At 46.7% G+C, this 65,900-nt stretch overlaps 2 protein-coding genes across 4 annotated transcripts; both read right to left on the minus strand.

The window, feature by feature from the left end:
• Window positions 1-10,155: 10,155 nt before the first annotated feature.
• On the minus strand, window positions 10,156-30,060 carry LOC122909903 (zinc finger protein 77-like). Of its 3 annotated transcripts, none has more exons than XM_044254599.1 (4): window positions 29,848-30,060; window positions 17,569-17,695; window positions 13,756-13,936; window positions 10,156-13,342 (listed from the first exon to the last, which is right to left on the minus strand). In XM_044254599.1, the coding sequence occupies exons 1-4, from the start codon at window positions 30,004-30,006 to the stop codon at window positions 11,110-11,112; spliced, it is 2,700 nt and encodes an 899-aa protein (XP_044110534.1). In that variant the 5' UTR covers window positions 30,007-30,060; the 3' UTR covers window positions 10,156-11,109. The 3 variants fall into 3 exon arrangements, with proteins under 3 accessions (XP_044110534.1, XP_044110535.1, XP_044110533.1); XM_044254600.1 differs by lacking the exon at window positions 29,848-30,060 and having other exon boundaries at window positions 10,156-11,507; window positions 11,592-13,342; window positions 17,569-19,397; XM_044254598.1 differs by lacking the exon at window positions 29,848-30,060 and having other exon boundaries at window positions 17,569-19,397.
• A 175-nt stretch (window positions 30,061-30,235) lies between these two features.
• Window positions 30,236-49,079, minus strand: LOC122910269 (zinc finger protein 556-like). The gene is given in 7 exon segments (XM_044254921.1): window positions 30,236-30,345; window positions 35,271-35,398; window positions 35,400-35,445; window positions 35,448-36,478; window positions 37,101-37,284; window positions 38,337-38,463; window positions 49,074-49,079. Coding segments are annotated over 7 exon segments (1,632 nt in total).
• Between the last annotated feature and the right edge of the window lie 16,821 nt (window positions 49,080-65,900).

Consider the following 65,900-nt stretch of genomic DNA (forward strand, 5'->3'; position numbering starts at 1 on the left):
CTAGGAAAACTTTTTCTTAAGGTATCTGTAACTTACAGAGATGTAAAAGTATTCATTTGTAAACAAATCAAGGCATTCAACTTTTCTATCTGAACTTTCTGAAACTCAGAAGGTCTCAGCAAATATTCTTTCTTCCACAGCAACCAGTCATTTGCGTAAGTTCCATAAGAATCTGTTCTCCTTGTAACAGGACACCATTGGAAACACTGCTTATTTTACCAAGGCTTTGACTGGAATGTCATATTTGAAAAAGACTCAGATATGACTGGACAGTTTAAAGGAACTAAGGCTGACTTTGTAAAACCTGGAGCCGTAAAGCCCTTTGAAACTGTTGGCCTGATACCTTGCTTACAGAGTTTGCAGCAGCCTCAACAGGTGAGTAAAGAATGTCACTTCCTGGCAGGTGCAGGAACCTCAGGAAGAGGAATTCACCCAAATCAACAGGTATTGGAGGCATGTCTGATGGCAAGTATGTGGCTTGGCTTCTGGCCTGGAGAGCCTACTAAAAGTTCAATCTAGAGATTCCTTATAAGAAGTTCCAGCATAGCAGATTCCAAAAGATCTGTATAATCACTCACTGTTCTTGCTGAGCTTATGCAGGTAATTAGGCCAAGTTTAAATAAATTAGTCCTGATTTGGCTATCTCTACAAATGAGGGTTATTTTAGAGAGAAAAAATTATGTTTTAATAACACACCTTTATGGATGTTAAATTCTAGATTTGGTTGTCCTTAAATGTTTGTTTACCTAAGCTAGACAACGTGAGATAAACTTCAGAGAAGTTGCACAATAGCTCCTTTAGACGATCTTGCCTTTGCCAGTCAGTCAGCCCCAGATATAGGAGGAAACTTCAGAAAATTGAAGGATTTTAAGGGAAGAATCTGACTGAGTTAGTGGGAATAGCAGAAATAGCCACTGAGGACTATGAGTCATGCTTGCAGGGGACGAGAGCTCTCTTACAGACTCTGCAGGGAAAAGGATATCGGGTGTCGGGACGCCTGGGTGGCTCAGCTGGTTAAGCAGCTGCCTTCGGCTCAGGTCATGATCCCAGCGTCCTGGGATCGAGTCCCACATCGGGCTCCTTGCTCGGCAGGGAGCCTGCTCCTCCCTCTGCCTCTGCCTGCCATTCTGTCTGCCTGTGCTCGCTCTCTCTCCCTCTCTCTCTCTGATAAATAAATAAAATCTTTAGAAAAAAAAAAGGAATCGGGTGTCAGCAAAGAAAGCACAGCTTTGTCAGAGCCACACAACTTATTTAGGCTTTGATCTCCACGAGAGATTTTCTTGGGACAGTGGGCCACTGTAGGCTGTGGATACCGTGGTTCGTGGAGATGGCCTGACCTCTCTTCGAACTAAGGGAGGGCTCACTAGACCGGACAGCTGAGGCAGAAGGAGCATTTCGAGAATTACAAACAGCCTTACTGAGTGCCCCAGCATTCATCATCCCAGATGTTACCAAGCCCTTCCTCTTGTATGTGGATGAAAAAGCAGGGGTGGCCAAAGGAGTTTTGACTCAGACTATGGGGCCTTGGCAAAGGCCAGTAGCCTATCTTAGCAAGGAACTAGATCCAGTAGTGGCTGGGATCCCCCCTTACTTCCACATAATTGCTGCCACAGCCCTCCTGGTCAAGGATGCAAGTAATTGATTTTGGGTCAAAATCTCATCTTGACCACTATCCACGCTATTGAGGGCCTTCTCCAACTCCACCAGACCGGTGGATCACAAACACCCGAGTGATGGGTTATCAGGCCCTTCTCCTCAATGAACCGAAAGTGACTTTCCGGCCCCCGGTGGTGCTAAATCCAGCCACGTTGCTGCCAGAGGAGCTGGCTGACCACCCACACGACTGCGGGAAGGTCCTAACCCAGGTCGCAGGAATAAGGCCGCATCTCAGAGACACTCCCCTCCCAGATGTGGAGATGACTCTGTTCACAGAGGGGAGTAGCTACATGGTCAATGGAAAGACGTATGCGGGGGCTGGGGTGGTTTTTCCTAAGCAGGAACTCTGGACGGCGGCCCTGCCACATGGAACCTCAGAGCAAAAAATGGAGCTGATTGCACTCACCAAGGCACTGCAGATGGCCAAGGGTAAGACCGCCAACATCTATGCGGACAGCAGATACGCCTTTGCTACTCTCCATATACATGGGCCTATTTATAAAGAAAGGGGCCTATTAACAGCAGAAGGAAACCAATTACCAAATCGAGCCACGAAGCAAGCAGCCCAAGAAACAGCACAAGAGCCGGTCACACTCCCTCTCCAGTCCTACCAGAAAAACCAAATTATTCAGAGGAAGATTTAAGGTATTTACAGAAATGGACTAAATTAGACTATAAAGGGGACTGGGCTAACACTAGAACAGGAAAGTTGATTTTTCCTTGAAGTCTAGGAAAAAATTAGTAAGCCAAATACATCAAGGCACTCATTTGCAGACATGCAAGCTTAAGGAGCTTATGGGCAAGCAATTCCAGGTTTCTAAATTAGGGCGTATGGCTCAGGATGTGGTTGATAGATGTGTTCAATGTCAGGCAGTCAATGCAGGAGGAACTAGAATGGAAGAGGGAAAAGAGAAAGAGGTAAGGAACCAGGAATTTATTGGAAAATAGATTTTACAGAGATGAAACTGCGAAAATATGGATGTGGATACCTGTTCAGGCTGGGTAGAGGCTTTTCCCGCCAAACATGAGATGTCAGGAGAGGTAGCCAAAAAGCAACTAGAAGAAATAATTCCTAGGTTTGGGCTGTCTCTCACGATCGGGTCAGACAATGGCCCTGCATTTTTGAGTTCAGTCTCGCAAGCATTGGCCAAGGCTGTGAACACTAGTTGGAGGCTACATTGTGCCTACTGGCCCCAGAGCTCTGGGCAAGTAGAGAGAATGAAATGGACTCTTTTATATATATATATATATATATATATATATATATATATATATATATATATAAATATATATATATATATTTTAAAGATTTTATTTATTTATTTGACAGAGAGAGATCACAGGTAGGCAGAGAGGCAGGCAGAGAGAGAGAGAGAGAGGAGGAAGCAGGCTCCCTGCTGAGCAGAGAGCCCGATGCGGGACTCGATCCCAGGACCCTGAGATCATGACCTGAGCCGAAGGCAGCGGCTTAATCCACTGAGCCACCCAGGCGCCCTGAAATGGACTCTTTTAAAGAGACCTTGGCAGGGCTAATTCTGGAGACTGGCAATGGATGGGTGGATCTCCTTCCTTTTGCCCTCCTCGGGGCGTGATGTACACCCTGCTTAAATAAGGTGACCATTTGAAATACTGTTCGGGAGACACCCGCCCCCCCCCCCGCTCTGCCCTCAGCTACCAGAGGTTGCCCTAGCAGAAATGACTGAACAGTCTGTACTCCAGTCACTGCAGGCATTGCAGTCTGTCTTGGAAGGCGCCTTCGAGGGATCCGAACTGCCGACACTGGGATGGAGACGGAGGTGGAGACACATCCTTGCCAACCCGGAACGTGGTTTGGATGAGCCACCACCAAATGGTAGGCTTGGAGCCTCGCAGGAAGGGACCATTTGCTGTCATCCCGACCACCCCCACAGCGGTGGAAGTTAACGGCGTTGGGGCCTGGATTCGCACAGCTTGCATCAAGCAAGCCAAGGATGAGGACACCCCCCCAGGGATGGATGCCGCTACCAGTGAACCCCCCCCCAATCGTGGACTAAAGCTAAGACTTGAAAACAATGAGTTCATTGAGTCATTGTTGCTCCTATTGGTATAGTATAGGTAGGAAATATAGACAATTGCAAAATAAAGGAGGGCTTGACATACCATTTCTAGAAAAGGGGGGCTTTGCATAGCCCAAGAAGAGGAACGCTGTTTCTGGGTAAATCACACTGGAGTCATTAAAGAGTCAGGCAGATTTGGCTGAAAAGTCAAGGATTTGACTAATCTCCAAAGAAAAAGGGGGAATGTAAGGGTCTATTTAGCCAGAGTGATTCCATCCAGTTAAACAGTGATTTTCTGTTTATGCAGTAAAACTTAAAGTGACCCTGCCCCCACCCCCCCACTCAGGGAACTTACATAAAAGCAAGTCCGGGAAACCAGTCCCAGATAATAAAGCCCAAATACAAGGGCAGGTCAGGTCAGGTGGAGATAACAGCCCAAATGCAGGGATGACTCGGGTCAGGTGGAGACCTCCACTCAGTGGGGCGCCCATACTCTCTCCCTAGCTACCAAGGAGTGTGGGCCCCGCCTTTGGGGCACCTTTTGGGCTAATTCTGACCAAGGTGATAGGTTAGTTCAAATAGCTCCTATGGGGTGAATTGTAACTCAATTGGCCACCCATGTGTGACCTAGCATGACTGTGCAGCTTTCTCTGTGTGTTGCAATCTCTTTGACCATCTGTGTGTGGCCAGGCTCAACCACATGGCCTGTGCTCTATAAAAGTTAGTCTGTGAGGCTGGGAGGGATCGCCCTCTCTGTAAGAGGTGGCCCCGAACGGTTGGTTTGATTCTTGATGCTTAGCATGAAATAAAGCTTTGCTTGACTTTGCTTTGTATCAGTCTTGCTTCTTTGATCACGACCTATCATTGGGGGACCTTTCAGGCAGAGAGGCAGGCAGAGAGAGAGGGGGAAGCAGGGCTCAAGCCCAGAACCCTGAGATCATAACCTGAGCCGAAGGCAGAGGCTTAACCCATTGAGCCAAGCAGGAGCCCCTTCTGCACCAAAGATGTCTCAAGAATTCTTTCTTGGCTGTGAGCTTCAAATCCTAATAGTGTCCTTCCAACATCATTATGTAAGGTCCCACCACCTTGTTCTTTAGGAACTTCCTGGTATTCCTGGGTACTTGTTCTGCCATGGAAATTTTAGAGAGTTTTTGTAAAGTACCAAAAATCCCTACCAGCATTTTATTTAGCATTTTGCTGAAATTTAATGAAAACTATACATCTATTTGTTTAGAACTGATATCATGGTGATGAAGTTCAAGAATCTAGGTGAGGTCAGGCGGGAAGAGGTCCAGCGCCGATGCCTAAGAAAGAATCCTTAAGTCTCTGGTGCAAAAAAAGTGTTTTATTAAAGCATGGGGACAGGACCCATGGGCAGGAGGAGCTGCTGCCCCAGGGATGTGAGCAGTGCTCTATTATATACTTGTAAGTTGGGGAGGGGATTAGGGATGGCGTAAGTCTGTAAGGAGTTTTGGAAGCAAGGTTTCTAGGACCTTGAGGGGCTAGCGGTTGTCTGGGCAAAAGGTTATTCATTACCAGTAATAAAACCTTTTCGTGAGACCCTTTAGATGTCTATCTGTGGGCCATATGCTCAGGAATGATTGTCAACATTACCTTGGAGGTTCAGAGATAGTTTCCAAAGGAATTGTTAATGTAGACTTACAGGATCCTGCTTGGGGGCAGGGGTCGGTCAGGCTAGGACTGTCCTTTGCCCTTAGCAAAGCCATAACTCTGCCTATTTTAAGGGCTTGTCAGTAGGTAAGGAAATTTAATAATTTTTCTTCTGCCTCTGTTTCCCACATTAATGGCAGCACCGAGTTCTCTTTTCTAAGAGCATTATTCATGTTTCTCTCCCTCTCTCTTTTTTCAGTTGGCTTTGATGTCAGGCATGATGATGTGGGAAACAAAGGCAGAAGAGAAATTATTACATTTCCTTACTACCTGCAGCCCCTGGACAAGTCCTTGAAACAGGCAGAGTGACGTTCCTCTAGGGACTCAACAGCCTCGACATTGACACTTTGCTTAGGGCAAAAGGCAATCTTAGCCGGATCTCCAGGATTCTGTAAGTCTACCTTAACATATAAAATTTCCTTTGGGAACTTTATTTCTGCCCCTTGGGAATGTTGGTCTGATATACCCTGCTTACAGAACTCCCAGGGGAGTGAAGAATTTCCCCTCCTGGCAGGTGCAGGAACCTCGGGATACAGTGGGGACCTTGAGAGGAGGAATTCACACAAATCTACAGGTATTTACAGACATTTCCGATGGCAAGTACCTGGCCTGGTTTCTGGCATAAAAGGATACTAAAACTTCAACCTAGAGATCCCCTATAAAAGTTCCAGCAAAGTGGATTTTAAAGACCTATATGGCCAATCACCATTCTTACTGAGCGTAATAATCAGGCCAAACTTGTTAAACCTGGAGTTGTTTTGCAAGGGAGTTAGTCTTGATTTGGCTAATCATCAATCTCGAAATAAGGCCGATTTTACAGAGTAAAGAAAAACTGTGTTTTAATAGCACACCTTTACAGACGTTAAATTCTAGTTCTGTCTCTGAATGCTTGTTATTTGCCTAAGCTAGACAACTTGAGACGAATTTAAGGAAAAAACCCACAACAGTGCATGACCAGAGTATCTTCTCGCTATTCTGTGAGGGTTAATACCAGTACCGGAGCAACACATGACTGTTTGAACAGCTGGAAATTGGAACGGGCCCCCAACAATCGTGTAATTCAAGGAACACCATGACCTATTCCATGTGGTTGGGATGGCAAAATCACTCCTGAAGCCAGAGTGTGCCCTGCTCCACGTGGCTGACCGCGGACTGATGGACATCATGGGTGGCCTCACTATGCGTATGATGGGACGGGTGCCCTCTGTCTGGGACAAGTCTTCTCCCACTTCCCAGTGACTCCTCATTATTAGGATACTACTGTTAAGGCTAGATCTCAAACAAAGAGGGCTTCTTAGTTGTTTAACCCTTAGCCATGATTTGCCCCAGGAACTGCCTCTAGTGATAGAAAATGGCAAGTAGAGCCTTTAGCCAAGCCTACAGCAGCCACGTTACGCACACCCGGGTACACACTAGATGGACTACACCGATCTGGGATTAATAGCTATGGCTTACCCCACAATGGGACTGTTAAGCCAAAAGGCAACTCTACTGGGGAAAAAAGGAAACAGTGATAACATGTGTACCCGCAGCACACAGCAGTTACAGAAGCTACCATCAGAAGATTGCTCATAAGTCTGTGTTCCCTAGGCCACGGATGGGTTCGCTACTGACTGGACAGGAAGGCCCAGAATTACATGGCTGGCTCCTAACAGGGCCAAATGGCTGGGTGGCTCTAACCTTAGCCATGGCTCCTCCCAGGCCGGATAGACCATTGCACTCTGGGTTTGGCCTGGAAGCACAAACCCAGTATTAACACCATTACCAAACCAGACAACCTTCCACGATGAAAACAACGGTGGACACGTGCTGTGTTTCACTGGTATGACCACCTAGCGTCCACCTTTACTCCTCTTTAGGACGAAGGGTTTTGTTTTGCACAAGGAAGCTCTTCATAGCAGTCAAAGCCCTAAATGACACTCGAATAGCATTTCCCTATTAAAGACGGAAGGAACACACTGTGCAGAGCGCGTGTGCGACACAGAATGCAGGGGATGCTTTAGCTGCTGCACAAGGTGGATGTTGTGCTGTGACAGAAACAGAATGCTGTGTACACATGCCGGCGTGTCCCAGTAGTATTTCTGGGGTCCCACCTGACCTGAATATTCAACTAGGCCCTTGAACTATCCCTCTCTTTCCTTTAGTGATGGCTGAACTCAGGAGTATAACATTTTTGGTCACCGATGAAACCACTCCTATTTGGGCTTCTGCCTCTTCTTCATTTTGTTACAGTAAGTACGCTTTCCTCTTTTCTACCACGACTCTCCACCTGGTGCCAAGACCCCTTCAGTGCTGTTAGGTCAAGCCAGCAGATGATCCTCTCCACTAGGGCAGATCCATTCCTGTGGTCTCCCTCCGATGCAGCTGCCTCTGCCTTCTTAAAAGCTCTCTCCATATGTAAGTCCCTCGCCAAGTGAATGGGGTCCATAGGTGGGGACACCTCTACAACTCCATAGAGCGGGAAGAAGTTACAGAAGACCTTCCATCGTCGGCAACTGTAAGATTTAAGGGTCACAACTGCTCCGGGGGAAGTGATGTGGAGAAATAATGCAAGAGAAAAATCCAATTTCCTGGCAACCTACAAACAAGTCCTTGAGACGGTCAGACTGACATTCTTCTAGGAACTCACTGCCTCGATGTTCATACTTTGCTAAGGGCAAAAGGCAACCTTAGCTCAACGTTAGCCCTACTTCCACAATCCGGTTAACCTCCTTTAAGATATAAAAATTCCTCAGGAAACTCCCTTCAACTCTACCCCCGAAGACATGTATTAACAATCACCCTCCAACATATGGCTCACTGATACACACTTAAAGGTCTCAAGACCAAGCTTTTACTACACAGCAATAAATGCCTTTTACTACTAAAAGCCAGTCCCTCAAGGTCCTTAAAACGTTGGTAACAAACTCCTTAGAGACTGATGCTATCTATAAGTGCACCTCAACTTGAAAATATGTAACTGGCCACTCCTCCCAACCCAGGGCAGCTTGCCCCGTCCCGGGCTCCTGTCCCCGTGATTTGATAAAAGCACTCTTTTCACCAAAGATGATTCCAAATTCATTCTTGACCATCAGCTTCCAGACCCCATCTCTCTGGACCGGAGCTGGCCTTCAGACCAACTCCTTTTGAAACTGACCCATTCCTGTTGAAATTCCTGTTAGGAATTTCTTTTTGTTCTAAAGAAAAGGCTTAGAAATGGGATCCCAGACATCAAAATGCTTTGAGGGTATCCCTCTGTCCCATTTGTGGAATCCTCTGGTGTTACATTTACAAAAACTACCTCTCCTCACATGCGCTTCTAACTAAATGGACTAACTTCACAGGAATTTAGAACATCAATGGTCCATATGGAGAACTTTTGATCTCCCCAAATTGACCCTTATCAAAATACAATTTAACAGCCATGACTACAGCTGTCAAAATCAGATAGAATGGCTGCTTCAGTGGCTATTTGGGAGATTTCCAAACGCTACCAGGACCTAATGGTGCTTCTCTGCAAAACACCATTTCTAAATTCACAGAGGCAAGCCACTGAAAGGTATCAAAATGGCTTTTGATCCTCTTTGTCCCTCCCCCATCTTCTTTGTCTCCAATGCTGCCACCACCTGGTGTTCACAGTCTGTGTTACCTGGTGTAACATAGTCTTCCTGGTGAGAAAACCCAATGGTTGGCAACGGACATCTATCCCGGACCTCTCAGCAATTAAGTAACATGTTCCTGCCTCCACACTGTTGTTTCTAACCCCACGGACCACTGACATCCATTGCCACTAGAGGGAATTTTTCATCATAACTCACTTATGCACTGGATTTGGGATTCCAGCTGGTAAGTGTAGCAAGTTTTTGCTTTCACTTGGATAATACCCACAGACAGTCATGCCGCAGGGAACCCCAGAGTCTTCTGTACTTTCCATGGACCCCTAAGGCAGCTCTGGATGGTGGACAATCTTCTTCATCTCTTCTTTGTCACACTATGGAGACAATTTCATTTTCTGCCTTTCAATGGAAGGCATCATCTACTTGTTGAAACTTTGAGTTTTAAAGGGACATAAAGTCTCAAAAAATTAAAGTTTGCTCAAACTCAAGATAAACACGTAGGGTATCTGATCTTGGAACCAGACCACACTGGGATCCAGACAAAACCCCTCATCCTTAATGCAGACACGGTTTTGAGTCCCGGTGACATTACGTGTCACTCTTCTAAGGAAAAAAGACTGTTTTCATAGTTTACTAGTGGGTATTTTAAAAAGCATGAACGTAGTAAACATTATCTCGGGTGTGCTTCTGGGAATCCTTTTTCTTTGTAAGATGTTATTTGATGATTACTTATTTTACATGATCTCTACACAGAATGTGGGGCTCTAACCCACAATGGCAAGACTCAGAGTTCCACGATCCACCGACCTAGTCGTCCAAGCACCCTGCAAATTCTTTTGAAGGTCTGAGACAGCAATACTATCTCGTTTGATGTCCAACCCAACAGGGTGAGTTACACTCTCTCCTTTTACCAAGGGTAAAACCACAAACACTAGTCCAATTGATATGCGACTGGGGTACTTCAGGACTGTGGAATATTATGGAAACCATGAAATGTTGTTACATCCAATGTCAAAAAAACGAAGAGGCTCCCATGCCTAAAATGAATGTTATGCTGTATTTTGGCAGGAGTTCTGGCTGCTATTACTGGCACTGTGCACACCAGACTTTGGCTCCTGAGGGTAAGAAGAAAGCACTTCATAGATATTCCCACCACCATCGCTAGTTGCAGGGAAAAAAAAACAAGCAATCCTGAGCAATGTTCAAAAGGCACATTCTTCCAAGTCATATTGGAACAAAAACAACCAAAGACACCAACAATAACTCTCAGAAGAGGTAAAAACAACATAAAAAATTTAACAACTGCTCAATAAAAGGAGAAAACTTATGTGAAAACATGTGTTTCAATAATGAAGACTGAAAATACAGAGTTGATTCAGAGTCAGGAAATTCCAGTATTAGCAACAGAAAAGAACTTTCAACAATCAAAAAGTCTTATATGATGATCGGAGATTGGGAAATTTTTGGAATATGAACTTCAAGTTTTTTTCCAAAATTATGTGAAGTTGTATGCACACACCCCTCCCACAGACACGTTCTTATCAACCTGAGTCTAAAAGACATTGTAATGGAAAAGAAATGTGTTTTACCTAACAAGGTGATTACTTCAAGTCTGAGACAACAAAGTGCATGTTGTACAGATGTAGAGGACAAAGGACACTTAGCACCATGAGTGTTCGTATCAGCAACAGGAACTAGAAATTAAGACACTTCGCATCTCTATCATGGAGGAGGCACTTGCAAAAACAAAGCCATGTTTGTAACAATGAAATGATTTCTGTCCTGCCACAACTGTCACGAACAAAATACATGAAGTTCTATAGGGGAAGTGTTCCCCAAATTGTGTCCATTCGGGTTTGTCTCCAGTAAATTGGTTCTCATTTAACAAACGATTTTCCCAGTGTCTGTGCTCCCAGATTGAGGAAATACTGGAAGGTTTTTCCATGGTTCTTAACTTCTTAGGGTTTCACGTCAGTGTGCTCTCACAAGCATCCTTGAAGATTAGAGGGACACCTGAAGGCTTTCCCACAGCGTGGACATTCACACAATTCTCGTCTACTGTCATCACATATACTTGCAGTTCTACGCAATACTGGAAGGTCTTACCAGAGACCGTAGGTTCACAAAAGGTCACCGTCCACTGTGATTCCTCACGTGTTCCTTAAGGGAGTAGTGACCAGTGAAGTTCTCTCCCCAGTGTGTTTCTTCATATGCCCTCGAAGGGATGAGGGAAACTTGTATGCTTTCCCACACTGCTTGCATTCATAGGATTTAACTGTATTGTGTGTTTTCAAATGATCCTGAAAACACTGAGGCCGACTGAACGCTTTCCCACACTCTGTACACTTAAAAGGTCTCTCCCCAGTGTGTGTCCGCCTGTGTGCTTCCAGGTGAGATGGACTCCTGAAGACTTTGCCACAGTGGTGACATTCATAAAGTCTCTTCCTAGTGTGTGTCTTCATATGTACCCGCAAGGATGCAGCACGGGTGAAGGCTTTCCCACACTGCTGGCATTTACAGGGTCTTTCCCCACTGTGTGTCCTCATATGTACCCGCAAGGACGCAGCACGGGTGAAGGCTTTCCCACACTGCTGGCATTTACAGGGTCTTTCCCCACTGTGTGTCCTCATATGAGCTCGTAGGTTTCCAGGAGTGGTGAAGGCTTTCCCACACTGCTGACATTTACAAGGTCGTTCTCCACTGTGTGTCCTCTTATGAGCTCGCAGGTTTCCAGGACTTAGGAAAGCCTTCCCACACTGCTCACATTTACAGGGTCTTTCCCCAGTGTGTGTCCTCATATGTACTTGCAGGTTTCCATGAGTCGAGAAGGTTTTCCCACACTGCTGACACTTGCAGGGCCTTTCACCAGTGTGTGTCCTTGTATGTCCTCGAAGGTTTGCGAGAGACTTAAAGGCTTTTCCACACAGCTCACATATGAAGGGTCTTTCCCCAGTGTGTACCCTCGTATGTACCTGTAGGTCTCTGTGCCACCTGAAGTCTCTTCCACACTCCTTACATTCATAGGGTTTCAGGATACCGTGTGTGGCCATGTGACGTTCGAAAGGTTGATGCTTTCTGAAAGTTTCACCACACTCCTTACATTCCAAGTGTCCACCCTTGGTGTGCCTTCTCACAGTATGTAGTACAAGAGTGTGGTGACGAATGAAGGCTTTTCCACAGTGCTGACACTTATAGGGTCTCTCTCCAGTGTGCTTCCACATGTGTTCTCGCAGGCATGAGTTATACCTGAAGGTCTTCCCACACTGCTGACATTCATACAGTCTCTCCCCCGTGTGTGTTGTCGTATGTTCCCGCAGATTTCCACGATATCTGAAGGTTTTCCCACACTGCTGACATTCATAGGGTCTCTCCCCAGTGTGCGTCCTCATATGGATGCGCAGGTTTGTGTGATCCCGGAAGGATCTGCCACACCGGTTACATTCATAGGCTTTCATGGTACTGTGGGTGATCGTGTGATGTTTAAAATGTTCACACTTCTGGAAAGTTTTCCCACACTCCTTACATTCGTAGGGTCTATCCCCAGTATGGGTCCTCATATGGACTCCAAGGGCTGTGTGATATCTAAAGAGTCTGCCACACTCCTTACACTCATAGGGTTTCATGACATTGTGTGTGGCCATGTGATGTTCAAAAAGCAGATGCTTCCTGAAACTTTGCCCGCACTCCTTACATTCCAAGGCTCTGTCCTCTTCGTGTCTTCTCATGTGTGCTTCAAGGGAGTAGTCACCAGGGAAGGCTTTCCCACATTGCTGACATTTACAGGGTTTTTCCCGAGTGTATGTCCTCACATGTCTTTGCAGACTTGAAGCAGACCCAAAGGCTTCTCCACACTTCACACATTCATAGGGTCTCTCCCCACTGTGAGTTCTCATGTGACGTGTAAGGTAGGACTGATACATGAAGACTTTCCCACACACGTCACACGCATGAACTCTCTGTCCACAGTGACCCCTTATGTGACCCCGAAAGGACGACCTGCAAGTGAAAGTTTTTCCACATTTCTTGCACTCTAAAGATTGTTTACTACCGCGACTCTTGAAGTCTCTCTTCGATGCTCCCCCCGTGTCCTGAGGTTCATAAGGTTTCTCTACAAGGCCTGGGTCCACGTGAGGGCTGGGGCAAGAGACACAGCTGCAGGCCGGCCCACATTCCTCACGGGGACTAGGTTTGTGTCCAGGGTGGGATCTTAGTGGATTCTCAGGGAAAGAACCATCTGTGAAGGCTTCTCTACACTTGGCGCAGTGACAGGACCTGTCTCCAGTAGGACAATCCTCACGCACAGTAAGACTTGTCATCTGCCTTCTGGTTTCTCCACATCGATAATCTTCACTGCTTTCACAGACCCGCTCCGGCAGATGACTTCTGTTCAAAAAGGGAAGGCACACTGTTACAGAATAATCATTTTAACTGATCTCTTTATTAATTACCTACTGATCCATATTAATGATTACTTGACTACATAATGGTCGTCTGCAGTGAACGGCTGTGTTTGTGGCACTGTCTCCATGGTAACAGTGAAACAAGCTTAATGTACTGGCTGAAGACGGAAATACTGTCCGAACACGCTAGGTTTCTCAGATGTCATTTTTCTCACCATTATTTCCAACTGAATGAGTTTTCAGATGTTCAGTATCTAGAATGCATTCATTAAAACTTCTTTGTGTGAAAGTTTGGATCATATGATTATTGAGGTGTGCTCTCAGCGACCCTTTGATTTCAAGTTAGTCTCACCGTCCGCCCTGAGCCCCTCCTTCCCCTGTATGAGTGTGACTCACCTCAAACACCTTTCCTCGGTTTGGGTCTCATCTCCACCGTTAGGAAATTTCCAGTTTTCTCCAAAAACAGAGAACGAATCATTTCTTGCACATAAGACGGTCTCGCCTTCACTGGGGAGCTCATTCTGCAGAACATTCCGCTGAGTCCTTGATGCACTCCTTTCATCCTGACTTGTACCAACTGCAAAAATTAGGAGCATAATTTAATTTCTTGGGAATGATCTGTTGTTTGAAGGTAAAAAAACAGACCATATGTCGATTTCTAGTCATACACTGATCCCGAAATGGAAACGAGGTTCATCAGGAAGAACAGACAAGTAACCAAAGAAAAATCCTCAGAACCCTAGTGATTTGGGACTTTGGCAATAAGAGGAAAGGTGTATGTAGGGCAGCCTGTTTACTCAGAAATACTTCAAAATCCATGGTGACTAATGTGGAGGGAAGTATTATCAGAAAAGTAGAAAGGTAGAAAAGTAGAAAGGAACTGGACAAGATACACACATCCACACCCTACTTCTAAAAGAATAGAAAAAGGCTTGCCATGTGGATGAGGATGGATGAAATGTCCGACAGGGAGTGGAGGTGAATGACAAAATCACCCTTCTCAGAAGAAGGACGGAGTCACATTTCTAACAGACATGTGCAAATGCTATTCCCTTCCCTAGAACCTGGTCCGGCTGAGGGCTGCTGGACTATTCTGAAGGCACCGAGGCCATCGGGGGAGCCTGCCTGACTGCCCCAGCTGCCACTGGGAGGTCGGACGGTGGGTGTGGCTGCCGAGAGTTCCCCGAGAACAGCCCAGCAGGGGGGAGGATTTGAAGGGCCACAAGCAGTCTGGAAGATGGGCTCTTTATTCTTCGAGTTCACTAATGATGGTTAAGTGTGGACTTTTTCTTCTTCTTCTTGTTGGAAGCATAGTGACTGTTCATTTTATTGTCAGGTGCCCAACACGGTATTTCAACAATCATACATGTTACAAAATGCTCGCCACAGTATTATTAAAATCTGTCAGTATGGAATACTAATACAATATTATGACCACATTCCACTTCCTGTACTTTCCATTCCCACATTTAGTGTGTGTGTGTGTGTGTGTGTGTGTGTTCCAAATTAACTGTTTATTCACCACACCCAGGGCCCCATGCAATAGTGTCCTCCTTCATTCATTCCCACCTTCGGTAAGTGCGGCTCTGGACCACTCAATCACCTTCATCTATTTCTCCTCTCCCTCCGTACCCTCCAGTGGCACAAACACCAATTTCTTCTTGATAGTTTTAAGTCTGTTTCTACTTCCTGTTATTTGTTCATTCACTTTGTTATTTAGATTCCACACATAAGTTAAATATGGTGTTTGTCTTTCTGACTTATTTACTTGGAAGAAAACCCTCTGGTTCCATCCACATATTCACAAATGGGAAGACGTCATCCTTCTTCCACGGCCGGGTAATCGTCCCTTATATGCATTTTTCACATGTTCATTATCCAATGCACCCGTCGACGGATGTGTGGGTTCCTTCCGTATCTTGAGTATTGCAACTAACACTACGATAAATGTTAGTGTTTTTGGTATGGGTAAATGCCCAGAAGTAGAATTACGGACTATATGGTCCTTCTGTGGTGTTCTGTAGAAACTCTGTACTGCTTTCCACGCGGGCTGCACCAGTTTACCTTCCCCCCAGCAAAGAGGAGTTTCCTTTTCTCCGCATTCTCACCAGCACCTGTTATCCTGTGATCCTTGTCCTTCTCCTACAGCCAACCTGGCTGCCTTGAGGTGGTATCTCACTGCTGATTCAGTTTGGACTTCCCTTTTATGTATTTATTCGACAGAGAGAGAGATCACAAGTAGGCAGAGAGAAAGGGGGAAGCAGGTTCCCCACTGAACAGAGAGCCCAATGCAGGGCTCAATCCCAGGACCCTGAGACCATGACCTGGGCTGAAGGCAGAGGCTTACCCCACTGATCCCCCCAGGCGCCCAGTCCACATCTCTCACCCAGCTTGTGCTGCTCGGGACAAAGATGTTCCATCATCCACTCATTATTCTTTGGCTCTGGTATTTTGTGATTCCTCCCTGACCTTCTCTGTTGACCCACTGGTGTTAGTAGCGTGCTGTTTGGCCTCAGCATGTTTGAGCTTATTTTTATTTTTTTGGTAAAGTTTTTTTTAAGTTATCTGTCAGAGTGAGTAGAGAGGGGGCACAAGCAGGGGAAGGAACTGGCAGAGGGAGAAGCAGGCTCCCCACCGAGCATGGGCCCGTGACCCACGTGGGAAGCAGACCTTTCACCAACTGAGCCAGCCAGGCATCCCAAGCTTCTTGCTTTTATTATTGACTTGTAATTTCATGCTGCCATTCTTCAAAAACATGCCTCCTAAGATCACAGTCTTCATAAATTTACTGAGACTTGTTTTGTGGTCTAACACACAAACTATCCTGGAGAATGTTCTGTGTGCCCTTGAAAAGAATGCATGTTCTGCCATTTGGAATGGAATGTTCACTATGTCCCCCTGGTGCGATGTCACTGGAATCCACTCTTTACTGATTTTCAGTCTGGGCGTTCTATGCAGGCATGTTAGTGGAGTGTTAAATCTTCCTACAATTATTTACTACTGTCATTTTCTGCCTTTATTTCTCTTAAGATACGCTTTCTATATTTAGGTGTTCCAATTGGGTACAAAGATATATTCTATGCACACATATATACACACAATTAAATATGTATCAATTAAATCTGTGATGTATGTATCACAGATATATACTGCTCTTGTCCAATTTGCTTATCATGTCATGGCAATCTCTGTCTCGTCACAGTCTCCGTTGTGACCCATCCTGTATCTCATGTAAGTATTCGAGCTCTACTTTTTACCCCCCTTCTATTTGCGTGGAGAATCTATTTTAGTCCACTTGCCTTTCAGTCCATATTGTGTCTCCCTTTTAGGCAGACTACAGATGGGTTTTTATAATCACTGAGTCAATATATGTCTTTTGATTGGAGCATTTAGTTAATCTACATTGAAAGTAAATAATGAGAAGCATGTACTTCTTTCTAGCTTGTTAAATGCCTTTTTTATAAGTTTAAGATTTATATATTTGAGAGAGAGAGCACGAGGGAGCAGGAGTTTGGTGAGGGACAGAGGGAAAAGGAGATGACTGCACTCTGAGCAGAGAGCCTGATGTGGGATTGGAGCCCTGGACCTTGAAATCATGACGTAAGCCAAAAGCAGATGCTTACCTGACTAAGCCACCCAAGTGTCCCCACAGCCTACCTGTCTTTCTTTCTTTAAAAGAAATATGTACGCCCAATGAGGGGCTCAGACTCATGACCCTGAGACCAAGAGGCCAACGCTCTACCAGCTAAAAATAAGCCAGCCAGGCTCCCTATATTTCACATCTGGTCCTCTGTGTCTATGGATAAACTTCAAGATACAAATGATTTCACTACTTGTGTGTTTTAGCCATCATAATAGCTTTCTAAGTGACTTGTCTACTAATCTTATGTTTCCAACTACCAGCAAATTCTTATATCCTTTCATAATTTTCATGCTTTTACTTATCGCCTTTTCTTTTCTACTTAAAAAAAGTTTTCTTTTCCACTAAAAGCAGCACATCATGATTTCTTGTAGGGCTGATTTAATACTAATGAAGAATCAATTTAACACATGAAACTGTTTTCACAGAAAAGGTATGTGACCCTCAGTAGTTTCTATGAAGGCCTGGACCACGTCTGTCTCCTTTGCAGCGTATTCCCAGTCCTCAGACCAAGGAAGATCAGACACTCATTCCCTACAACTCAAGAGATGGGGTGGAGCCACGCTTACCCAGGGAGGCCAGGTTCCTGCAGGTCTCCAGCATCACATCTCTGTAGAGCTGCCTCTGACCACCATCCAGCAAAGCCCACTCTTCCGGGGTGAAGTTCACAGCCACATCTGCAAACACCACTGCGTCCTGGAACAGCCACATGTTCTGTTGTAGCAACGCTCCCTCCTCACCCATGTGTGTGGGAGGATGTGGGGGTGACACACGGGAAACCGCACCCCACCCTAGGACCCAAGTCACACCCATGCGGGAAGTGACAACACACAAATACACCCATGGCAGTGCCCTCAGTGACCGGAAGGGCTGGGAGTCCATAGGATCACATACTCCCTCATGGTCCCCCCTGATTCTCATCCCTCGGCACCACCTCGAGGCAAACACTCTCTTCTGCTGTCCCGTGTGCTGCTCCCCTGTGGGGTCCTCAATAAACTTCTATCTCCGGGGTCTGTCTCGGGGAATTCTTCCCCACCCATGCCACAGCTCCACGGGATCAGGCCACCCTAGTTTGGCATCTGTCATGGGGGCCACTTTGCTCTGACACTGTATCCCCAGAGTCTTTAAGAATTTTGTGGGAGCTTCCCTCGGTGACGATCTCCAGCTGGGACTGTTCCTTGAGAACACCCAGAGGCCCAAGGAGTGCCCTACGGACTGCGTTGCCCAAAAGGGTGAGAGATTTCCCCCCTTACCCCTTTCCTCCCTCTTTCTCTTTCTAGTCCTTCGGCTGGTCTAACCCTAGTACTCCACAGACAACAGAAGGTCGTGGGCTGTGCGTGCCCGTGTGGGCAAAGGACCCCATTCCTATTCTCTCCCACTACATCACCTGAGCCCTCCACTCCCAACACGCGGCGCAGGTGGCAACAGCAGCTCCTGCAAAGTGACTCCGCAGGGGGAATGTACTTTCCCAGACCCTCTGCTGAGGCCTCCTGACTCTCAGCAGCTTCGCTTGGAGACCAACCCCTTAATTTCTTTGTTCCCTTACATTCAGCCGCCATTTGATCTAGAGCCAAACACGCTCCTATGTGTCCCAACGGGGAGTCCTCTCCTTGTATGACCCGGTTTGGCCACCTGGTGTGTGGCTCCGGCCACTGCCGCCAACGACGCAGCGGGGCTTACTCCCGCCATCCGCTGCAACCCCTCCTCGGTGGGACAGGCCTCTGGGCATCAGCAGCAGGTCTGTCCCATGATAGGAAATAAAACGGCCGGTTCAGGGAGCACAACTGCAGTCATAAGCCTTGTGAACAGAATGAAAACCAAAACCCCATGATCGCTTCGACGGACCCAGGACGCCATCTGACGAAACCACGACCCTGTCTTAACAAGAGAACTCAACCAACCAGGAACAAAGGGGAACGGCCTCGCCCTGGTAAGGGGCAGCAGGGAAAAGCCCACACCTAACAACTGAGCAGCCACGGCTCCCAGGAGGATCTGCCAGCGGCCGACAGCTTCAGGAGATGCTGGACGGTAGCCGTCAGGGGACGGACGCGGCCCTGCAAGCCGACCCCCTTCAGACCCACTAGAACAGCTACGAGGTCTCGCAGGCGCGAGCCGGGGAGGAGGCGAGGAAGGGCAGCTGTCACCATCTCTGCTGCTGGGAACGCCGAACGGTGCGGCCGCCTGGGAAGAGTCAAAGTGGTGAGCGTCGAGTCACCGCGCACGACAGCGACCACCTGCCCACGACAAGGGCGGGCGCGCGCCAACACCAGCTCGCGCTCGCACGCGCTCAGCAGCCGACCCCACAGCCAGCAAGGAAACCCGCGCAGCAGCCCGTCCACTCCCCGGAAACGAGTGACGGACACACGACTAAGATGGAGTCCGGAGTCCGCAGAGAAAGCTCCCGAACCCTGGCTCAGGGCCCGCTGCGGAGCAACGGGCGGAGACGCGTGCCGCCAAGTCCGTCCTGCACCAGCGGAAGGAAGATTGTTTCTCCGCGTGGCAACAGTCCAGCCAATGAGAGACACTCACGGCTCAGCCAATGAGAGACACTCACGGCTCAGCCAATGAGAAGCCACAACACATGGACCAACCAGGTTGCTCCAATGGATGCTCTGTGTGGCGGCCCCTCCCGTGCCCCCCCCCCCTGCTCTTTGAAGATGGAGCCGCTCCCTTTCTTTCCCAGCCTTGCCTGTGCTTTTGCTGGGGGCTTCCTTGTACCCTATTAGGATTCTCTGATATTCCCAGATAAACCCATTTTTCTTTAAGACTTTTAAATTTTTTAATTTAATTTGTTTTTCATTTATTACTAATTTATTATTTATTCATATTCATATATATTTATACATTTATTTATCATTATTTCTTACGTATGTATCTATGAGCGCAGAGGGAATCTCAAGCAGACCGTGTACTAAGCAGAGAACAAGGCTCAATTTCAAGACGTCAAGATCATGACCTGAGCCAAAATCAAGAGTCGGACACTAAGCCACTGAACCACCTACTTCCCCCCACCCCATAACTCAATTTTTCCTGTAAAAAGAAGTGAAGGTTTTATTGTTAATGTCAGTGTGACTTGCTGATCACAAATGGACCCCAAGAAGACACCGACCACCGAGAACATGCAAGTGTGGGTCCCACAGAGCCCATGGTGCTGCTTTCTCTCCAACCCCCAGCCCGATACTGGCAGGATCAGAGGTCGGTGCCCTGTCTGCACCAGGCAGGGTCTGCTGGGAACCTGTACTGGTGGCTTGTTCGTTCTCAGAAGACTAATTCGGCTTTGGTTCAGCTCCTTTTCAGAACTGGGCTCTTCCTCTTGGATCACTGCCAGATGGAAACAGGCTGGCCTTCCGTCTGATTTCTTCTGTAACAAGCCTACTCCTTCGTAGAAACCATGTTTAGAAATTCCGTAGTCTAGAGAAAATCACCAGGAAATGGATTCCAGTCATCAAAGCGCCATGACAGGGCAACTAAGGGGGACCCTAGCCAGCTTGTTTTCAACACCACCATTCCCCCAGGGGCACTTGGGTGGCTCAGTGGTTTACGCCTCTGCCTTCGACTCAGGTCATGATCTCAGGGTCCTAGGATGGAGCCCCGCATCGGGCTCTCTGCTCAGCAGGGAGCCTGCTTTCCCCCCCTACCCTGCCTGCCTCTCTGCCTGCTTATGATCTCTGTCAAATAAACAAATAATATCTTTAAAACAAACAAACCAACAAGTAAAAACAAACCAAAAAAAAGCCCCACAGTCCCTCCACACATGCATTTCTAAGAAAATGAACCAAGTGAACCAAATGTAATTCAGAACTAAAATGGCCTTAGGGTGTTTGGGTGGCCCATCCGTTAAGGGTCCTACTCTTGGTTTCGGCTCAGGTCATGTTCTCATGGGTCCTTAGACCCTGTGCTCTGCGCTCAGCAGGTGGCTGGCTTGCAGATTCTCACTTCTGTCCTTCCTTAATCCATTGCTCTCTCAAATAATAAATAAATTTTTGAAAAGAAAAGAAAGGAAAGGAAGGAAGAAAAAAAGAAGGAAGGGAGAGAGTAAGAGGGAGCTACAAGGGCTTTTACGGGGAAATTCCAAACTCAATCTCCCAAACTGGTCTCAGCGATCATTAAATCTGCAGTTTCCTCCCAGATCTCTGTTTCCACAGCCGAGCCCTCCACCTCTCTGCCCTCCAAACGGCCTGTGGTTTCGCGACCTTACACGCTCCCAAGAGCAATTCCCGCAGCTGCAGAGTAAATCCAGTTTGGGGGCAAAGTAACCGACAGCTTTATTTTTAATGAGTGATCAGACCGTTGGCACTGACAGAGGACGGACACACGGCCTGTGGGGAAGCAGCAGAATGTATGCACAGGCCCCAGATTAGGGGAAGGGGCAGCCCCGTGGATACGGGGCATTGAAGACTGCTTCTGTGCGGGGGGAACAAGGGATGGTTTCCCTGACACGTGCACGACCAGAGCCCAGTCATGCGGATTCCACGTCCGCACAGAAGCACCCGTAGGGTTGCGTGTGACCGCAGCGATGGTAGGGGTTTCTCACGGCGCAGAAGGAGGTTGGTTTGCGCCGGGGGGATGGGGACGCGCAAGTGTACTGAACACGGGAGGAGCCCAAGCACGCAGACACGGAGAGACACGCGAACCCCTGAGCTGGACAGAATACAAAGGAAGGAAGCAGACGCGCGGGTGACAGATGACAGCATGCGGGAAATGCTGCCCTAGAAGGGGAACCCCAGGATGACAGTGTCCACCCCAGCACGGATCAGAGCGACAGCCGTGTGATGCCCAGCAGATCCCTGGTCCTCCCCGAGCTGCACAGAGCCAAGCCGGAGAGCTCCCGGGGCCGGGTGACAGGCATCCGCCTGGATGGACGCCGCAGCCGCATTCACTGGTCAATTTTAACGTCCTGCCACCGACACCGCCAGCCACCACCACCACCCCAGCTCCGTGTGTCAGTGTTTACTCCGGTTTACACTTAGTCAGATGACTGCAGCCGCGGTGCCCACACCGGCCGGGGATGAACGTGGGGACCGCCCACCCCCCAAGGCCCCAACTCGCCCACACTCCAGAACGTAAGAACCCACTGCACACACCGCAGGACAGAAGTCCTGTTGCCCACGCTGGCCCCACTGGTCAGCAAGAGCCTCCCAGGACACACTCGGGAGGAGCAGCACGGGTGAGCGGCTCAGAGCAGGGGCTGCTGTCCCCACGCAGCACCAGAAACCCACTTCAGCCCGCCCTCTGCAGAGGAGGACAAGCTGTCCCCAGGGAAAGATCCATGCACCCTGCCTCCCGGAGCAGACGCTTTGGAAGCCCTTCCCTGAGACCTTGCTCGGCCAATCCACAGTTCCCTCAAGGGAAAGGGGGGGGCATCTCAACCTGGTGTCCTGTCTGATTCACCAAGGAGTGACACCAGGTTGGATGGTTTTAAGGGCCTACTTAATCAGAGAAAGCCCTTTTGTTGTTTATGCAGTAAACTTAGATTGACTCCACTCCTCCCAGAGGAACTTACTTGCAAAGCCCAGATACAAGGGCGGGTCAGTCAGGTAGAGATGGGCAATCAGTGGGGCACGCATATATCTACTAGGGTGAATTGTAATTCAATTGGCTGCCCGTGTGTGATGTAAGGTGACTGTGCAGTTTTCTCTGTGTTTTGCAATCTCATTGGCCATCTGTGCATAGCCCGGCTAAAGTACCTCTATAGAAGTCAGTCTGTGAAGCAGGAAGGGGTCGCCTCTTTGCACGAGTCAGCCCTGACTGGTCAGGTTGATTCTCCATGCTTGGCATGAAATAAAGCTTTGCTTAACCCTTGCTTTGTATCAGTCTCGCTCCTTTGATCACGGACCCTAACAGGTTACAGGTCCACCGCGGGTCCCCCTGTGAGCTCAGAGGGTTGGGGGCGGCCAGAAAGAGGTCCTTTTTAGGCCCCCGTTGCCATTCTCCCCTCCAAGCAGGGCTGCCTCCAACTACCCTCCTGCCACCTCCCAGTCTGTTGGAATCACAAAGAAATGGAAAACAAAAAAACAAACCAGAACAACAACAATAAAAAAAACCCTCCTTCCTTAAAAGTTTTAGGAGCACAAAGGGCACCCAGAGACCAACAGTGTCCCCCAGGCCTGGAAAGACCCAAAGGCTATCAGAGAGAATGAATCTCTCCTTGAGGCACGGAAAGTACGCAAAGGCCCGCGGTCCGTCCCCAGGTCCCAGCCCCAGGCCCCCTGCAGGGCGCACCGGCTCTCAGAGGAGGCCCTTCGCCCCCTCCCCGGTCCCAACAGCGACCTCCGCGGCGGGATCCTGTCCGCGGCTCCGCCCCCGGCCCCCAGGCAAGCCCTGGCTCCGTCACCCGGGACGCCGGAACACGTTCGAACTGCTCTGGGCCACCCCACGCCGCCTCCGCGGGGACTGGGTGTCCGGAGCCGACAGGCGGTCCGAGCCGGGTCCCCAGCCGGAAGCGAGGGGCCGGGACGGCGAAGCCAAAACCACACTCGCACCGCCTGTGCTGCCGGCGGGACACAGGGGCACCGGGGGTCACCGCCTCTGCAGAAGGATTTCAGCAAAACGTCCCCAAATCACGCAGTGAACTGCAGCGCGTCTGTCACGGTCTCGGCAAAGAGGCGGCTTAGACACACGCCCACGGGTGTCCGCCCCGAACACGGACCGAACCGTGGCCGGATGCGCGGCCGCGGCCCGACGGGCACCGCTCGGCGCGCCCCGTGCCCGTTCCGACGGACCCGCCGGAGCCCCGGGCCCCTACATGCAGCCGAAGTCCCTCAGAACCCCTAACGGTACCACGGCGCGGCAGCCCGCTCCGGTCCCGCGTCCTCTCGGCGGCTGCACACCCTTCGTCGGGCCCGTCGTCCCCGAAGTGACCGGACCGAGAAGCGCAGGCTCCGCAGCAAGCGAAACCCACCGCGGCCGTCCGGGGCGGCCCAGCCCCGCGCGCGCTCGTCCCGGCCGAGTGAGAGACCCCCACCCCCACCCCGGGGGAGCGCACGGAAGTCCCGCCCGGAGGGGTCCTCTGCGCGCCCGCTGACCGGTCGGCGCCCCCCGTCCCCCCGCGGGGCCGCACAGCGTCCGGAGCCCCAGGCCTGCCCGCCCCGCGCCGGCCTCGCTCCGGCTCCACGCGCCCAGCACGCAGGTGCGGCCCGACCGGGAGGGGAGCGCCCCGCCGCGGCCGCTCCTGCTTCGCTGTGGCCGGCGGGACCCACGCTGCCGGCCCCGCGCTCACCATCTCGGCGTCCCGCTGCGGAAGCCCCCGGCGTCCAGACGCGCAGACCCACACGTGCGCCGCTCCACGCCGGTGAGCACCGCCCGCTGCCCCCCTGAGCCACACCTACCAGGTCCGGGGTCCTCCCTCGGGCCTGATTGGGCGGGTTACAGGCCCCGCGCTCCGATTGGGCGATATTTCCGGCCCTGCGACCTGATTGCACGAGGATTCGGAGTTACCGCCCCCCAACTCTGACTGGACATTCCTCCGTGACCCGAGCTCCTCACGCCGTGGTAGGACAGCCTGCGGCCCTTCACCTTCTGATTGGGCGGCACTCCAGGCACCGCCCCTGGGGTCCAGGACCCCTACGCGCTCCCAGGCCCCGCCTCCCGCATCCTGACTGACAGGCTGGTGCTCCACAAGTGTCTCACCTGCCTGCGGGGAGTCGGCTCCCAACCCCGCGGACTCCAGCCCGCCGACCGGCCTGCGCCCTCCTTCCGCCCCAGAATCCGACGCAGTCTCCCCGCGGAGCCTCCCCCGTGCGGCGCCCAATCGGGACGCGGCGGAACGGAGCTGTCCGTGGTCCCCGCCTGGGCGGGGGACGGAGCACCTGTCCTGCGTGCTGGAGCGCAGCCCGGGAGCCGGTGCGATCACGGGGGGGGGGGGGGGGGGGGGGGGGCGGCGGGGGGGAGGGTCAGGCCTCCGGGATCTCCGCCTGGCGCCGGTTCCCAGCGTCTGGATTCCAGCCATCCCGGCGGGGAAGGGGCATCTCGTGGTGGTTTTGGCTCGCGTCGCGGTCGATCGTGACGCCGAGCATCATCCCGTGCGTTAGCGGAAGCTGTCATGTCGGTGGGGTCGGCGCGCCTTCAGCCAGGCCGTGTTGGGTCTTAAGATGTACTTAAGGCTTTCAAGTGGTCATTTATACTGGAAAGACATGTATTTTAGATCGCTTTTTGAACGTGTACCTAAAAGACTTTTAAGTATAAAAGTATGCTATCCCTCTTAGGTGAGCCATCACCATGGGTGGCAATTGTCTAGAGAGGAGAGAACACGGAAGAGTTTATTCTTTCTGCAAGGGAGGAGAGGGGCCAGACATCTTGAGAAATGTCTGCCCGAGTTCCTGTCCACCTAGGCCAGGCCCTTCCTGGGTGTGACGGGACTGCAGCTGTGTCCATGGGAGGGGAGGGGCAGGTGTGGATGGGGGTCATGGGTAGAGCAGGAAGGGGCGGTTTCCCCGGGGCTCTGTCCAGGGCTCCTCTGGGAAGCAGGTGTGCTTCCCAGAGGAGAGTATGTTTTGTAGTTGGGGTCTACTCCCTGAGAATGGCAGACACTGTGACCTAGGAAAACAGAGTTAGGGACTGTAAGGGCCTATTTAGCCAGAGGGATTCCATCTGGTTAAACAGTGATTTTGTTGTTTATGCAGTAAATCTTAAACTGACCCTGCCCCCTCACCCATGGGAATTTACTTAAAAGCAAATTGTCACTGTTCTTGCTGAGCTTATGTAAATAATTAGGCCAAATTTGTTAAAACTAGACTTATTTGAAAAATGAGTCATTTCATTTTTCAAATAAATTAGTCCTGACTTGGCTATCTCTGAAAATGAGGGTTATTTTAGAGGGAAAAGTTATGTTTTAATAACACACCCTTATGGGTGTTAAATTCTAGATTTGGTTGTCTTTAAATGTTTGCTTACCTAGCTAGACAACTTGAGGTAAACTTCAAAGAAGTTGCACAACAGCTCCTTTAGACGATCTTGCCTTTGCCAGTCAGCCCCAGATATAAGAAGGAAACTTCGGAAAGTTGAAGGATTTGAAGGGAAGAATCGTACTGAGTTAGTGGGAATAGCAGAAATAGCCGCTGAGCACTACGAGTCATGCTGGCAGGGGACCAGAGCTCTCTTACAGACTCTGCAGGGGAAAGGGGATCGGGTGTCAGCAAAGAAAGCACAGCTCTGTCAGAGCCTCACCACTTGTTTAGGCTCTGATCTTCATGAGAGATTGTGTTCACTGTCTGAGTCCAGGGAACAGGTGATCACCCCATACCCCCGCTCCACCACGCCCCGACAAGTGAGGGAGTTTCTTGGGACGGCGGGCTACTGCAGGCCATGGATACCATGGTTCACGGAGAGTGCCTGACATCTCTACGAACTGACTAAGGGAGGACTCACTATGGTAGAGTGGACAGCTGAGGCAGAAGGAGCATTTTGGAAATTACATACAGCCTTACTGTGTGCCCAACATTGGTCATCCCAATGATGTTACCAAGCCCTTCCTCTTGTATGTGGATGAAAAGGCAGGGGTGGCCAAAGGAGTTTTGACTCAGACTATGGGGCCTTGGCAAAGGCCAGTAGCCTATCTTAGCAAGAAACTAGATCCAGTAGTGGCTGGGATCCCCCCTTACCTCCACATAATTGCTGCCATGACCCTCCTGGTCAAGGATGCAAGTAATTGATTTTGGGTCAAAATCTCATCTTGACCACCATCCACGCTATTGAGGGCCTTCTCCGGACTCTACCAGACCAATGGATGACAAACGCCCGAGTGACGGGTTATCAGGCCCTTCTCCTCAATGAACTGAAAGTGACTTTCTGGCCCCTGGTGGTGCTAAATCCAGCCACGTTGCTGCCAGAGGAGCTGGCTGACCACCCACACGACTGCGGGAAGGTCCTAACCCAGGTCGCAGGAATAAGGCCAGATCTCGGGGACACTCCCCTCCCAGATGTGGAGATGACTCTGTTCACAGAGGGGAGCAGCTACATGGTCGATGGAAAGAGGTATGTGGGGGCTGCAGTGGTTTCTCCTGAGCAGGAACTCTGGACGGCGGCCCTGCCACACGGAAACTCGGCACAAAAAACGGAGCTGATTGCACTCACCAAGGCACTGCAGATGGCCAAGGGTAAGACCGCCAACATGTATATGGATGATAGGCTGGGTAGAGGCTTTTTCTGAAAAACATGAGATGGCAGCAATAGTAGCCAAAAAGCTACTAGAGGTTTGGGTTACCTCTCATGATTGGGTCAGACAACAGCCCTGCATTTGTGAGTTCAGTCTCGCAGGCATTGGCCAAGGCCGTGGGCACTAATTGGAAAATACACTGTGCCTACTGGCCACAGATCTCTGGACAAGTAGAGAGAATGAACCAGACTCTCAAAGAGACTTTGGCAGAGCTAATTCTGGAGATTGGCGATGGATGGGTGGCTCTCCTTCCTTTCACCCTCCTCGGGGCACGATGTACACCCTGCTTAAACAAGGTGACCCCATTTGAAATAATGTTTGGGAGGCCCCACTCCCCCACTCTGCCCTCGGCTACAAGAGGCTGCTCTAGCAGATATGACTGATCAGTCTGTAGTCCAGTCACTGCAGCCATTGCAGTCTGTCTTAAAAAGAACCCACGCGTGGGGCACCTGGGTGGCTCAGTGGGTTAAAGCCTCTGCCTTCAGCTCAGGTCATGATCCCAGGGTCCTGGGATCAAGCCCCGCATCGGGCTCTCTGCTCAGCAGGGAGCCTGCTTCCTCCCCTCTCTCTCTCTGCCTCCCTCTCTGCCTACTTGTGATCTCTTTCTCTCTCTCTCTCTCTGTCAAATAAATTAAAAAATAAAATAAAATAAAAAGAATTTCTGTAAGCTAAAGAGGACCTATGAGATATTGGGGGCCTTGCCATGATCAAGTTAAGATGGTTTTTCCCTCTAGTAAAGCATCAACATTAAGATGGTTGGGAATTTCCTTCTAGAAGTTAGGTTATTGGTAAGAATGCTTTTTCCTTGTAAATCACTGAGACATTTGTAAACTGAGGACGGTGATCTCTGTTAGTTAAATAAAATCTAAAAAACAACAACAAAAAAGAACCCACACAGGGATATGAACTGCCCACACTGAGACAGAGACAGAGGGGGAACCACATCCTTACCAACCCAGGGACTTGATTTGGATATGTCACCACCAAGTGGGAAACTTGGAGCCTCGCTGGGAGGGACCATTTACTGTCATCCTGACTACCCCCACAGCGGTGGAAGTTGAGGCATCGGGGCCTGGATTCGCACAAATCACGTCAAATGAGCCAAGGACAAGGATGCCCCCCAGAGATGGATACCGCTGCTGATGGACCCCGCCAATCGTGGACTAAAGCTAAGACTCAGAACAATGAGTTCACTGAGTTTATTGTTGCGCCTATTATTAAAGTATAGGTGGGAAATATAGGCAATTAGGGCTTCACATACTATTTCTAGAAAAAGGGGGGCTCTGCATAGCCTTAGGAGAGGAATGCTGTTTCTGGGTAAATCACACTGGAGTCATTAAAAAGAATCTGACAGCCATTAAAAAGAGGACATAGAACTGGCTGAAAAGTCAAAGATTTGACTAATCTCCAAAGAAAAGGGGGGAATGTAAGGGTCTATTTAGCCAGAGCGATTCCATCGAGTTAAACAGTGATTTTGTAGTTTATGCAGTAAAACTTAAACTGACCCTGCCCCCCCCTCGGGGAACTTACTTAAAAACAAGTCCCAGAAACCAGTCCCAGGTAACCAAGCCCAAATACAAGGGGGGGTCAGGCCAGGTGGAGGTATCCAATCAGTGGGGGCACCTACTGTCTCCCTAGCTACCAAGGACTATGGGCCCCACCCTGTGGGGGCCTTTTGGGCGCCAATTCTGACCAAGGTGATAGACTAGTTCAAATATCTACTATAGGGCAAATTGTAATTCAATTGGTCACTTATGCGTGACCTAGCAGGACTGTGCAGCTTTCTCTGTGTGACAATCTCATTGGCCACCTGTGCGTGGCCAGGCCCAATCACATGGCCTTTGCCCTTAAAAGCTAGTCTGTAGGGGCACCTGGGTGGCTCAGTGGGTTAAAGCCTCTGCCTTCAGCTCAGGTCATGATCTCAGGGTCCTGGGATCGAGCCCCACATCGGGCTCTCTGCTCAGCGGGGAGTCTGCTCCCTCCTCTCTCTCCACTTGCCTCTCTGCCTACTTGTGATCTGTCTGTCAAATAAATAAATGAAATCTTTAAAAAAAAAAAAAAGGCGCTAGTCTGTAAGGCAGAGAGGAGTCGTCTCTTTGAAGAGATGGCCCCAAACAGTCAGTTTGATTCTCAATGCTTGGCTCAAAATAAAGCTTTGCTTGACCTTCACTGTATCAGTCTCACTCTTTTAATCACGGACCCAGTATTGGGGGACCTTTCAATCCCAGCACTCAGGGCTCACACGCATTTGACCAGCCCAGAAAAGGGTCAAGTGCCCACAGCAGGCAGCCCAGGGTTCCCCCGCTGCCCCCCGTAAGGAATTCCCAAGGAGCATCCGGCAGACTTGCTGGAAAGAGGCACTCACACTGCAGAACCCTGACGGCGCACGGGCCCGCCTGCACCCACCTGAGCTCGTGTCCATGACCCTTTGGTATCCAAGAGCCTGCGACCCAACAGCCAAGCGGGCAGTGACCACGGTCACGCTGTGCAGTAGGCTTCTGCCGGGAGAGGGCTCCTCACCCCCTCACATTGGGGGGTTCCTGCATGGTTCCCCCAATTTCCACCAGGAGCCTGGAGGCAAAAGGCTGCCCCTGCACTCCCACTCAGTCGTAGGGTTCTCTGCCAGGCTCCTAGGTGGGCTCCCGCCACCGGGCCTGCGTCCTCTCCCGCCGCGTTCGCAGCCCACCGTACTCACCGCATCCCGCAGCTGAAAGCCAAGGTCCCTCCAACTCCGGCATTCCGGTTTCCGGGCTATGCGTGAGGACTTCTGGGACCCAGGAGCCAACTGGAAGCTGGTAGCGTGGCGGCGGGACTCACTGGCGGGCTCCTCCGGCACCCGCGCCCACCCAGACATCCACTGCGCATTCTCTGCCTCCCCGAAGCCCGAAGGCGGGTCTCAGCTCCACTACAGCCGAGGTTCTCCGCGGGGGAGCCTGCGCCTGCGTACTCCGCCAACCCGGAACTCCCAGGTGTCTCCGCGGCCCCAGTGCGACGGCTTCCGCGCTGCATGTCGGGAACTCTGAGGAGGCTCTTACTCTGTACTACATTTCCCCGGAGGACGTGGGATCCGCCGTCGCTCGCGGTCAGGAAGTGAATACCGTCTGCAGCGGGAAGGGTTTTGCAGATTCCGCCTGGAGCTCGGGTTTGGAGCCCCAGAAACCCGTGGCGTTCAGGGCGCGCATGCGCGACGTGCCTGGGCCAGTAGGTGAGAACAGGAAGGAGACAGTGGGACTGCGGGCGTGAGGGCGTGCGCATGCGCATGGCTGTGGGCGTGGCGCCCTCCTGGGTATGGTGCGCACGTGCTAGGGTTGAGGCTCTGACCAGTTCGAAGGCGAGGATGCCAGGCTGCGGGTAGGGTGCTGAGTTTCCTGGGGAGCCGTTGCTCCGGAGAAAGAATATGAGTCGCTGCGTCTCGCTCTTTCCTCGGACTCTCGTTGCAGCCATGTGGAGTTTCTGCGGTGATGAACGGCGGAGCACCTCCAGTGTACATCAGGAGCGAAAATTTGCAGCAGCGCGGATCAGGGTCGGGTTTGACCCCTGGATGTCAGGTGCTCTGAACTGAGTTGCAGATGGCTTCAGGACAGGACCGAATGTGTATGCCCACCGCCAGGCCAAATGCCTCCACCCCTGCACCCCCTGAGGATCCGTGAGAATGCTCTGGAATTACTTTTGAATCTTAAACCACAGCATTCCCTGAGTTTTGGCCCCTAGAGCAATGGTGTGAATCCTGAGACCTATTGCTGGTTCCCTCTCACTTCCCTCAGGTAGTGTGACTCAGGTGTGGACAGTGTGACCCTGGAGTGTGTTCTAATTCAGGCAAGTCCCAAGAAAGGCCTGGTGGGTCACAAGTCTCTAGGAGGTGGAGAGCACTGTTATTACTCGCCGAAGAATAAAGATGTGGGTGGGTTTAAATTTTCCTTTAGTTAATAAGATATTTTTGCTTCTTTGTTTTCTAATAATTTATTTAAAAAGAATAAAACTGGCCATTTTAAGTATAGTTCTGTGGTTTTTCATAAATTCATACTTTTACTACCATAGTCAATATACAGAACACTCCATTCTCCCAAGAAAACAAAATTTGTAGACAAACTTCCCCCAACTCTTACTCCTCTGATCTATTTTAGTTCCTTATACCTTTACTTTTTCCAGAATGTCATAAAAATGTAGTCTTTTGAATACTGTATTCATTTAGAAAATATTTTATATATTTATTTTGAGAGAGAGAGAAGAAGCAGCGGGAGGGGCAGAAGGAGAGGGCAAAGAAGACTCCTCACTGAGCAGGGAGCTCAAGCTGGGGATCGATCCAGGACCCTGGGATTATGACCTGAGCTGAAGGCAGACACTTAACCAACTGAGCCATCCGGGTGCCCCTTCAATCCTGTGTTTAAAATTTAATGTTACATTTTGAAAATTGTGTACTCGTCCTCCAGAATTGGGAGATTTCAAATTTCCAACAGTGGCCAGTACAGGTGGTAGCACACATTACGCCTAAAAGATAGAGAGGCTCCATTATCATTGTGCACCATTATTGGGTGCATAAGCTTACACAGGACCCTGCTTACATGCCTGACTTCTGTCACTTGTACTACTGGAAGGACGTTGGGAGAAGTGACCAAATGAGGTAATAAGGATCATGCAATAACACTAATCTCTGCTGTGCTGTGAAAACAAGAGTTGACATGAGAAACGGATGAAGACTGGACTTCATTTGCCTCTTAATTAAATGCAGTGCTGTTATGTTTTTCTTTCCTAATATGTATTGGAAGTCTAAGCATGCGGAAAGAATACCTGTAACAAGCAAAATGGACATTTTGGGCTTTGTGGATTATTAAAACAAAAGCCTACAAGTTCTCCTGCTATAGATGGTTATTAAAACTTTCCTTAGGGGTAAAAAAAAATTAATTAAAAAAAAAAAAACTTTCCCTAGGGGTGCCTGGGTGGCTCAGTTAGTTAAGAGTCTGCCTTCGGCTCAGATCTTGATCCTAGCATCCTAGAATCGAGCTCTGAGTTGGACTCCCTGCTCAGCAGGGCGTCTGCTTCCTCCTGTCTCTGCTTTTGCATGCACGCTAGTGCTTTTACTCTCTCTCTCTTTCTCAAATAAATAAAATCCTTTTAAAAGTTCCCTATGTGAGGTTGTCTAATAAATTTGGATGTCACTCAAAAGGATACCCCTAGTCTGCAGCTTACTTCACTTATTCTTTGGGTAGTTTTCCCTTTTACCACGCATACCTCTTCTCCTTGCTTCTGTTAGGAAATTGCAGTGGACCTGCATAGATATCGCTCTGCTCATTGAGGGGTTAGAACTGTATGGATAACCATAAGTTTCCCTAAATTACGAGGAACTCTGATTTTCTGCAGAACTAATGTCAGTCAATGTGTAGGAGCCCCAAAATGATATTACGAAATATATGAGGCCATTTCAAAATATTTCACAAGGATGTTAAATACAAACATCTATACACTGTGCTTCCAATTCATAGGAACCGTCTGATCCCAAATATCCATGTCCAGTCTCATAAACATATATGACATGCCTAAAATGCTTAACCATTGCAAAGTTGTGGCTAAACTGCATCTTCACTTTTATGGGAAATAATTACTATTAATTCCACGAGTGGGGAATTATTTCTATATTACAGCCCACTATTTATGAACACTTTTGAATAGTTCCAGAAAGGGTCTAAGGCATATTAGGTGGGGTAAGTATACATGAATCAATGATATTCCCATTCACTGAGGTCTCTTTTTTTTTTTTTAAGATTTTTATTTATTTATTTGAGAGAGACAGTGAGAGAGAGCATGAGCGAGGAGAAGGTCAGAGAGCGAAGCAGACTCCCCATGGAGCTGGGAGCCTGATGTGGGACTTCACTGAGGTCTCTATCCTTCATTATTATCCCCTTTTATCTGCCTTGTCATGGTTTATATTTTACTTCACTCCACTTTTATATTATCTAATGGACTTTTTAAAATACTGTCTCAACAGAATATTTTTTTATCATTTGCTAGACTTATTTACTATTTAATTGCTTAAACTATTGAGTTTTTACTATTATGAATAAGAAATTATATTGACAAAACTGCAGCAGTATACAAAATAAAATTTTCTAGCATGAAAAATGTCTAGATTTGAATGCACCTGGTAATATTGACTCAGAATGTATAATTCCTAAATTCACAGCCACAAAGTTGATTTGACAGGTGATAGTTGCAATGTTTTAATAATTTTCCATAATTTTTAAAGGATTTTATTTATTTATTTGACAAACAGAGATCATAAGTAGGGAGAGAGGCAGGCAGAGAGAGAGGGGGAAGCAGGCTCCCCGCTGAGCAGAGAGCCTGATGCAGGGCTCGATCCCAGGACCTGAGATCATGACCTGAGCTAAAGGCAGTCGCTTAACCTACTGAGACACCCAGGCGCCCCAAGTCTCCATAAATTAAAGAGTAAAGTAAATTAGTATACATTTGAAAACACAGTTAATAGGATATTTTTCAGAAATATTTTATACATTTATAAAGTACATAACTCATATGAAAACAGTTAATAGACTATTTCTCAGAAACACAGCATTTGTTCAACCAAAAAAGTAAACATTGTGTCCAACCACACATACTCAATCTTAATAACAACATATCCAGAGGGGTTGTATTCAGTGCTGAGTAACAGAAAACCCACACTGTCTGCCCAATATGTCAGTAGTGCTTGTTTATTTCACAGGAATACTGGGTAAGTGTAGCTGCTCAATGACGCTACAGGGAAACACCGCCCCGTATGTTGTTATGGATGCTCCATTGCATCTGTTCTAGTTGGAATCAGAAACACAGAAGCATAAGAAATAATAAGAGAATGAGGTGTTCACCATATGAATCATATGTTATTCGAATATGTTAAGATCTAGAGAAAAGAGGTCAGAGCATTAGGTAATATCAACAGCCGTGACATCCTAACCAGTGGCGTGGTGAACAGTATAGGGCTTTTGGGAAAATATAAGCTGTGGACATCTAACCACGGAGGTACCTCCGTGATGGGAAAGCTGGTAGGGTGTCTGTGAAAGGCCACCCCTCTGACAAAATGGAATTCATGCAGTTGCTATGTATTTTGAGGATACTTTTTTTTTTTAGATTTTTATTTATTTATTTGACAGAGAGAGATCACAAGCAGGCAGAGAGGCAGGCAGAGAGAGAGAGGAGGAAGCAGGCTCCCCGCCGAGCAGAGAGCCCGATGCGGGACTCGATCCCAGGACCCTGAGATCATGATCTGAGCCAAAGGCAGCGGCCTAACCCACTGAGCCACCCAGGCGCCCCTTGAGGATACTTTTGATTGGCAAGACTAGCAATCAGGAAAATATGCTGCAGATGGTGCCCACCAAGTCCCCATGCATCTCTCTATCTCCTTATGTGGTGGTGGCTCAATAAACTGAAAATTGCTTCTTCCAAATCTCATGCAAGCTGGGCTCTTATGGAATTCTATCATGGAACCATATAGAGAAGGCCTCTTGGGAAATGTAGTTTCTAGCCTTACCTATGTTGACAGAACACAATCCAGCAGAACCATCTACACCTCTAGATTTCATTCTCTTCTTAACTGAAACATATTGTCAACTTCCTAACCAGAAACCAGGACAAAGAGCATATCGCAGCAGATGGAAATAATAGTTCATATGACATTATATTCTTTCAAGACCACTGCATACTTACAAATTTCTGCCAATTTATATAATTACAAAATTGGAACCAAGCAAAATGGAATAATGAAACTCTGGCAAAAAAAAAAGGTGCTGAGAATACATACCTTATGTAAACAAAGAAGTGCCAACTTTAAAAGTCATAGTTTCTCTCAGGATGAGAATACGATAGAATATATGTAATGGGAAAGTGATACCCAATTTGGAACACACTGGGCCAGTAAGAAAATCTAAACAAATATCAATGTTACATTAGCCTAAAGGCTCCACACTTACAGAACGATTTAAAAATATAATATAAAATTAGAGGTCCCATTAAGGATGAGATACTGAGTAATACCATCTTTGTAACTTTTGCACGATTTTTCTTCTGGTGTGGATTTTCCAAACTGTTTTAGACGAGTTAATTTGCATCAGGTTTTCTCACGTTACTTACAAGGTTTTTTTTGTTGTTGTTGACTGTGAGTTCTCTCATGACTATGAAAGGATTGGGGGCAACTGAAAGTTTTCCCACATTTTTCACAGGTATGAGGTCTCTCTCCAGTCTGCATCCTTACTGTTTTAGAAGGATGAGGGCCATTTGAAGGCTTTTCCACATTGCTTACAATTACAGGCTTCTCTCCACTGTGTTTTTTGACATGTTTGTGTAAAGATGAGGACCAACCAAATGCTTTCCCACATTTTTCACACTTAAAGGGTTTTTCCTTAGTCTTCATTCTTATATTTTTGGAAGAATGAGGGCCAACTGAAAGTTTTCCCACATGGCTTGCATTTATGGGTTTCTCTCCAATGTGCTTTCTGTTATGTTTGTGCAAGGACGAAGACCAACCAAATGTTTTCCCACACTTTTCACACTTATAGGGTTTCTCTCCAGTCTGCATTCTTACATTTTTGGAAGGATGGGGGCCAGCGGAAGGCCTTCCCACAGTGTTTGCATTTGCAGGTTTCTCCTCGGTGTGCATTCTGACATGTTTATGTAAGGATGAGGGCCAACCAAATGCTTTCCCACACTTTTCACATTTATAGGGTTTCTCTCCATTGTGAATTCTCACATGTCTCTGAAAGGATGTGAGCCAACAGTAGCCTTTCCCACACTGCTTACATTCATAAGGTTTCTCTCCAGTGTGCATTATCATATGTACTCGAAAGGATTTGGGACAGCTAAAGCCTTTTCCACACTGCTTACATTCATAGGGTTTCCCACCATTATGCATCATCACATGTACTCGAAAGGATTTAGGGCAACTGAAGGCTTTTCCACATTGCTTACACACATAGGGTTTCTCTCCAGTGTGACTCCTTATATGTCCAGTGAGGGAATGGGAACGAATAAATGTTTTCCCACAAAGCTGACATGCATAGGGTTTCTCTCCACTGTGAGTTTTCACATGATTCCTTAGGTATGAAGAACAACTGAACGGTTTCCCACATTCCTCACATTGGTAAAGTTTGCATCCAGTGTGACTCCTTTTGTGCCTCTTAAGGGATGAACGATGCCTGAAGACTTTTCCACACTGACTGCATTCATACAGTTTTACTCCACTGGAAGTTTTCTTGTACAGCTTAGTATTTGGAGGATGGCTGACAATTTCTCCACATGTATCACCTTTGCTACTTTCACAGAGTCTCTCCACTATATGACTTCTGCTAAAAAAAAATGGGGGGACATTGTTAATGTTTTGTATATTCATAACTATTAATATTTGTTAATGAGTGCTAGGATTATATTTCTACCATTTTCTATATATATATATGTAGGCTTTCTTTTTTTAAGAGTTTATCGGCTTATTTGAGAGAGAGAGAGAGAGAGAGAGAGTACCATGGCAGGGAAGGGCAGAGAGAAAAAGAAAAGGAGGCTACCCACTGAGCAGGGAGCCTGATGCAAAGCTCAATCCCAGGACCCTGGGATTACGATCTGAGTTGAAGGCAGATGCTTAACCCACTGAGCCACCCAGGTACCCCATAAATACAGGTCTTCTGTCATGTTTGAATTATTTCAAAGTGGAAAAAACTAGCTGCTTTGGGAATGGGATTAAGCACAGCCTAGTACTACAACAGTGTTTCTCACATACGGTTCCCTGATCATTGTTTCCCACTGAATTATCTTTCCAATGCTCAATGTCTGAGTCACATGAAGAAAAAAAAGGAAGGAATGATTTGTGAATAAACAAATCTGGAGCAAGTTTTATCAGTTTTTTTTTTATTATTTCATGAAATAGTAAGATTCTCTACTGGACTATTGTGTTTTCTCCAAAGTGCAACTCACCTCAAATATCTTCCCTCATTGTTGTGTTTATCTTCAATGCACTGGTCTTCCCAATTTTCTCCAAAAAGGGAGGTCCAGAAATCATTTTTTGTGAATCTTGCTATTTTCTGTTCATTGGATAATTTTTCTCCAAAACTATCCTGCTGAGAAATGGACCCAGTGGTTTTAAATTGAGTCTCATCATCTAAAACAAAACAGTGAACAAATCTTATCAGGAAGGCACCTGAGAGCAAAGAAATACATTCAGTTTAGCTGTTTCAAAACTTCATTATTAAGAGGCAGCAGAGGGGAGCACCTGGCTGGCTCAGCGGGTTAAGTCGCTGCCTTCGGCTCAGGTCGTGATCCCAGGGTCCTGGGATTGAGTCCCGAATCAGCCTCTCTGCTCAGCAAGGAGCCTGCTTCCCTCTCTCTCTCTGCCTGCCTCTCTGCCCACTTATAATCTCTCTCTCTGTCAAATAAATAAAGTCCTTTAAAAAAAAATAATGCACTAGAGGCCAAAATGGAGGCAATTTATATCTTAATTTTTTAAGAGATTTTATTTATTTATTTGACAGAGAAAGCACACATGCACAAGAAGGGGGAGCATCAGGTAGAGGAAAAGAGAGAAGCAGGCCCCTGCAGATCAGAGAGCCTGAGGCGGGACTTGATCCCAGGGCCATAACATGACCTGAGTCGAAAGCAGACATGTAACCAAGTGAGCCACCTGGGTGCCTCTGGAGGCAATTTAAAGATTTTATTTATTTATTTGACAGAGAGAGATCACAAGTAGGCAGACAGGCAGGCAGAGAGAGAGGAGGAAGCAGGCTCCCTGCTGAGCAGAGAGCCCGACGCGGGACTCGATCCCAGGACCCTGAGATCATGACCTGAGCCGAAGGCAGTGGCTTAACCCACTGAGCCACCCAGGAGCCCCTGGAGGCAATTTCATATGCACAGAAAACCCACAAGACTTCAAACAACAAACTTCTCCACACCCACAAAGTGACTCATGAATATATACCCAGACTGACGACACTGAAGGACCCTAACTATTTCAAAGAAGATAGATAGAAAAATACAGGTTAATACGTAGATTTTTACTGTCACAGAGAAACTGTTAGATTCTACATCCATGATAGCTGTGATCAAGCCTGTTTTATTTATCAATGTGTACTCCTTTTTAGTCCAAATCTTGAAATAGGCTTAATGAATACATACTTAGTCTCTAAATAATTAAGTGAAGGATGAATACCTCCTTACCTACTGAGACCAGGTTCCTGAAGGTCTCCAGCATCACATCTCTGTAGATCTTCCTCTGAGAAGGATTCAGCAGAGCCCACTCCTCTTGGGTGAAGTCCACAACCACATCCTCGAAAACCACTGAGTCCTACAACAAACCACATAATCGTAGGAAAGCGGGTGACATGGACAACACAGGGAAAGTGGACTCAAATTCACCAGAAGTTCAAACAAGATTCACTGGTCTCCCCACATCTAATCTATGTCCACACTCATTTTCTGTATCATAATCTTTTCTTTTTAAATATTTTATTTATTTACTTATTTGAGAGAGAGAGAGAGTGCATACAAGAGAGCATGAGCAGGGCAGCGGGGGCGGGGGGGAGCAGCAGAGGGAAAGGGAGAAGCAGACTCCCAGCTAGCAGGGAGCCCAACATCCTACTTGATCCTAGGACCCTGAGATCATGACCTGAGCCAATGGCAGACACTTAACTGACCTGAGCCACCCAGGTACCCTCTGTATCATACTCCTTTTTTTAAAAAAAATTTTATTTATTTATTTGACAGAGAAAGACACAGCAAGAGAAGGAACACAACCAGGGGGAATGGGAGAGGGAGAGCAGGCTTCCCGCTAACTGAGCCTGATATGGGGCTCGATCCCAGGACTCTGGAATCATGACCTGGGCCAAAGACAGACACTTAACGACTGAGCCCCCTAGGCGCCCACTTTTGTATCATCGTCTTAAGACATTAATACATTGAACTTATCTCTCTCTCCATTTTTACTGTGGCCTTCCTGTGTGATCCCTGCCTTTTCACAGAGTACTACTTAGCCAGAGCGAGCCATTTTGTTGTTTAGGCAGTAAACTTGGATTGAACCTGCCCCTTCCCCGCAAGAGGAAAGCGCTCAGACCTAGAACTGGTGAAATAGGACTGGCCGGCCCCTGACAACGGAGCCCGCATACAGGGACGTGTCCGGCCAGCTGGAAACGTCCAATCAGTGAAAGCGCACGTATGACCTCCCTGCCCGGCAAGGAGGAGCCAGGCCAGCTGGAAACGTCCAGTCAAGGGAAAGCGCACGTATGACCTGCCAAGGAGTGTGAGCCCCGCCTTTTGGGCACCAGGCAAAGCTGCCGATTCCAGCCAAGGTCATAGGCTGAATTAAGTAACTATCATGGGGTGAATTGTAATTCAGTTGGCCACCTATGTGTGGCCAGGCTCAACCCCATGGCCTTTACTCTATAAAAGTTAGTCTGTGAGACTGGGAGGGGTCGCCTCTTTGCAAGAGCTGGCCCTGGCCAGTCAGCTTGATTCTCGATGCTTGGCGTGAAATAAAGCTTTGCTTGACCTTCGCTCTGTATCAATCTCATCCTTTTGTGACGGACCCTTTCAGCTGAGCCACCCAGATGCCCCTCAAATAATAGATCTTTAAAAAAAATAAAATTAAGAAAATGAAAAGGCAAACCACAATTTGAGATAAAGATATTTACAACATATACAAATATAAAAATGTGTGCAGAGTAAAAATGAAGGGTCAAACAAATGAATAAAAAATAGGAAAATGATTAAACATGTACCACAAAAGATGGAAGAACATATACGAAAAAAGAGTCGGGGCGCCTGGGTGGCTCAGTGGGTTAAGTCTCTGCCTTCGGCTCAGGTCATGATCTCAGGGGCCTGGGATCGAGCCCCTCATCGGGCTCTCTGCTCAGCGGGGAGCCTGCTTCCTCCTCTCTCTCTGCCTGCCTCTCTGCCTGCTTGTGATCTCCATCTTTCAAATAAAAAAATAAAATATTTTTTTTTAAAAAAAGAGTCAACCTCATTGGTAATGAGCTAAATAAAATCTCAAACAGATCCCATTTCAAGCCAAGAAGGGGAGAAATCACGAAACTGGATAATCTCAGGTGTTAAAGGTCACATAGAAGAAGTAAGCAGTTATGTGTGCATGTTTGCAGAATCAACTGATACACTTAATTGGATGTGGCATAAATTTGAGCTTGGCTATGATCTACAATGAAGAGATTTTCCTCCAGTATGGGGCAAATGTACTACACATATGACCTTGGGCACTGAAACAAGACTCCATAGAAGTGGCATTTTTCACAAAAGCCAAAGACAAACTTGAAAAACCCAAGCCCCGCAAGCACTGGAATGGAAGAACAAATTGAAAGAATACGGCTTTTGGAGAGAAGCACGCACGAAACAGACCGAGGCACAGAACCATAGGAAAGCCTTTTCGGTGCAATTCTGTTAATTGCCCAAAGAAGTAAAATGAAGCAGAACACTGCTTAGTAAAAAAAATCACAATAGGTAAAGGTATGAAGATCAAGCAAAGAAACAATCAGTGGTCATCGGTGGGACAAGACGGTGGTGTGTTCGGGGAGGGTCATGTCGGGAGACTTACAGCTACCCACGGCCTATTTAGGAATCCAGGTGGCGAATTCACAGCTGTTCACACTGTGGCTGAGTTTGGATGTCCCACACACCTGTATATGCTCTCTAAATGTGGCAGATTTCACCATAAAAGTTAAAGCATTAATCAAGGTTGGAAAATAACACTTGTATGTTTGCTTACCGTGTAATATGAGAAAAAGTCAGTCCTGATTAACAAACCTGGGTAGAAGAATATTCAGTGCAGATCGAGTGCCTAATTAGAGGGAACTGGTTGCTTAAATTTGAAAATCAAAGATATCTGATGTTATATGAAAAGGTCTGCAGGACCATCACATGAGCAAAAGTACGTTGCCTCGTGTACATCATACTACTTTCCTATAACAAAAGAAATGTGTTTGCACTTCTGTTTCATTTTGCTGAAAGAAACACTGAAAAAAATGCACAAGAAAGGGGCCCCTGGGTGGCTCAGTTGGTTAAGCCGCTGCCTTCGGCTCAGGTCATGATCCCAGTGTCCTGGGATCGAGTCCCACATCGGGCTCCTTGCTTGGCAGGGAGCCAGCTTCTCCCTCTGCCTCTGCCTGCCTCTCTGCCTGCTTGTGTGCTCGCTCTCGCTCTCTCTCTCTTTGACAAATAAATACAATCTTTTAAAAAAAACGCACAAGAAATTATTCAAACTGGTTGTCTGAGGGTGGCTGGGGTAGGGCTGGCACGGGCCAGGATATGCTGGCAGGAAGTTGTCCTCTGTTAGATTTGCAATGTTTTGCAGGGTTTTTAAACCTTTATGTACATTATTTAACTTCACATAAAGAGAAATCTATATAAGTTATATTTTTGCTTTTTTAAAAAACCACTTATTTATTTACTTATTTATTTTAGACACAGAGGGACAGCACTCAAAGGGGATGGAGAGAGAGAATTCCAAGCACACTCCACACTGAGCACAGAGCCCGACACAGGACTCAATCCCATGACCCTAAGATCATGACCTGAGCCAAAACCTAGAGTTTGACGTTCAACTGACGGAGCCCACCCCCACCCCCGCACCACGCTCCTGTATTTTGCTTTTTAACACTTTTTCTTTTTATTTGGGAACCATTTTTCCCTGTGGTTTTAAGATTTAATCCTGTGAGGGGTGCCTGGGTGACTCAGTGGGTTAAAGCCTCTGCCTTCAGCTCAGGTCTCAGGGTCCTGGGATTGAGCCCCGCATCGGGCTCTCTGCTCAGTGGGGAGCCTGCTTCCCTTCCTCTCTCTCTGACTACATCTCTGCCTACTTGTATTCTGTCAGTCAAATAAAAAAAATCTTTTTTAAAAAATTTAATCCTGTGAAAATGAATAAAGGTAAGCCTCAGTAACACAGACTTGGAAGAAAAGATAATAATAATTAATGAAAAAAGAAAGAAGGAAAGCCCAAAAAGGAAAAAAAGAAAATCAGATGGAGCTGGCCAGCCCAAAGGGGGAGCCCATTCCACCTCGATTGCAAGAAGGACTTCTCGTTACACACTCGGGCAGCAGACCCTACGGGGAAGGGTGGTCATCACAGCTCCTGGCAGGAAGAGATGTCCAAGGCGTCCCCCAGAAGAAGCCGACTACCCCCAGGCCATCTGGCAGGCTCAGTCAGTACAGCCTGACACTCTGGATCTCAGGGTTATGCGCCCGAGCCCCACATTGGGTGTAGAGCCTACTATCAAACATTTTTTAAAATAAAATAAAAAAATAAGAATGGAGAATCCTTTTTCTAAAAAAAGATTTTATTTATTTATTTGACAGGCAGAGGTCACAAGCAGGCAGAGAGGCAGGGAGAGAGAGGGGGGAAGAAGGCTCCCCGTCGAGGAGAGAGCCCGATGTGGGGCTCGATTCCAGGACTCTGAGATCATGACCTGAGTCGAAGAAAGAGGCTTAACCAACTGAGAAACCCAGGCTCCCCTTTTAAAAAGATTTTATTTATTTATTTATTTGACAGAGAAACACACAGTGAGACCAAGTACACAAGCAGGGGGAATGGGAGAGGGGGAAGAAGGCTCCCCACTGAGCAGGAAGCCTGACGTGGGGATCAATCCCAGGACCCTGGGATCACGACCCCAGCCAAAGGCAGACACTTAACCGACTGAGCCACCCACGTGCCCCTGAAGACAGAGGCTTTAACCCACTGAGCCACCCAGGTGCCCCAGAATGGAGAATCCTTTAAAAAAGAGAGAGAGAGAGAAAAGAAATTGACTAGCCCTATAATTCAACAAGAAAAACTGTCATCAGAACTCAGAGAAATTCTCATCCCCCTTTGTGCAGTGGGCTTTTGTCCAAGCAAGCCATCCAAACTTCTTCCTTCTATAAAAAATAATGTTTCTCTCCTTTGTTTGTTGGACATGCCTATGGTGTTGCTGTAGCTTGTATGTCCCAAATTACAATTCTCTGCTAGTTCTGAATAAACCCACTTTTGCTGGTAAAGTGACATTCATTTTTAAGGTTAACAGCTCCCTGAAAACTAAAGTTTATGACAGTGTAAACCGTGAAATGTAAAATATCTCAAACATCTTTACAACTAAAATGATAGGTGACATAGTCATTGTTTCCACTCTATCTCAAACTGGGGAGTATTTTTTCTTTTAAAAAAATATTTATTTATTTGAGACAGAGAAGAGTGAGTGAGGGGGGCAGATGCGGACAGAGAGAATCTCAAGCAGACTCCGTGCTGAGCTGGGAGCCTGACTTAGAGCCGGAGGCGGGACTCAGTCTCATGACCCTGAGATTATGACCTGAGCTGCCACCAGGACTCAGACTGCACCCCCAAGGAGCCCCTCAATGTGGGGAGTATTTTCAAAAATGTGTAGGATACTTCACATGTTAGGGGTTTGGACCTAACCCATTCAACACACTATGATTTTCAAGGATTTGCATATCCAAAGCTAACTTTCCTCATATCGGTTAAAATAAAGACCATCTTAGGAATAGTACATTTTAAATTTCATAACTCTATAGAGACAATCACATATAAAAAATTATGGGAAAAGTGAAAAATTAACCTGAGTTTAAATACAGCCATCTCCTATCTGGACATCTTACCGAAAAAGGAAGAAAAATGTATGCTTCCAGAATTCTCTTGTCTTCTATTTTATCTCTCAGTCCACTTCTGCTCACCCAAGAAAATAAAAGTCTTACACACTCAAACAGGGACATGAAAAGGCCAAACGCTTAGGGAGGCTGGAGTTATGCGGCGGCAACATTTGACACAGGAACCAGAATGAGAGAAAACCAAACATTTCCATCAGCTCAGATAAAGCCACTCACTCATCCGCTGCTCGCCACGAAAACGCACCATATTCAGAAGGTGACAACGTTCACAGGCTTGGGGTCCAGGGCCTCACTGCAGAAAGACCAGCCTTCTGCCGGCCAGGCCCCCGAGTCGGAGGAGAGGGAGACCTGAGCAGACACACGGATGGACGCTGAGTCCCACACGCCCTCTTCTCCGCACCGAGCCGGTGGAAATGCTCCCTCTCAGGGCTTCAGTTCTCTGTAGCCAGGAAACTCTTGGCTGGAGTCAGTCTAAGTCTCTGCCCCAAATGAACTTGCACATTCATAATTCTTTCTCTAGAAGACAGACCCGGGAAGAGTCTTTCCCTAAGTCTGACCTTGACAGGCTTTCTCAGTGCGCACACACTTGGCTCTGAGGGCACCGCCCCCGTATGTGGCCGCCCCAAATGTATTATTTAGAACCAGGAGGGGAAGTGGCAAGTACGACCTCAGAAAGGGCATCCCCGCCAGCCACACACACACATTTTTCAGTGCCCTGCAACTTTCCTTAGGCACACACACTCCTCCTCCAGATGGCGTGGGCAGCCTGAGACGCAGGCACAGAAGAGCCTCTCCAGAAAGAAACGATTTCATTGCCTCCTTCTGCTGTCGTGGCCGGCCTTACTTAGTTTGGAGTCACTGGGCACGACCCTATCCCCACCCGACCTCTCGTCGGGATTTAGCATGAGTCTCTGAGGTCTAATAATACCAGACAAAATAGAATTATTCTATTCTGCTGAAGAGAATTTTTGGTGAGTCTTTGTAATTCACCAGTTCATATGCCAAACGTTTTGTGTGTGGAAATGCATTCGTTTGTACACTTCCATCACGGGAGAGAGGGTTTCTCTGTTTCTCTTAGATTCTTTCCCCCAGTAGCATCCTCAAGGCTAAGCTCCGGAATTCCATTTGTCGTCACCAGAAAGAAAACAACAGATGTGAGAAACTTAACCACACACGCTCCAGGAGAGAAAAAAAAAAGACACAAAAAGAATTTTTGACAAACGCAATATTAAGACTGGATCTTTTCAATTTTTTTTTCCTGAAATTGACCCCTCCCTTGTTACTTTGCAAATATTTTATCTAACCTTTCAAAGTCTGTTAGTAAAGTGTATTTCGCATTTACTGAAAAACCTGGGGCTTGAATAACCAAATAAATCTTTTCAAGGTGACAAACCCAGGGAGGGGCAGCGCAGAACGGGAACACAGCCACCGATGACTCAAGGGTCAGGCGCGGCCACCCTCCCACGTGGGCCTTGCACCCGTCGCCACCTGTTCTCCGAGATGCTCCCGGAGCGCCCTCCCAGCACCCCGGAGCGCCCTGGCGCCTGCCCCACGGCAGGTCTCCGGCACATTCTGCTTTGCAGGTTGCCGCCCGGGCAGACCGGGTGGGTCTTCTCTGTCCTTGGCTTTTGCCTCCTTCACCCTGAGAACCCGGAGGGCAGGAAACCTTCCTCTACCCCTCGGTAGCCGCATCTGCGCGCCTGACCACTAAAGTCCCTCCAGGAAATGAGAACTGGACGGTCACTTAGGGATCAAGGACCTGCCAGGGGATCGCTCCGAGCCCAGGGCCCTAAGCGTGTCTCCCCAGACTCCTCGCCTGCGCCCCACGGCTGTCCTCTGGGGGGAAACGACCGGGGGCTGAGACCCCCCCCCACGCCCGGGCGGGGGCAGCTGCGCTCGTCTGGTCACCCCGGCACTCTGAGAACCCAGACCCATGCGTGGAGGGGACGGGACGCCGGGACCTCACCCCGCGGCCAAGGGCGGAAACTCGGGTCAGCACCTGGATGGGGTGGGAGAGGGGGAGGAACCCGGGCCACCCCCAGCCGGCACCGGCCTGTTCGAACCAGCCTCTCCCGGTGTCGGCGCGACCCCACGCACTCACCATCTCTCAGCGCCGCTCCTGGCTCTGCCGGCGTCCTCCGTGTGACCGCCCGGCGCGCGCAGGCGAGAGCGGCGCGGACCGAAGACACCTGCCGCCGCGGGGGGAAGGCGCACACCAATGCCTCGCGCCGGCCGGGAGGCCGGGAGCGCGCCCGCCCCCTGCTCTGACTGGACAGTGCTCCCGGCCCTCGGACCCTGATTGGGCAGTGCTCGAACCCCGCCCCGGCCCTCCTAATAGGGTGGCCCAACACCCCAGGGCCCCGGATGGGACGATCCCGCACGAGTGGAACAGGGGGCAGGCCTCTTCCGGCTGTCACAAGAGGGACATTTGTCTCCAAGTAGAAGTAGCTCTAATTCCTTGAGGACTTGGGGGTCTTCCCGCAGCTCCGTGGCACCGCCTGTTTCCAGACTCCTTTTCCCCATGGAGCAACACATCTTTGTCCAGAGAGGGGTGGGGGGTACCCGAGGCTGGCTGGGCTGGGACAAGACGGGACGGCCCAGGAGGGCCTGGTGTCCTCCGGGAGTCGGAGGTTGGCTTGGGACGGGAGGGTGACCCAAGGGTCTGTCTCTCTAAGAACACAGACTTTGACAGTGACTTCACCACGTGTAGTGCAGGGTCTGGATTCGTTTTGATGTTTGGCGGCTGACACAGCTGAGGCCGCGTCTACGCTGCCCCACCCCACTCACCCGCTGCTTCAGATCAGGGAGGTCCAGCCAACGAGTTGCTGGGAGCTCACGGGAAATCGGAACCCTGCAGCCTAAATCTGGGCTTAGAACAACCACAAGTTACCAGATGTGTGTATTAGAATGCTCAGGTTCACATTTTACACTAAAAGGAAATTAATCGCAGATCCGTGTTTTAGTGTATCGCTGGAGACTTTGAAATGTGAACGGCTATGATATCCCTCGGGCCACTTAACTCTTAGAAGAAAAGAGCAAAAGCTTAAAATAAACTTGGAATGGACCCAGAAATTTAATATGCATAACAGATTGAGTCAAAATTCCTAGTGCATTTAATATATGCTTCCCTGTGAAGAAAATATTTGCCAGTTTAAGAGCTGGTGGAAGGAAACGCTATTGCATATTTTCTTTATGAAGTTGAAAAAATTTGTGTTTTATGGTTTTTAAAAAGGATTGTTCACTTTCATAAAAATTAGTGCTCAGAGACATAGCATGTAGAAAAGAGGGTTCTCATTAAAAATATATTGCTCAGGGCGCCTGGGTAGCTCAGTCCATTAAGCGTCTGCCTTTGGCTCAGGTCACGATCTCTGGGTCCTGGGATCCAGTCCCACACGGGGCCCCGCAGCTCACGTGGCTCCCGGCTCAGCAGGGAGCCTGCTTCTCCCTCTCCCTCTGGCTGCTGCTCCTCTCTGCTGCTCTCTGTCAGATAAAGAAAAATCTCCAAAAAACACATTACTCATTTGATTTATAATGTATAAAAATAAAACATGGTTAATATGTTTATTATTTATAAATGAACAAGTTTTTTAAAGACTTATTTGAGAAAGAGATAGCACTCATTGGGAGGGGCAGAGGGAGAGGGAGAGAGGATCTCAAGCAGAGGTGGAGTGTGCGGAGGGGTGTGAGATCGTGACCTGAGCTGAAACCAAGAATCCCACACTTAACTGACTGCACCAGCCAGGGGCCCCTGAATGAACACAAAGTTTAACAGAATCAGCCTGCGATTTAGAGATCTGCCTTAAAACTCTCTCCTAGCACATCCTCTAGCATCATGTCCTTTGCCCCCTCCAAATTTCAATTTTATCAGTTTTCATACATACAGAGTTTATGTAAAGAGAAGCAATTTCAAGTACATTGTTTCTTCCCTTAGGCATACAAAGGTAACCTGGCTTACACACTAATACGTGCTCGATTCTCTTCAGTTGGAAATAAATTCCTGCAGCTGTGAAGTTAAACCTGTGATGGTTTAATTTCATATAACCTGTTCTTTTTAGAGACTGGGCCCATCATCAATCTCCTGGACTCAAATGAATACAGAGGCAAGTTAAATGGACCCAGTTAAAAGGCTTGTGAATAGTTCCAAAATGACTGAAATAAAAACTAGATAGCTGGTCTCTTCTCTCCTAGGATAAAATAGTATTTTTAAATTGTACTTTTTTTCACATGTAAAACTCTTTAAATTTTTATAGTGTGCTATCTCATACTTTGAAAACATTGCATAAATGTCTCAACTTAAGTATTAAATATTAAGTATGTCCTATCTTAAGTATTAATATTGCATGAACTCTGGAGATTGGACATGATCCTCAATAGACTTTGGGCAGGTATTAGACTCCCAATGCGTCCTCCTTTCTTCCTTTCCCTTCCACCCCCGGCGTGACCAGTATTGTGAATTTTAAGGTTATTCTTCATAGATTTGCCATCTATTGTTCAGCACTAAGTAATGTTTCAACTCTGCCTTTTTTTCTTTCTTTTTTTTTTTTAGCTTTTCATGAAAGGGCATTAAAGAATTACCCCGAATATGGTCATCACTCGTTGGTTTGCCTTCTGTTTTCACACCCACAGGCTTCTGAGGCTGGGGGTCACCCAATTTACTTATCCATTCTGGTGTTTATACTTCTGGGGCTGTTTCAAGTTTCTTTTCCCCTTGTGAACAACACTGCTCCTATTTCAATTTCAAAATGACCATGCATAATACATTTTCTATATTGGAGAAAAATTACTTAGTTGGAGACTATGGATAATTTCAAATTTATATGAAATGTATGAATTGACTCTCCCACAGTTCTGGTTTTGTTTGTTTTTTTTTTTGTAGGTTTAATTTCTCATTCTCTTCCTTTGTAGCGTACTCTTTTCTCTTATATAAGAAAACTCTCCATATTCTGAAGTCATAAAAACTTGCTGTAACTTCCAGGAGTGTTCCAGCTTCCTCCTTCACAGGTAAATCTTCAAGAAGTAGATTATCATCCATGGGGTTGACAGAAGAGTCGTTATAGAATAACCACTGGTTCTGTCCATGTGTTAATGTAGCCGTAACTTCTACCGCTGTGCAGCGATGCCTGCCGCATCTCCTTGGTAAAATCTATTTGTATTTTATAACATGGGGACATTTTTATCCCTGAAATGAGCTCCAGTCCTTGACAAGTATCTAAGAAATTAGAATTATACTGTGCAATATTCCATTCATGACTTATTCCTTACTCCAAACTGAGTTTTCTAGGTCATTATTAAGCTCACAGTCATGGTTTCATGGACACACATATGTGTCCCGACTTACTCCTGTCTGAATGTTATTGTGTTTCAGTTATTCTCAACAAACCTAAAAAGCTGGCTTGGTCCCAACCTTTCTATTTCCTGTAGCATCAAACTCAACAAAGATAACTGCGAGGCCTTCTAGTTTCCCACACGTGAGGGTTTCTGATACAGTAATTTCGTCCCCCCCGCCGGAGGTCAGCAGAACCCGCCTGCAAACGAGGGCCGGGCCGGCCGTTCCGCCGTCACACACGGGCTGGGCCCACCGGGGAGCACGTGCGCGGACACGAGAGCGCCCGCCGCCAGGGCCCCGGACGCTGCGTCCCGGCGCTCACCGCAGAACCCACACCGCCGCGCCGCACGGGAACGCCACGGAGCATCGTCGCACGTCCGGCTCCGCGCACACCCGTCGTCGTGGAGCCGCAGCCGCCGGGAGCGGGGCAGACCCGCCGTTCTCGCGCCCGACGCACCGGCAGGAGCCCCCAAACCCCCAAACCCCGCGCGGGTGCCCCCGCCGCACAGGGGTGCTCCGGGGCCCTCCCTGCCCCTCAGAACCGCGGAACGGACTCCGGGCCCCGAGGGTCGGCAGCCGGACGCACCGCAGCGAGGAGGCAGAGGCCGGCCCCCGGCGCCGGGCGGCGGACAGCTCCGCCGGGGAGCCGCCTCGACCCGCACGCGGGCTCCTCCGAAGCCACCCCCGCCGGCAGTGCCCCCGCCCCCCGCCGCGGGGCCGCCTTTCCGCGTCGGGCGACGCCGCCCGAGCGCAGGGGCACAAGATGGCGGAGGCCTCCGAGCTGGGGCCACCAGGAGAAGCGCCACCGATCGGGACGTCGTGGCCCTCGGCGCGTCAGAGCTGGAGCTGGAGCAGTGCGCGGCCAGACCCGCCCACTCCCGTCCGCACTCCCGCCCCGAACCCGCGCACCCTCCGGCGGTCTCCGCACGCAGAGTGGGTCCGCCCGCGCGCCGGCTCCGACCAGCTCCCAGGGGCCTCCAGCACGCAGGGGTGGACGCAGGCCCGTGCTGCATGCTGGGAAAAGTGAGTGCTCGGACTCCCCGCCTCTGAGGCGGCCTCTTTTCAGAACTACATTTCCCACAGGCCAGCGGGCTGGGTTCCGCGCCGTGGGGACGCCACGCAGGACGAAGGGCGCATGCGCCCCAGCTGGCTTCTCAGAACACTTGTGCTGGAGCCCACGGGTAAGGCGGACGCGGATGTGGGCGGTCGTCGTCTGGGAGACTCTGAGTGTCAGACCTGAGGTGGGAGACAAGTCGCGTGGGTGACTGGAACAAAGGGTGTGAGTGCCTGTAGGCGTCTTTGTGACCTGACAGGCGGTTTTGAGACCCTGAGGCGTGTGACTGTGCTTGTGGGTCGTGAGCAGATGTGTATGTGGCCGCGTGTCCTGCTTCCGCCTCACGGCCGCGTGGGGCTGCCACGGCCTTCCCAGGGATGTCGGAGTCCGTAATGGCGCTTCCCAGCAAGAAGGCAGCGGACTGACTTGACGGCCCGTGTGGAGCGGGAAAGTCAGGGTGCCAGTGCCCGAGGATTAGGACTCCCCATGGCGGGGTCCGCCCCAGGGAACAACTGAGAGGTCCACCTTTGGGCTCCAGAACCGGAGCTTTGCTGATGGTCTGACCCCAAGAACCCGGTGTAAAATCAGAGATTCCAGAGGAGGTCTTCACTGCCCTCCGGGTATGTGTGTGAGGGGGAGGGCCCTAGGCTTGTTCTCTAACTACTGACCACTCCCCAAAAGGGCCTGGTAAGGCGCATATCCTTCCCACGTTCCGTCAGTTCTTCCCAACGTGACGGAAACAAGTCTTGCTGTAAACTCATATATCAAGATGGGGGACAGTTCTAAATCTCCTCGTAGCGTATGGTGGTGGTTTGTTCGTAATCCAGTTTCAATATATGTACATCCACATGCATTATTTTAAGTGTAGTTCTGTCAGTTTTCCAAATGCACACTTGTAATTCAGTCAACAGTCAAGATGCAGAACACTTAATCACCACCCCAAAAATTCATGGTGCCCATTTGTAGTCAGTACCCACCACCACCCTTAATCCCTAATCTGTTCTAAATGGAACACTATGTTGCCTTTTCAGTCCTGTGTGTAAGTTCTAATGTCATATGTGTAAAATTGTACATACTTTACAGAATATGGTGAATTTTAAGTTTTTTAATAATACCAGAATGGTGGTGGCCTATATTAGCACTCAAAGTGACAGATTTCATTATGATCAGGAGCCATGTGAGATCAGAAAAGACTGCTGCCTTGCTTAACTTTCTCCATTTGCATGATGACAGAGATGATGTGGGTTGCTGAGGGGTCAAATGAGATACTAATGACTATCAAATCACACTAATTTCTGCAGCACTGTGAAACCATAAATTAACATGGAGAAATGGACAGGTTTGACTTCATTTGTTCTTTATTCAAGCAAAATGCTGTTGCAATTTTTCCTCCTCCCTAACGTGCTAGAAATATATCCATATGGAAATAACACCTGTAAAAAGTAGAAGGGACACATCTCCAAGGGCAAGAAAAACAAATGCAAAAATGAACTACGGGGACTTCATCAAGATAAAAAACTTTTGCACAGCAAAGGAAACAGTCAACAAAACTACAAGGCAACCTGTGAAATGGGAGAAGATATTTACAAATGCCTGATCAGATAAAGGGCTGGAATCCAAAATCTATAAAGAACTTATTAAACTGAACACCAAAAAAATAAATAATCCAGTCAAGAAATGGGCGGAAGATATGAACAGGTGTTTCTCCAAAGAAGACATACAAATGGCCAACAGATACATGAAAAAATGCTTAACATCAGTTGGCATCAGGGAAACACAAATCAAAATCACAATGAGATTCCACCTCACACCAGTCAAAATGGCTAAAATGAACAACTCAGGAAAACAGATGTTGGAGAGGTTGTGAAGAAAAGCAAACCCTTTGAGACTGTTGATGGGAGTGCAAACTGGTACAGCCACTCTGGAAAGCAGTATGGAGGTTCCTCAAAAAGATAAAAATAGACATACCCTGTGACCCAGCAATTTTACTACTAGGTATTTTTTTTAAAGATTTTATTTATTTATTTGACAGAGAGAGATCACAAGTAGGCAGAGAGGCAGGCAGAGGGAGAGGAGGAAGCAGGCTCCCTGCTGAGCAGAGAGCCTGATGCGGGACTCGATCCCAGGACCGTGAGATCATGACCTGAGCCAAAGGCAGTGGCTTAACCCACTGAGCCACCCAGGCGCCCACTACTAGGTATTTATCCAAAGAATACAAACACAGTGATTCCAAGGAGGACATGTACCCCCAATGTATATACTGGCAATGTCCACATAGACAAAATATGGAAAGAGCCCAGATGTCCACTGATAGGTGAATAGATAAAGGGGTGTGTGTGTGTGTGCGCGTGTGTGTGTATGCAATGGAATATTACTCAGCCATCAAAAAGAATGATATCTTGCCATTTGCAATGACCTGTACATGAATGGAACTAGAGGGTATTATGCTAAGCGAAGTAAATCATTCAGAGAATGACAACTACCTTGTGATTTCACTCATGTGTGGAATTTTTTTAAAAGATTTTATTTATTTATTTGACAGACAGAGATCACAAGTAGGCAGAGAGGCAGGCAGAGAGAGAGAGGGGAGGAAGCACACCTCCCGCTCAGCAGAGAGCCCGATGTGGGGCTCGATCCCAGGACTCTGGGATCATAACCTGAGCCGAAGGCAGAGGCATTAACCCACTGAGCCACCCAGGTGCTCCCATATGTGGAATTTAAGAACCAAAACATATGAACATAGCTTTGGAAGGGAAAGAAGAATAAAATAAGATGAAAATTGAGAGGGAGGAAACCCCTAAGAGATGCTGAACTCTAAGAAACAAACTGAGGTTTGCTGGAAGGAAGGTGGATGGGAGGAAGAGACAACTGGGTGATTGGCATTAAGGGGACACTTGATGTAATGAGCACTGGGTGTTACATGCAACTGATAAATCACTAAATTCCATCAATGAAACTAATACCCAAAAAAAAGTAGAATGGGGCTTTTAGATTTTATGGATCATTAAAGCAAAAACCTTCCACCTTCTCCTCCTATAAAAAGGATTAAAAACTTCCCTGCTTGAGGGGCGCCTGGGTGGCTCAATGGGTTAAAGCCTCTGCCTTCGGGTCAGGTAATGATCCCAGCGTCCTGGGATCGAGCCCCGCATCGGGCTCTCTGCTCAGCAGGGAGCCTGCTTCCTCCATCCCTCTCTGCCTGCCTCTCTGCCTACTTGTGATCTCTGTCTGTCAAATAAATAAAATCTTTTTTAAAAATTTCCCTGCTTGAGAATATCAAATATACCCTTTTTACTAAATTGGAGTACTACTCAAAATGGTACCCTCTGTAGCTCATCTTAATTTTTCACGGATAACTGCTCATAACTTACCTTGCTTCTGCCAGAAGATTACAACTGGCTTGCATTAATTAACTATACTCATAAGAAGGTAGAAATGTGCAGACAACCATCATGTTTAATCAAATTAAGTGCAAACCTATGGCTTTTTGGGGTACAAACTGTGTGAATCTGTCTATAGTAGAAGCAAAAATATTTTAAGTACATAATATAATATACCTTTTTTTCCACACAAGAACATTAAACACCCACACACTATACTCCAAATCACTGGGAAGAATCTGGCCCCAAATACCCATGTCTGAATTCATGGAAACATATCACATGCCCTAAAAAGTTAACCACTACAGACATTAAGCTGAACCATGCCTATACCTTTATTTTTATGGAGAATCATTACAGTTAACTACGTGAATGCAGGACTTCCCACTATTTACAAACAACCTTAAGTAGTTCCTGAAACAATGCTGATTAAGGACATACTAGATGATGGAAATATGCATATGCATGATGACAGCTTCACTCAGTGAGTTTCTTCAAGATTTTATTTATTTTAGAGATAAAGAGAGCATGAGCAGGGGGGGAGGCAGAGGGAAAGGGAGAAGCAGGCTCACTGCTGAGCAGAGAGCCCATTGTGGGGCTCAATCCCAGGACCCTGAGATCATGACCTGAGCTTAACAACTGAGCCACCCAGGTGCCCCTCACTGAATTGAATTTCTTACCTATACACTAAAAACTACCCACTAGACTCCCTGTGTTCTCTGTTATCTCTTATCATTGTTTCTTCACCTCACAAGCCTCTTTTAAGCCTGTGTTTTACCATTTAACCATTACTTTTCCCCACAGAAACATAAGTACCAGGACTGCAGCAACCAGCATGTATTTCATGCCTCTTCCTTCAATGTAAGACAACACAGACTACATTGCTTACTTAGACCACAGTTGCTTAAATGCTGAGTGTAGAGGGCCTGGCATAAATGGATGCTCAACATTAGCATCAAGTAAAAAATATGGTCTCCGAGCAATAAGAGCCTGAAACCTGATTATGCCTTTGTCTCTTGTGATCTCTGATAATTTATGTAAACTTCTATTTCTCAGTTAACTCATGAAAGGACATAATAAATACCTTAACTTACAGAGTTTGCTGAGGATTAACTTAATTTCTATATATCAAATGAGTTACTCTAATGACAAATACTATAACCCGTGTCTGGTGCACATTTCAGTATATACATAAGCAGCCCAGACAACCCAGAGTTGGCCTGGCACTCTGCTAGGCCTACTTTTCTGTCATTGAAAATTAACAGTTTCACACAACACTGTCATTAGACAGTGCCTTTTGGTGACCAGGATGGATCAAGGAAGAAAAAAAAAAGCACTCTAAACAAGTCCATAAAAAGTAAAACACACACACACAACAACAACAAAACAAACAAACCAAAAACACAGGGCACCTGAGTGGCTCAGTCAGTTAAGCATTTGCTTTTGGCTTGGGTCATCCTGGGATCAACCCTCACATGGGGCTCCTTGCTCAGCGGGAGCCTGCTTCTCCCTCTCCCTCTGCTGCTGCTCCCCCTGCTTGCATTCTCTCTCTCTCTCTGTCTCTCTCTCTCTCTCTCCTCGTTCTGTCAAATAAAAAAGAGAAAGTCCAAGAACTCCCCTCTTCCTAATACGACTGACTGCTGCTTCTTTAACAATTAGTGTTATAACCATTCCATTCTTCTTGTCTTCTAGATAACAATTAAGATTTCCAATGATAAAATTACATTCAGCTCCTGATAGCATCCACTAGAGAGCAAATCTCGACTTCCTTGAACATAAACCAAATCAAGTAATACAAGAAGTCATATAATAAGTCTTTTTGAGCACTGGTTTAACCCACAATCATTAATGGTGTGTTCCTAGAACTCATTACATCCAACATCTTTTACTACAGATGTGATACTGGTCTTTCTCTAGCGGGCACTGACAAAACCATTAATTTTTCACTGTTCTTAATAAGTTATCTTAATGACAAAAAGTTGAAGTACATAAAAATAAAATTTATCTGAAATAAGAATGCTTAAATATTTATGCACCTGGTAATACTGACTGAAAAATTATAATGCTTAATTTGACAAAACTACAAAAATCTTCGACAAAAATGTTAGCAAATTAAACCCAGCACCATCTTTAAAAGATTATACACCAATACCAAGTGGGATTTATCCCAGGAATGAATTATTGGCTTAACATTGAAAATTAATATAATATACCATATCTACATCATAAATGTTAAAAACCACATAATCTCAGCGGACATGGAAAAGCACTTTTGATGAAATCTAATACTCCTTTATGATAAAAGCACTCAGTAAACTAAGTGAATTCAGTCATCTAAGACTAGAAGGGATCTTCCTCAATCTGATTTAAAAAAAAAAAAAATCCCAAACTAACATGATATCTAATACTGAAAGACAGAATGATTTTCCTCCAGCATCAGAATCAAGAAAAACATGTCTGTTCTTGCCACTTGTATTCACCATTGTAATGAACGTTCTAGCCAGAGAAGACAGGCAAGAAAATAAAGGTCATCCAGATTAGAAAGGAAGAATTAAGTCGCCTGGGTGGCTCAGTGGGTTAAGGCCTCTGCCTTCGGCTCAGGTCATTATCTCAGGGTCCTGGGATTGAGCCCCGCATCAGGCTGTCTGCTCAGCAGGGAGCCTGCTTCCCCCTCTCTCTCTTCCTGCCTCTCTGCCTCCTTGTGATCTCTGTCAAATAGATAAAATCTTTTTTAAAAAGGAAGAATTAAAACTCTATTTGCAGATAGCATGATCGTGTGCATAGAAAATCTTGTACACTAAAATCATTAGAACTGATAAACAACTTCAGCAAGGTTTCCAGATACAAGACCAAAAGGCAAAAGTTAATTGTACTTTTGTACCTTTGTAAATCAAATGAAAAAGAATACAGGGTCTAGAAATAAACATTCATATTTAAAGGCAACTAATTTCTTACAAAAGTGTCAAACTAGTTCAATAAAGCAAGTGTAGTCTTTTCAACAAATGGTGTGGGATTAGATATCCATATATAAAAACAAAACAAAAACTCTTATTCCCTTGCCTCACACTGTTCACAAAATATTAACTCAAAATTTATAATAGATCTAAATGCAAGACAGATACCATGAAACTTCTGGATGAAACAAAAGAATTTCTTTTTGACCTTGTTTAGGCAAAAATTTTCTAACAGATGACACCAAAATCAAGATTGAATAAAATTAAAAAGTTGGAACTTACTCAAATTTAAACTACTTTCCCAAAGACACCATTAAAAATAGCAAAAAACAAACAAACAAAAAAAAAACAAGCCACAGACACCAATAAAATATTTTCAAATCATGTAGCTCAGAAAACACTTGTGTCCAGAATACATGAAGAATTTTGGCAAAGCAATGAGAAATACCCCAATAAAAAGTGTGAACTTATTTAGAAATAGGGTCCTTACAGATGTAATCAAGTTAAGAAGTCAATTAGAGTGGGTCCTAATTCAATGTGAATTGTGTCCTTATACAGTGAGGATAATATATGAAGAGAAAGACACCCAGGGAAACTGCCTTGTGATGATGGAGGCAGAGGTTGGAGTGATGGAGCTCAAGGCAGGAAATGCCTAGGATTGAGGGTTTCCACCAGAGGCTAGGAAGGGACAAGGAACAATTCTACACAGTGTCAGAAGAAGCATGGCCCTGCTAACACATGATTTCAGGCATGTAGCTTCCAAAGCTATGAAAATATATTTAAGCCACCTAATTCGATGGTCTGCCCTATATTCTGGAAATACATGCTTTCTTTTTCAAGTAACCCTTCACAAGAGTTTCGAATGCTCCGGTAATGGTCATCAAGGCTGGCTTACATCACAAAATAAATCACTTCCTTTTTGAGATTTTGAGGCTGATCCAGGAATAGGGCATGAGCACAGAAAGTGGGAGCACAAGTGAGCTTTACTTAGGCAATACTCTGTCAAGTTTGCTTCTAGGGAAAGCCCCTCACAGCATGAGGCCATCCAAAGGCAATGGCAAAGGAGCTACTACCCAGAAGGAAGAAAACTCCAGGGAAGAGGGGGAATCAAGAGACTTCTATGTTTGGGCGACATCCCTTTATAGCCCAGATAGAAGTCTTTGGATCACAGACATCCAAAGGGTGGCAGCAGCCTGGATCTTTTATAGCTACAGGGATTACCCTATTTATGGCCAGCAGCTGTTGGGCAGAGTTTTGTGGGGTATGAAAAGTAAGCAGGCTCTAAATAGCTAAAAACCTGCTTATTTGAGCTATGTTTAAAACAATCAGATATGTAAAAATTTGAGTTTGGCACCAGTGGGCTTTTGAGCCATTGATTTGCAATGAAGAAATAAACCACAAAGGGCCAATACACAGCGATCATCTTTGTCGCATGTATACAACATTGCCAGAGTCTACGTGCATCCTGTTGGAAATACTCAAATACTATCTAAATTATTCTCCTCAAAATATCAGACCTGAATGGTCAAACCTGTAGATCTAACTTGCAATTATCCGCAAATAATAGGAACAGAAGATGTTAAAGATCAGCATGCAGATGCAATTAGAAGACACGTATGAAAATTTCTACATGATTTATTATATTCAAAAATTACATTAATAAGAAAAATATATGCTAAGGAAACTGTAGATTGGATATAAAGGAGATAGTAAATTGAAATGTATGGTTTTTACTTACAAAGGGAAGTTTTGGTACAGTCTCTATAATTATGCTGTCTAAAGCAATCCCTTTCCTAAAAGGATATTTGGATAGTGTGGTAGATTTTTCAGTCCCCTGTAAAACAATCTAGTTATGTCCTCTTGGTAACAAAACCATAATTTTTCCTCCACTTTGATCCATGGCACTTACTTAAGTCAATACTAAGATCAACAAATATTATAGGAGAAACCCTGAAACATGCTTGTGCACTTGGCATTCCTCTTTTCCTCTAGTAACTCATCATGAAGAACCTTGGCTGAGCTGGTTGCTATCCATTCAGTTTCAGCCCCAGAATGGACATACTTAGATCAGAGCCACCACTTGTCACAACCCACCCAAGCCGGACCTATGAACATGAAAATAAGTGCTTACTTCAGCATATAATAAGGAAAATATGACTGGTAGTTATTTACACAGTTATAATAAATTACAAATTATAAAATTTGCACAATTAACAAGATGTCAGCAAACATATGCCATTTATTATGTACTGTAGAAGGTCAGAGAATGAAAAGAATTTAGACAAACAACAAAGGATCAAGAAAGTCTTCAGGGTGTCTGGTTAGCTCAGTTGGTTAAGCGTCTGCCTTCAGCTCAGGTCATGATCCCAGGGTCCTGGGATCCAGTCCTGCATCAGGCTTCCTGCTCAGCAGAGAGCCTGCTTCTCCCTATACCCCTCCCCCCATTATGATCTCTCTCTCTCTCTCTCTTTTTCTCTCAAATAAATAATAAAAATCTTTTTTAAAAAAATCTTTCATGCATGAATGGTTAGCGATGCTTGCATCTCCTTTTTTTATGGAAATAAGATGATATGAATTTTAAATATTTGGAAAGAAAATGTTGTTAAAATAATGATACAAAATTAAACCAATTCTTCAAAGACTGAAAAAATTCAAACTGAAATGTAAATTATTTATACTCCTGCCACATAACAATTTATCCTCCGTGTTCTACAGGTAAAAACAAGCAACAGGAGGCCATTCTGTCACTGTATTATCTTATATACCCTTTGGGGATCCATTTCAGTGCCATCTTTTCATTTAGTTTTACACAATTATCACAATCTAAAATATTCCATCATATGTCAATTATCATTCAAGAGTTTATCTGAACCACTGTTGGTGTTAGAATCTTGTAGTAAAAATCAACATATTTGGAAGGAAATCGGTGTGAAAAATTCTAGGAAGGTCCAAATTACTGCCAGCAAGGGCTACACTGTTAATGTAGGATTAAGCGCTCTACAGAATGCTGGAATTCATGAAAACCTACAAAAAATTATTGTGAAGCTTTCTCTTTTTAAATATCTCATCAGAATGTATTATTACAGTAAGTATTTGCCTCTTAAATACAAGTGACTTTTAACCATCTGTGCTGTGTATTTGGGTTTCCATAAACTCGACTGTGGAAAAACCCAGAGAAACACTATAGCCATGCAGTAATACATATGGACAATAACAGAATCTCCTGCCCAGAGAAACCACGATTCAAACACCTGAACTCTCCTAGATATACGCACGTGCTGCAGTGACCTACAAAATCACAGAAACTGTCACTGGGACATAAACGTGGACACATCCCAGCAGATACACTCAAGACACCCAGGAAAGATGATGTCTCCGGAGAAAGTAATCCACTCCCAGGGATCCAGAGCCAGACCTTCTGCAACCACCCACCCAACAGCTCTCTTCTAATTACTTACAAGTAATCAACATCAGCTACTTTATATATTTTACTTAGATCTCTCCTGCTGCAATGGGAACTTCACACTTCCTGAACCTGTGCAGTAAGGGGAAAAACCTCTCTCCCTAAGAACCACAAGACAGGAGAGGCGCGTGGGTGGTTCAGTTGGTTAAGCACCTGCCTTCCGCTCAGGTCATGATCCTAGGGTCTGGGGACTGAACACTGGGCATAGGACTCCCTGTTCAGCCTGGAGCCTGTTTCTCCCTCTCCCTTTGCCCCTCCCATGCACGTGTTCGCTAATAAATAAATACAATCTTAAAGGAAAAAAAAAAAAAAACACAAGACAGGAACCTGAGTAAGAAGTGTCAGGGACCTGATACGGCAGGGTTTATGACGGTCCAGCCCCCACTCTCCCCAATCTCCCCCAGCCCCGCTGCTTTGGGATTCTTTGAGAAACCTACTCATCATTCCTTTGGGCTTTTGTCATCGCTTTCCAAATGGAAGCTCAGTGAGGGCAGCAGTGGTGTCGATCTTGCAGACTGGCAGCCATCCCGTCCCGCACGGCAGTCCTCCCAGCAGTCCTCCCCTCTGCTGGTTTCATTGTGCCCCCACACCCTGCTCCATCCACACTGGTGGCCCTGGCAGCATCCCCAAGACTCTGACAGTGGACGCCTCGGGGTCTTGGGAGCTCAGGAGCTCATCCCACCCGTCTCCCAGCCATAGAGGTATCCTGCAGAACTGAGCCGGTACTACGCGCTGAAGCCTAAGCGGTGAGGACTCCACCTCCCCTTCCCGTATACAGCATTTTCTGGGCGTCCGCCCCGCCCACACGCGCCTGCGTACTTCTGTACTTCCGCATAGGCTGCAATCCCAGGTGTCTCAGAGGCACGTTTCTCAGTGGGGCCCGCTGCATGCTGGGAGGACTCTGAAGGGTGGGTCTCTGGGCATCTGCCGAGTCTCTTCCGGAGACCTCCATTTCCCACAGGCAACTGGGGCTAAGACCATGCAGAACGCAGGTGCAGGCATTGGTGGAAATGTGCATGTGCTTTGGAGAGGTGTGCTGGGGTCTCAGATGGGCGGTGGGTAGGCGGGTGCTGAGCTGAGGTGTTGCCTATGCGGCGCAGGCAATTCCGGAATTCTGCGCAGGTGAGTGAGGGACAGCAGGTGTGAGTGAGCGTGCACCTACGTGGGGGTCCTGACAAAACATCCGTGACCTCACTGAAAGCAAACGCAACGGACTTAGGGAGCGCTGAGCACATGTTCCTGTGGGAGTGGGGGCAGCTGTGGCCATGGGGCATGTGGCCTTGACACCTGGGTTCTGCTGGTCTCTCAGCCCAGTGGGGCTGCCATGACTTCCCAACAGAAGTGCGGAGCCCCGATGACATCCATCTGCGAGAAGACCCAGGATGGGGCTTGTGCACCCTTAGGGCTGGATGGCCTGCAGACAGGCCCTTGAAAGACTTGATGATGACGCCGAGGACAAGGATGTCCCCACGCAGGATTTCCGTAGGGGGACACCTTGATGTTGCAGACCACAGCATTCTCAAACATCTGACTTGGAGGAACCTGGTATAAACACGGATTCCAGGAGCACTTGTGCTTCTATCTAGTTGTGAGTGTGAAATGAGGGCAAACGTGTTCACTGTGGGTGTTTCCTAACTTCAGTCTGAGTTCCAAGAAAGGTGTCTTGGTCCAAGTCCATACTCAGTTCTTCGCTTCTTAAGAATGACTCCAAAATAGTTCAGGGGAGGGTGGGAGGTGTGTAGATCTATGCTTGTAATTTAGATTTTCCCTTTGCAAATCAAAGTTTTTGCTGTTTTTCTATTATTTTTAATATACATGCACTAAAACTATTTAAAGTGTAGTTCTGAGTTCTCATAAATGCAGAGATATCAACAAAGAATACACCATCACTCTCAAAACACAGGTGCCCACTTATTCTCAAATCCCCCACTCCTAGCCATTGATCTTAGTTCCCTATAGCTGTCTTTTCCATGTCTCATAAAAGGGATGCTTGTATAGCTTTAGGAGTCTTTTTTTTTGAAAATTTGATGCCATTGTTCTAAAACTCAGCAATTACACCTGGCTTCCACTGTTTTAAATCTGTGACAATTCCCAGCCAAGATTAAGCACAGATAACCTTTAAACTTGGCTTTCCATTTTTAAGACCTATTTTCAGTTTGGGCAACTCTGTGCTCCCATATTTTACTGTCTTCATCTGTGTGAGAGGAGGGACTGATGGAGTGGCAGGGTAAAATGAGATACAAATGATTATCACATCACATTAAACTGTGAAATGTTTAGAAGTGAGGTGCTATGAAAATAGGAGCGCATGTAGGAAATGATTAGAGATTGTACACTCTTTAATAAAATAAGGTACTACATTTCTTCCTCTTCCCTAGCAAATGCTGGAAGTCTGCACAGATGGAAATGATACCTGGAAAAGTAAACGGAGCTGCTGGAGTGCGGATCGTTAAAACAAAAGCTTCCACCCTCTCTTCCTTTAAATGTTAATATCTTCCCCATCTGAAGATGTCAAATGTATCTTCCTTCCTATTATATGTCACTCAGATTGCGAAGCTCACCTCCAAACCACAGAAATGATTAAACATTCCCCTCGTCCCAAAGTAAGACTTTCACTATTTGCAGATGACATGATATTATATAGAAAACCAAAAGACTCCACCAAAAAACTGCTAGAAATGATAAATTCAGTAAAGTTGTGGGGCCCAAAACTGATGTACAGAAATCGGTTGCATTTCTACACAGCATTAATGAAAAAGCAGAAAGAGAAATATAAGAAAATAATCTCATTTACAATTGAACCAAAAATAGCAAGACACTTAAGGAATAAATCTAATCAAAAAGGTGAAAGGCCTGTACTCTGAAAACTCTAAAACACTGATGACAAAGAAATGGAAAGACACTCCATGCTCATGGACTGGAATAATTGTGAAATGTCTGCTACCCAAAAGTAATGCACACATTTAATGCAATCCTTATCAAAATGCCACCAGCATTCTACACAGAACTAGAACAAACAATTGTTTGTGTGTAACAAACAATTTGTGTAGAATTGCAAAAGACCCTGAATAGCCAGAGCAATCTTGAAAAAGAGAAGCAAAGCTGGAGGTATCAGAATTTGACTTCAAGTCATATTACAAAGCTACAGTAATCAAAAGAGTATGGTACTGGCATAAAAATAGACACATAAATCAACAAAATAGAAAGCCCAGAAATGGACTCACAGCTATATGGCCAACTAGTCTTCAATAAAGCAGGAAAGAATATCCAATGAGGAAAAGATGGTCTCTTCAACAAATGGTGTTGGGAAAACTGGATAGCCACATGCAAAAGAAAGAAACTGGACCACTTTCTTACACCATATACAAACATAAATTCAAAATGGATTAAAGACCTAAATGTGAGACCTGAAACGATAAAAACCCTAGAAGAACACAGGCAGTAACCTCTTTGACATTGGCCCTAGCAATATTTTTCTAGATATGTCTCTAGAAACAAGGAAAACAAAAGCAAAAATAAACTGTTGGGGGTACATCAAAATTAAAACCTTCTGCACAGCAAAGAAAACAATCAACAAAACTAAAAGGCAACCTACGGTATGACAGAAAATATTTGTAAATAACATATCTGATAAAGGATTAGTATCTAAAATACATAAAGAACATACAAAACTCAACAATCCAATTTAAAAATGGGCAGAACACATGAACAGACATTTCTCCAAAGAAGACATAAAGATGACCAACTGACATGAAAAGAAGCTCATCACTTACTATCAGGAAAATGCAAATCAAAACTACAATGAGGTATCACCTCACACCTGTCAGAATGGCTAAAATCAACAACACAAGAAACAAGTATTGGTGAGGATGTGAAGAAATGGAACACTCCGGCACATTCCATATTGGTGGGAATGCAAACTGGTGCAGCCACTGTGGAAAACAGTGTGGAGATTCCTCAAAAAGTTAAAAACAGAGGCGCCTGGGTGTCTCAGTGGGTTAAGCCTCTGCCTTCGGCTCAGGTCATGATCGCAGGGTCCTGGGATCGAGCCCCACACTGGGCTCTCTGCTCACTGGGGAGCCTGCTTTGCCCCCTCTCTCTACCTGCCTCTCTGCCTACTTGTGATTTCTGTCAAATAAATAAAATCTTTTTTTAAAAACGTTAAAAACAGAATTACCTTATGGACTAGCAATCACAGTACTAGGTATTTGCCCAAAGAATACAAAAACACTAATTCAAAAGGATACACGCACCCCTACGTTTATAGCAGCATTATTGACAATAGCCAAGATGTGTGAGGCGAACGTGGTAACCACTACACTACGGAAACGACAATAGCCAAGATGTGGAAGCAGGCTTAGTATCTACTGATTGATGAATGGAAAAAGAAGATATGGTGTGTGTGTGTGTGTGTGTGTGTGTGTGTGTGTGTATACACACACATACATATACATATACATATGTACATATGTGTAGACATAATGGGTTGTTCAGCCATAAAAAAGAATGAAATCTTGCCATTTGCAACAAGGATGGAACTAGAGAGTATAATGCTAAGTTAAGTAAGAGAAAGACAAATGCCATATGATTTCACTCATAGGTGGAATTTAGGAAACAAAAGCAGAAAAAAAGGAGAAATCAAGAAACAGACTCTTAATTATGGAAAACTGCTGGTGACCAGAGGGGCGCGGATGGGGGATGAGTTAAACAGGTGATGGGGATAACGAAGTGCACTTGTGATGAGCACAGGGTGACGTATGGAAGTGCTGAATCACTACACTGTACACCTGAAACTAACGTAACACTGTATGTAAACTGTTGGAATTAAAACCCTTTCAAATAATTCCCCTCTTCAGGAGGGATGGGGTATTGGGTGATGGGATTAAGGAAGGCACTTGATGTAATCAGTATTGGTGTTATATTCAACTGACGAATCACTAAATCCTACCCCTGAAACTAATAATATACTATATGTTAACTAAACTAAATTTAAATAAAAATTTAAAAAAAATTCCCCCCTTCTCAGGGTGCCTGTGTGGCTCACTCAGTTGAATGTCCAACTCTTTGTTTTGGCTCAGGTCATGATCTCAGGGGTCATGGGTCAAGCCCTGCAGCAGGCTCTGTGCTCAGGGCATAGTCTGCTTGTCTCTCCCCCTACCCCAACTGGTACTCTCTCTTGAATAAGTAAACTCTTTTTAAAAATCCCATCTTCTCAATAATGACTGACTGCTGCTTTACCAATTTCAATTAGCTAAATCCAATTATTTCTGCCTTCAACAATCACCAAACACAAGCCCAAATCTGAAAATCTATCCTTCCAAACAGCCTCTGGCTAATATATCCTACTGCCCTTCAGGTGTTCATTCAAACTGCTTGAATTCAAGGCATCCAATTTTCATTGACTACAAGCGTGTTCTCAGCAGTCTGGGTCATAAAGTTTTGACAAAACAATTATTTAAGGTTTTATTAACAACGAATAAGAAATCACTTTAATAACATGTTTATGTAACAATAAAAAGAAAATATACATGACAAAATACCTTAAGTTGTATGCACCTGGAAATACAGACTTGGAACATATAATGCTTAATAAAATCACAGTTGAGGGTGCCTGGGTGGCTCAGTGGATTAAGCCTCTGCCTTTGGCTCAGGTCATGATCCCAGGGGCCTGGGATCGAGTCCTGCATCGGGCTCTCTGCTCACCAGGGAACCTGCTTCTCCTCCTCTCTGTCTGTCTCTCTGCCTACTTATGATCTCTCTCTCTCTCTCTGTCAAATAAATAAATAAAACTTTTAAAAAAATCACAGTTGATTTGGAATCCATAATTGCAATGGAATTTCTTAAATCTGTTCTCGCAGCACACGATAAAGAGGGTAACATTTGGTAGTGTTATGGGTTGAACTGTCCACCAAAATCTGTACGTTGAAGTCCTAGTCCCAGTACTTAGAATG

The sequence above is a fragment of the Neovison vison genome, chromosome 6 (assembly GCF_020171115.1).
Source record: "Neovison vison isolate M4711 chromosome 6, ASM_NN_V1, whole genome shotgun sequence".
NCBI classification, from domain to species: domain Eukaryota; kingdom Metazoa; phylum Chordata; class Mammalia; order Carnivora; family Mustelidae; genus Neogale; species Neogale vison.

What these genes read in the sequence shown, in the direction of transcription:
- LOC122909903 (XM_044254598.1), bottom strand. Translation starts at nt 17,920, where the DNA reads ATGAGAATCAGGGGGGACCATGAGGGAGTATGTGATCCTATGGACTCC. An exon ending in CAGGAACCTGGCCTCCCTGG is followed by an intron (nt 13,937 to 17,568) that starts GTAAGCGTGGCT and finishes TAATTTTTGCAG; the next exon opens with TTGGTACAAGTCAGGATGAA. An exon ending in ACCGAGGAAAGGTGTTTGAG is followed by an intron (nt 13,343 to 13,755) that starts GTGAGTCACACT and finishes CTTTTTGAACAG; the next exon opens with AAGTCATCTGCCGGAGCGGG.